This window comes from Musca autumnalis, unplaced genomic scaffold (genome assembly GCF_047663935.1).
Source record: "Musca autumnalis isolate F117 unplaced genomic scaffold, ASM4766393v1 scaffold_5, whole genome shotgun sequence".
Classification (NCBI taxonomy): domain Eukaryota; kingdom Metazoa; phylum Arthropoda; class Insecta; order Diptera; family Muscidae; genus Musca; species Musca autumnalis.
In genome coordinates this window covers 85,668,138-85,740,226 of record NW_027412088.1, presented here as the reverse complement: position 1 = coordinate 85,740,226, position 72,089 = coordinate 85,668,138, and the positions used below count along the sequence as shown (strand labels likewise).

The following is a 72,089-nucleotide window of genomic DNA, read 5'->3' as shown; positions in this document are numbered from 1 at the left end:
CATTCCAAATTTCATTGACATCGGGCTTATACAGCGTTTTTGTTGCATCAAAAACTTGAAATCGGACGAAAATATGTATGGGAGCTATATCCAAATCTGAACCAATTTCAATATAGTTTAGCAAATATATTTCTAGGCTAAATTTCGTCACACACTGTATCTGTAACCGTTCATCAGATATCTGAATACAAAATCTAAATTTCTTGGAGGTACCTCCGATCCTGAGGCTATATATCCGGATCGGCAAGGAATTTTTAAATTTAATATAGCCTATTTTACTTTCAGGCGATGTTGCAATATACCCTTAAATTTTCAGGAAGATCTGTTCAGTGGTTTTCGAGTCTATAAATTACAAACAAACAAACGTATAGATAATTGAAAAAAAAAATAATTTACAGTGTTTTATTTATAAATGCACTTAAAACTAGAAAATATTTTTTCATGATGGAATCTATCAAATAAAACGCTTGCATTTGAATTAAAAATTGTGACAGTATTAAACGGCAAGCGTTTTATTTGAGAGATTCCATCATTAAAATTTATATTCTAGTTTTAAGTGCATTTATAAATAAAACACTGTAACTTAATTTTTTAATTAATTTTTAACTTTTTAGTAAATACATTTGTTGACCACTTAGAAGTCCATAACCAAATTACAGTCAATTTAGGCCGAAAGTGTAGATACAAACTTTAAATTGCCTGGAATCGAGTGGTGCCGTTATATGGGGGCTATACCAAAATCAGACCCATGTCCAAAATTTTTGGTGGGGGAGTTTCTGTACAATTGGGAACTCCAAATGCCAGGTTACAGCCAATTAGGACAAAAATGAAGACAAACTCCTCAAAAAACACCTGAAATCGGCTATATGGGGGCAATAGGAAAAAATGGACCCATATTGGTTTAGGTTTCATATTCATATATTGTCATATAAATCTGAAAAATGTGCAACGTTTTAGTTCGATTGGTCAACTTCAACTGTGTTAAAAATGAGTTACTAGATTTGAACTAAATCGGGTGGTACCGCTATATGAGGGCTATAGGAAAAATTGACCCAGATTTGAACTGAACAGACACCAAAGCACGTTAAATAAAACACTGTGAAACACTGTAAAATATCGAAAATGTCCATAATTATACCCTCAGAATCTATGCTAACGAGGGTATATACACTTTCATACGGGCAAAATGTGCCTCAACGAAATAATGGTTTAAGACCCCAAGTATGTTTGGACGAAACCCGTTTCAGACAATTTGGAGTCGATTTAGGAATGTCCGTCCGTCTGTCTGGCTGGCTGGTGCGCACGATAACTCTTGAACGGATGAACCGATTTGATCCAAAATTTGTCATTCGTCATATTTTGTTAGTTTAACTTCTAAAATGGCCAATATCCGTCCTCTACTTAGGATACCTCCCACACAAAAGTTCAACATTTGTGTCCAAGTACAGTTTAGGGTCTGTTCGGAGATCCTTTGCAAATTTATACCGATGATGTTTTTCCTGGCAGATTGGTTCAACAGTTGTACGATAACCCACTGAAATGACTGAAATCACTGCCGTAATGCACTATGTCGGTCCATTCCCTCCTCCTTAAAACTTTTGAACTTTAATACTAATCCACATTTTTGTCGGCAAGTTGAAATGTCCAAAAAGTGCCACAAAATTCCGAAAAGACCCTAAATACATTCGATCTGTCCGTAGATGAAAGTTCCAATTCACATAGGCTGAGGATGTATCTCAGTCGGCAAAGCCGACTGTTACTTTTTTACTTGTTTTTTGCAATTTCCTAGATTACATAATACTTTTTTCTCTGACCAAAAGAACGATTTCATCTTGTTGGGTATTGTCTGACTTCCACATTCACATAATTTCTCCGAAAACATTAACTATAACATTTCTTAAAATTTCTCACTTTAAATTAACTTTCCTCTGTTATCGTTTTCTAATTCATACTAAAACTGCAGGACACAATAAATAAACAATAATACCAAAGCCGAGTTGTCTATTGCTGTCACACTGTGAAATCGTTAATTATATTTATTGTCTTTGTCATCATCATCACCATTATCAACAGGAACGTCAACGCTATCTGCGTCACCATCATCTACATATTTGCCTGGTAACCGTAAAGTAGTCTTTAATTAAATATTCATAAGTGGTTTATTGTTTGAGTGCGTCTTTACACAAATACTTGGCATGTGTATGTTTTCCAATTACACCGACCCATACCGCATTGCCAGTATCTGGGCGTTACAACAATCCATCCTTTTCAATATGCACACATAGTAGGCTGTTGGATTTCAGTCAGTGTCCATTTAAAACGCATTTTACTCATTATCCTCAGTCTGTAAAGACAATAGGCCTATGTTCAGCTATAAGACTGATGGAGGAATCAGGGGGTGGGGATTGTTCAACAACCCACACACCTGAGTGACATGTTCGAACAATTTACTCTAAAAATGTAGACATCTGATATTCTTTTGTGGTTTTGGCACTAGGCATGCATGGCTACTGCATGCATACATTGCAAATACTCTCTCACCCACTTTGGCATACATGTGTAGATTTATACACATGAACACTTCGAGTAAACGACGACATGCACTATTTGTGCAAAATTTATATTAAAATGCAGCTGTCGTATTGCAATTCAATCCTCACTAGAATATCCCCTCGAACAAATGTCGTCTAATGCAATTTAGATATGGGTTATTCAATATATTATTCAAAACAAGTAAAAAAGTATCAGTCGACTTTGCCGACAGAGATATACCCTCAGCCCATGTGAATTGAAACCTTTTTTGGGCATTTGAACTTGAACAAAAGGAATGGACAGACATAGTCCATTATCGAAGTGGATCTTATTTTGGGAGTCATATCTTTTCGAAAGATATCGCGCCCCCTAGTCATTACAGTGGATCATCATATAACATTTGGACCACGGAAAACATAATATCGCTGTACACATGACCATATCGAACAGCATCGAAATGCAAAAGCAACGGATTTTCGAACAGACCCTACACTGCACTTGGATACAAATGTTGATCTTTTGCGGGGGAGGTATTCTAAGGAGAGGATCGATATGGGCCATTTTAGAAGTTAAACTAAATTTGGACAAAATGTTAGAAGATCCAAAATTTGGACCAAGTTGGTTGACCCGTTCAAGAGAGAAAGTTCATACCATTTTAGTGACATTTTTTAAATATTGGGACATTTTTATACCCTACACCACTATGTGGAAAGGGTATTATAAGTTTGTTTTGGGAAAAATTCATGTAACACCGCGAAATATTCGTCGGAGACCCCTAATGTGGTATACCAATCTTCATATCTCGGCGAGATAAAGCGATTTTAAGATGTGTGTCCGTCCGTCCGTGTGTCCGTCTGTCCATTATAAATTGTAATCAAACTCCAGGCCGCAGTTATGGACCGATCGTCACGAAATTTGGTATGGAGGTCGGTTTCACATCAGAATAGATCGCTATTTTGATTGGTGATGATCGTGAAATATTTAGCGGGTGAAATGGACCAAAAACATAATTTTTATCAGATTTTGTAGCTGCTCTGTAGGTCGCAATAATAGTCCGATCGCCTCGAAATTTTAAACAAGGTAAGAGTATATGACAAAGAAGAAGCTTGCGATTTGAGATGGCGATCAGATAATATTTAGAGGGTTAAATGGAGCACAACTTTTGTGTGAAAATTGTGAAAATTTTTAATAAACAGCTTATATCTTTGTTTCTGAAAGACACCTTCCCCTCTCGTGAGTTATATTTAGAAGACGATCTCTTGACCTTTTAATTGATGTCAATTCTGTTGATGTACGTGATCAAATAACAGAGTTATAGCCTAATATATCCAGTTTTTTGTTTGTAGTGATATTATTTAACGGTTGACATAGACCATTACTTTTGTATGAAAAATATACACATTTTATTTTTGGTCCATATTTTTATTCCAGGGGGGCATATACCGGCAAAGGAGCCTACATATGGAAAAATAACTACTGATCTTCCCCCTGATGCAAATTGCAATAATGTGTCTGCTAGATAACGCACCTTCTGCCTGATATATAATGTGTTTTGTGTAGAGAACCACAATTTCCTCCCATGCTACAAATTGTCTCTATCATGACAGAGAAATTTTCAGTTCAGTTGTCAAATTGGATTTTTATACAAATATTGCAACATGAGGTCGCTTCGCCACCTATGTTATACCTCAGGATTTAGGGTAAAGGGGATACAAACAAAATATGACCAAAGATGTGTCTCATCGATATATAGGTTTTAGACCCCAAGTATATTTGTACGAAATTCGTTTCAGACAATTTATAGTCTATTTAGCGCTGTCCGTTCATCTGTCCCTCTTAATGTCTAGCTGGCTGGTGAGCACGATAACTCTCGAACGGATCTACCGATTAGAACCAAATTTTATACTTCGTAAGCTTTGTTTAAGTTCGAATGTATGCTATGTTGGTCCACACCTCCCGCAAAAAAGTTCAAAATTGTTTTCAAAAATTTGTGTGAACGATAACTGGCGAAGTGAGCAATCGATTTGCTCCAAACTTTCCATATATTATTATTCCTTCCAGATATAGATCGGATAAGACTATATTGATCCTTAGGGTACCTCCTACACAAAATTCGGAAAAGGGAAATTTAAGAGTCTCTATGTATCGTTATGAATTTTTTCAGCAGATTGTACTTGCGCCGCAAATCCGCAAGTTAACTCTCAAGGGTATTTTCTGATTGGTCGAAACTTTACACATCGTATTATTACATCCAGTCATGTGTCAGGTCGGAATATGGACTATATCTGTCCGTCCTTCGAGTACCTCCCACACAAAATTTGGGAAAAGTGCAGTTTGAAGACCCGTATCGGATCTATTTGATTATTATTTTCTTTTTGAAGAAGGTTTTTTTACGTTCCGTATTCTGGTCCCTTTCCCGGCGTAAGTCATACTTCCTGAGATAATAGTTCAGAAGTTCCAAAAATCCCTGCCGGCTCCAACTAAAATTACAAATCTGAAAAAACAATTCTAAAATATTTCCAAAACTTAGAATTTAGCTTACTAAAATTGATTTGGTATATCCCCATATTACGATACCTACAGATTTCACGTATTTTGAAGCAAATTTGTGTTACAAAATAAATATATTTTTAGAGGCTAAAGGTATATCACCGTTAGCGCCGCTGACTTATACTCCCTTTGTTGCTGTTTAATTGAATATGAATAATTTTGGGATTTATAAATTTGTTTGCATGCAAAATTTTTGAATTTCGATTCATTATTATTTATTTCTACCGGTATAAAATATATTTTAGATATCACAATATATGCCCACAATGAATTGTTTTCGAAGCATATGTGAAATACAAGTGCACAATTTTGGACGATAGATCTTCAATAAACTCCCAATTTTCCCAATAATCAAATATACCAAATTGCGTGGTATATATGTATTTATTTCAGGTGTATTCCAAAGAGTAACCTGATACTCAAATACAACTTGAAGATGTAGCAGGAGGGGCTAATCAATGTGAATTTTCCAATTTTCGAATATTATTTAGAAATGTATAATTTATATATTATGTATATATTCCACAAACATCCCAGTAAAGACAAGGGAGGCTTCTTTTATATCAATGGATTCATATTAAGTTATTGATAGTGTCCTAAGTTGCCACTTGTAGAGACGTTTTTCATGGCTGAAATACTCAGCAAATATCGCCAACATTACTAAGGGGTATTTTGCCACCATTGACAATTTGATGGGAATCGAACCCGGACATTCAGCGTGCAAGGCGGTTGCACATAGCTAATTCCGACAGGTTGTGGTGTAAGGGTATTACATGGTCGGCCCCGTCCGACTATAGCCTTTGCTTACTTGTTTTTTTTTTAAGAAAGTTTGTGCTTATTTTTGCCATAACATCGAAACTATAATAACACAAATTTGGTCCACAACAAATTTTTATGTAATTTTATGACCGTTAAAAGTTGACTAATATTCAATAATTTATCCATCTTATGTACATTCCGCGAATTCTGAGTAACATTTTACATGTGTTATGCAATCTACTCGCTGAGAGAAGTTTATATTAACAATTGTGCTTATTGAAATAGTTAGCGTTTTTATAATATTCTCTTTCTTAAAACCCAAAATAAAACCGTCATAACTTTTGTCCGCAACAACCAATAATTGGTTCGCGAACAGATTCGTACTGGGGAATTTTTTCTTAACCTATGCACCAAAAAACTTTGATGTAGCGCGAAAAAAATTTAACCTTTTTTTTAAATGTAATATGAAATAATTGACAATATTTGTGATATACCCTTTCTAGACTAAAGGCTGAGGGTATAAAAAAGAATGTCGTTAGGGTAGCCCAAAATTGGACGTTGTGCCAGAAAAAAGTATTCCGTGCGTGAACGGATAATGCAAAATTGCGAAATTATATACCGTGGGATAGGGGCGTCCTTTGGGTATTTCTTTCACCAACTAACATTTGATATTGCATGAACACCTTGCCGCAAAAATTGATTTTTCTCGCTAGCTCCAGCTCTTGTCGATTGCTGCAAAGGACGGTTATAAGATCTGCACAGACAGCCCGAAACAAAACAGCAATCGATTATGGGTGTCTTCTAAAATGATCTAAATCCAACGAAAGTTGTTCAAGTAAGAAGTACTTCGAAGCAAACTGTAGCCTGTTTCTTCAGCAAAGCTGATCATGTGCCGACTATACGTGAGCAACATAGGACAGTTTATTCTGAGTGGAACACTACAATAGGTCTGTACGATAACTTCGCAAGTAAAAAGTACTTGCAAGTACTTGCAAGTACTTGATTTGACAAACAAGAAGTTTGGTGGATAAGATTTAATTTAACAATCGGAGATTGTTTACCAAAATTGTTTGATTATCCATTGCTACAAAAATAATTCTCTTTCCATATCATAAATTAACGGCTGGTCGTCCACATAGTGCTCCTCCTACTCCATGGATGCGGCGCTTTTTGCTGGGATTTGATACCTTAGAAATAAAACAATCATCACAAACTATAAAATAAGTTATTTTACAAAATAAGTTGTTTTCCATAATTTATTTAGTTATCGCTTCTTTTTTATTTTGTAATTTTTTTAATAACCAAATGCATGTTTATATTTTTGCCAAGAATAGCAAAGGCCGCCACAAAACATTCGAATTTAAATCAGCTGATCAAACTTGCAAATTCTTACAAGGAAAATTTTGCTTTCAAAAACTTGTAAGTTCTCAGTAACAAAAGTCTCCAAAACTCTCCAAAATTCTCTCACAATTCTCTCCAAATTCGCTCTCTTTTATTTTATAAGTTTGTTATCGAACAGCATTTCGTAAAAGGTTTTACAAATTTGTACAAGCGTTTGGGTTATCGTACAGACCTAATGTGTTTGCCTAAAGTCTCCGGAGAAATTCGAAAAAAAAAACGAACAAGAAACGACGTATCATTATGCACCATGACAATGCGAGCACTCACACATCGATTCAAACCAGCGACGTTTTGGCCGGACGTGGAATTGATGGATCATCCAACGTATAGTCCTGGCCAGAAATTTATCGAGCATCATAAAATAAAAAATTGGCCTGGAAATTCAAAACCTATTTCTTTTTGGCACTTGGTCGGAAGGTTGGGAAACAATTATTGATTCGTTTTATTGTCATCTAAATAAATTAGCATAACAAATATTTTTATATCCCCAGCAGTTATGCTAACGCAATAATGGTTTTAGACCCCAAGTATTTTTGGACGAAATCCGTTTCAGACAATTTGGAGTTGACTTTGCTATGTTTTGCCGTCTTTCTGTCTGTCTGTCTGGCTGGCTGGCGGGAGCGCACGATAACTCTCGAATGGATAAACCGATTCGGTCCAAATTTTGGCTTTCATTATATTTTGTCCACATTTAGTTTAAGTTCGAAAATGGGCTATATCAGTCCACTTCTTCCGGTACCTCCCCCACAAAAGTTCGAAAATGTTCGAAAAATTCGTGCGCACGATAACTGTTGAAGGAAGTAACCGATGTGATCCATATTTTGCACATCGTGTAATTTCTACTAGACTTAGATGAGGTTCCAATATGGACTAAATTGGTCCACTTCTTCGGGTACCTCCCAAACAAAATTTCTGATAAGTTCCGTTTAGGACCTGCTCTTGAATCTATTTGACGTCGACGGTACAATTTTCATCAGGGGCAAGTCCATACTTCCTGACAAAATAGCCTGAAAGACGCAAAAAGCCCCTATGACACCGTATGTAGTGGTTGGAGCGCAAGATAACTCTCTAACGGATCTGCCGATTCGGTCGAAATTTTGGCTTTCGTTATATTTTGTCCAAACTTAGTTAGAAGATAGGCTATATCGGTCCACTCCGTCCGGTAACTCCCCCATAAAAGTTCGAAAATGTTCAGAAAATTTGTGCGCACCATAATTCTTGAAGGGAGTGGCCGATTTGGACCATACTTTGCACATCCAAATATATCTACCTGATATAGATCAGGTTCGAATATGGACGTTATTTGTCCACTCCTTCGGGTACCTATCACTCAAAATTTCGGATAAGTTCACTTTAAGACCTGCTTCCGAATAGCTTTGATTTTTGTTGCAGCAACTTGCATTCGCTGCCTCAATTACGACGGTAAAAGTTTTTTTAGGGGCAAGTCCATACTTCTTGAGAAAACAGCCCGAAAGGTGTAAAAACCCCTACGACACCACATGTAGTGGCTGGAGGGTACGATAACTCTCGAACTGATCAACGGATTTGTCAAAAATTGGTCCTTCGTCATACTTTGTCCAAACTTAAGCTTAACAAGTAAGCAAAGGCTATAGTCGGACGGGGCCGACCATGTGATACCTTACACCACAACCTGTCGGAATTAGCTATGTGCAACCGCCTTGCACGCTGAATGTCCGGGTTCGATTCCCATCAAATTGTCAATGGTGGCAAAATACCAATTAGTAATGTTGGCGATATTTGCTGAGTATTTCAGCCATGAAAAACGCGTCTACAAGTGGCAACTTAGGACACTACCAATAACTTAATATGAATCCATTGATATAAAAGAAGCCTCCCTTGTCTTTACTGGGATGTTTGTGGAATATATACATAATATATAAATTATACATTTCTAAATAATATTCGAAAATTGGAAAATTCACATTGATTAGCCCCTCCTGCTACATCTTCAAGTTGTATTTGAGTATCAGGTTACTCTTTGGAATACACCTGAAATAAATACATATATACCACGCAATTTGGTATATTTGATTATTGGGAAAATTGGGAGTTTATTGAAGATCTATCGTCCAAAATTGTGCACTTGTATTTCACATATGCTTCGAAAATAATTCATTGTGGGCATATATTGTGATATCTAAAATATATTTTATACCGGTAGAAATAAATAATAATGAATCGAAATTCAAAAATTTTGCATGCAAACAAATTTATAAATCCCAAAATTATTCATATTCAATTAAACAGCAACAAAGGGAGTATAAGTCAGCGGCGCTAACGGTGATATACCTTTAGCCTTTAAAAATATATTTATTTTGTAACACAAATTTGCTTCAAAATACGTGGAATCTGTAGGTATCGTAATATGGGGATATACCAAATCAATTTTAGTAAGCTAAATTCTAAGTTTTGGAAATATTTTAGAATTATTTTTTCAGATTTGTAATTTTAGTTGGAGCCGGCAGGGATTTTTGGAACTTCTGAACTATTATCTCAGGAAGTATGACTTACCCCGGGAAAGGGACCAGAATACGGAACGTAAAAAAACCTTCTTCAAAAAGAAAATAATAATCAAATAGATCCGATACGGGTCTTCAAACTGCACTTTTCCCAAATTTTGTGTGGGATGTACTCGAAGGACGGACAGATATAGTCCATATTCCGACCTGACACATGACTGGATGAAATAATACGATGTGTAAAGTTTCGACCAATCAGAAAATACCCTTGAGAGTTAACTTGCGGATTTGCGGCGCAAGTACAATCTGCTGAAAAAATTCATAACGATACATAGGGACTCTTAAATTTCCCTTTTCCGAATTTTGTGTAGGAGGTACCCTAAGGATCGATATAGTCTTATCCGATCTATATCTGGAAGGAATAATAATATATGGAAAGTTTGGAGCAAATCGATTGCTCACTTCGCCAGTTATCGTTCACACAAATTTTTGAAAACAATTTTGAACTTTTTTGCGGGAGGTGTGGACCAACATAGTCTACATTCGAACTTAAACAAAGCTTACGAAGTATAGAATTTGGTTCTAATCGGTAGATCCGTTCGAGAGTTATCGTGCTCACCAGCCAGCTAGACATTAAGAGGGACAGATGAACGGACAGCGCTAAATAGACTACAAATTGTCTGAAACGAATTTCGTACAAATATACTTGGGGTCTAAAACCTATATATCGATGAGTCACATCTTTGGTCATATTTTGTTTGTATCCTGAGGTATAACATAGGGTAAAATCCTGAGGTATAACATAGGTGGCGAAGCGACCCCATGTTGCAATATTTGTATAAAAATCCAATTTGACAACTGAACTGAAAATTTCTCTGTCATGATAGAGACAATTTGTAGCATGGGAGGAAATTGTGGTTCTCTACACAAAACACATTATATATCAGGCAGAAGGTGCGTTATCTAGCAGACACATTATTGCAATTTGCATCAGGGGGAAGATCAGTAGTTATTTTTCCATATGTAGGCTTCTTTGCCGGTATATGCCCCCCTCGAATAAAAATATGGACCAAAAATAAAATGTGTATATTTTTCATACAAAAGTAATGGTCTATGTCAACCGTTAAATACTATCACTACAAACAAAAAACTGGATATATTAGGCTATAACTCTGTTATTTGATCACGTACATCAACAGAATTGACATCAATTAAAAGGTCAAGAGATCGTCTTCTAAATATAACTCACGAGAGGGGAAGGTGTCTTTCAGAAACAAAGATATAAGCTGTTTATTAAAAATTTTCACAATTTTCACACAAAAGTTGTGCTCCATTTAACCCTCTAAATATTATCTGATCGCCATCTCAAATCGCAAGCTTCTTCTTTGTCTTACCTTGTTTAAAATTTCGAGGCGATCGGACTATTATTGCGACCTACAGAGCAGCTACAAAATCTGATAAAAATTATAATTTAAAAATAATAATTGCGGCCTGGAGTTTCATTACAATTTATAATGGACAGACGGACACACGGACGGACGGACGGACGGACACACATCTCAAAATCGCTTTATCTCGCCGAGATATGGATATACCACATTGGGGGTCTCCGACGAATATTTCGCGGTGTTACATGAATTTTTCCCAAAACAAATTTATAATACCCTTTCCACATAGTGGTGTAGGGTATAAAAATTGGGTTGCTGAATTTAAACGTGGTCGTACAAGTATTGAAGATGAACCACGTAGTGGACGTCCAAAAACAGCAACAACAACAGAAATTGTAGCCAAAGTGCATGATATGGTATTAAATGATCGACGAATAAAAGTGCGTGAAATTGCTAATATCATGGGCATCTCAAATGATCGAGTCCATTTAATTTTGCATGAAGAACTACAGATGAAAAAGCTTTCTGCAAGATGGGTGCCGCATTTGTTAACATTCGATCAAAAACGCATAAGAATGAACATTTCTCAAGCTTGTTTGGATCGTTTTAAGCGAAATAAAATGGATTTTAAGCGTCGTTTCATAACTGTTGATGAGACATGGATCCACCACTATACTCCAGAGACAAAAGAACAATGCAAACGATGGACTGAAGCTGGAGGAAGTGCCCCAAAGAAGGCAAAAACAATTCAATCTGCTGGTAAGGTTATGGCAACGGTTTTTTGGGACTTCAAAGGTATTTTATTGATTGACTCTCTGCAAAAGGGTAAAACAATAAATTCAGAGTACTATTGCAACCTTTTGGATCAATTAAATGTACAAATTCGAGAAAAATGTCCTGGCTTACAACACAAAAAAAATAATTTTTCATCAAGACAACGCACCAGCGCACAAGAGTGTTTTAACAATGGCTAAAATCAACGAATTAAAGTACGAGTTGCTTGACCACCCACCTTATTCTCCTGATTTAGCTCCCAGTGACTTTTACTTGTTCCCAAATCTAAAAAAATTCCTTGCTGGCAAGCGTTTTACCTCAAATGAAGATGAAATTACAGTTGTAAACCACTATTTTGAAGACATTGAGGAAAACTATTTTAATCAAGGTATAGAATTGCTAGAAAAGCGTTGGACTAAGTGTATTGAAGTTTCAGGAGATTATATTGAAAAATAAAAATATTTTTGAAAAACTAACTATTCTCTTTCATTGATAGTCTAAGAAGTTTCCGAACCGCCCTCGTACCTAGGATAACTTCTTCTAATTTTGGGCACCGTTAATATTAACTCGCAACAACTTGACCAAAAATCATGCAAATTGAAAATGATGTATATGATGATGTATATTGAAAATGATGTATAGCGTTACGTAAAGTTTTTTTTAGGGTTTTGTTGCGGATTTTATATGAAATATTGACATAAAGTATATGGTAAAAACGAAATTTCCATTGCAATTTCATTTGAAAAAATTAAATTTTTTTTCTAGCACTTCTAAAATTTTTGGTATAGCAGTTAAGGAAAAAAATCTGGTTTCAAATCTGTTCGCGTTCACAACATTGGCCGATGCGCGCAAAAGTTTTTATCCTCATATAAAGAAAAAATATTTAAAAATGATTTATTTGTTCTTTTGAGAAACTTTATAAATAAATCGTTAACAGCATTCTATATCTATTCGTAGATGTTTAAATATTTATTAAATTTATTATTATTATTTCCACGAAAAATCAACAAATATTGAAGTAAATCCAAATTATCCTGTCACATAGCCCGTACAAATCTTCAAAAAATAAATTAAAAAATATCTGCGGAATCTAGGCCATGTTTAAACCATATTTTTATCCCATGCTACATATTGTCTCTCCAAAAGTTTATGTAACACCACGAAATATTCGTCCTAGACCCCTTATTTGGTATGCCAAAATTCATATCTCGACGAGATAAAGCCATTTAGCGATGTGTGTCCGTCCATTAAAAATTGTAAACAAGCTTAAAGCCGCAATTATGGACCGATTGTAACGAATTTTTTAAGGAGGTTGGGTTCGGGCCAGAATAGAAATGATTAGTTTTTGGTGATGATCGTGAAATGTTCAGGGGATGAAATGGACCAAAAACAAAATTTTAACCAATTTTGTAGCGGCTCTGTAGGTCAAAATAATAACCCGCAAAATAAAAAAAGTTTAAGTTTATGATAAAGAAGAAGCGTACAAACCAACGTGAAGATCAGATAATACTGGATAATGGACTGAAACTTTTGTGTGAAATTGGTAAAAATTTCAATAACGTAGCGGTTAAACAACGGAAGTAGTAGTACTACATAAGTGGGTTTCATTACATTTTAGTTTGTGTGAACTAAATATTCCTTCCCTGCTACAAAAATGACTGTCATGCTAGATAACTTTTGGTTTAGGTCATAAGTATTATACATTACATCTCTGGATATTTGATAATTAAATTTTCACAATCATTGAAAAGAAGTTCCGTGGAGAGCGATTGTATAGGGTATCTCATGGTCGGCTCCGTCCGACTATAGACTTTTCTTACTTGTTTAATTATGAATTAATTTAAAATTTATTCATTAAAAGCATTTTATTAAACAATAGCTGAACCCGGTGCGCTTCGCTACCCCGTCTAGGATAATATATAAAGGAATAATTATAACTATACTAACTTTAAATGCTACCATATTTAATACTTTAATGAACAAATAAAGAAGATTAGAAAGCGTTCTCTACCCGTTTCTCATAATTTTCAAATATATAATGTTTTTTTGTTTTGTTCAATATTTATTTTGAAAATTGTGAGAAATTCAGCTATAGTATTTTTGTGGGGGGTTCAGACTTAAACCACTATAATTTAGCCATTTGTTAGTCTTCGTTGCAGGTATTTTGCAGAATTTTGTCGGTATAGGTCCATGCCTTCATATAGCCCACATAGAACGGTACCCCCGGATTTTCGGTATTTTGAAGGTTGTGGCTTCAATACTCCTCCAAAATGGCTGAAATTTGGTACTTAGTCTTCGTTGGTGGTGTAAAACTTTCCCTCAGAATTTTGTCGGTATATGTCCACGCCTTCTTATTGCCCTTATAGAACGGTACATCCCAATTTTCGGTATTTTGAAAGTTGTGGCCATAAACCAAAATCAGCGACCGTAATGGCTGCAATTTGGTATTTAGTGTACGTCGGAGGTAAAAAACATTCCGATTGAAATTCGTCAGTATAAGTCCACGTTTCGATATAGCCCCCATAGAACGGTACCTTCCGATTTTCATAATTCTGAGGGAAATGACTGAATTTTGTTATTTAGTCTTCCATGGGGTTATAAAATATTCCAGAAGAGAATTATCAGTATAGATCCACGTCTTTCTATATCCCCTATAGAAGCGTATCTCTTGATTTTCGGTATTTTGAAGGTTTTGCCACATTATCTTACCGAAATATCGGAAGTTTGGTATTTGGTCTTATTTTAGTATAAAAACTTTCCATCAGAAATTTGTCGGTATAGATCGAAGTTTTGATATAGCCCCATAGAACGGTACCTCCCGAATTTAGGTATTATGGAATTGCTGAAATTTGGTATGTAGTCTTCTTCATAAACGAAAGGAAACTAATTGTTCCATTTTACTTACAAGTTCGGCCTGGCCGAACCTTACGCCATTCTCACTTGTTTAGAAAAGCCTTGAAATATTTAACAAATAAAATTTGCAACTACTTTTCAAGGCTTAACTCTGCTAGAACAGTAAATTGGCAGATGGACAATTTCAATGGATTTTGGACGTTTTGCTTTTCTCCTATTACAAAGTTGTATGTTGTATGGTTCCTTACGAATCGTTTGACCTGATGCCGCTCTTTCGAAACGTGGGAATATATTATATTCAGCTGTCACATATTCATGAAATGGTTGGACAGAAAATCATTCGAACCCCCTTTCCACGTACTAAACCAAATCATCACCCTAAAACTCTGAACAAAGTTATTTTGTTTTATGCTTTTAAGCCAACTGCAATCAAATCATATTCAGAACTTCGCATTATTTTACAGTAGGAATTATTTTTGTTCACAACGAATTAATTTTGCATAGAATTTCTTTTTTATCGATAAGAAATCAAATTATCACTGCAAACAATAAAATAAATAACTCAATGTAGAAGAAAACGGATGAGTGTTCGGATAATTGAGGTATAAAATATCCGTGTGTTCGGATTCTAGAGTCTACAGTGTAAATATTTTTAGTATCCAGATTATCGTGTTGTCCGGATTATCGAGGATATACTGTATAATCAAAGGAAAACTTAATTGTTAAAATTTATCAATAGATGAACTTAAAGTCCGTATATAGCCATTGGGATAATACTCCAGACTTGAGCAATCATATGAGATTGAATCTTTAACAATAATAAAACAAACAAATAATTTTTATTTTAAAGCTAGTTTGAAGTTTTATATGTTATATCCCATATATTCATGAGACTGGCCGAACTGTGGCAATGTCCTGTCTAGGATTTTATTGTTAGCTTTACTTCGACTCTTTAAGTTTTAGTTACACACGAGTATGCCTAAAAGTAGGCAACAATTGTTAGATGTCACACAAACTTTGCTAACAGCACTACTATCGGTGAGTCTGATACCGCATACTACGGCGATTCGTTTGTTCGTTCGTTAGTTTGCATATTTACACAAACATATTAAAATTTAGATTTCCTTCCGTTTCGTGTTTGGTGTGTTTTTGTTGTTGCTGTTGTTGTTAATGCGGTTGCTTGCAGTCCTAGATGTTGCTGTTGTCAGTTGTAATAAACACAACAGAAACAGCAACAACATCAAGTACAACTACAATAAAAATCTCAGTTTATTTCTGCATTTTTTCAATTTAGACATTTATTTATGACAACTGCAATTTTTCTATTGTTTAGTCGACGTATCATGTCCTGTTCTTTTTTGTTGTTAGTTTACAATGTTTTGTAGTTGCTATTGTTTTTGCTGTTGTTGTTGTTCTTTTTTAATTTATACCAGCAACAAACAATAACCATAAACAACAACAACGAGAAGTTGAAAAAAATGCAAAAAGAATCCAGAAAATAATAGTCAGCTGTCAGGATTTCTGGACTAACATTTTATTTGTTGGAATGAAATTTTCTGTTTTATTGTTGTTGCTAGTGTTGCTGTTATAACTGCCGTAATATTTTGGCTTAGTTTGTTCCCGTTCTATTAGACACGTTAGCAATTGCAATTTAAGGACATTTTTTATTGTTTCATCATCATCGTCACCGTCGTTGTAATAAACGTCCGAATTTGCTGAAGGTTTTTGCATGCCGAATTGCAATTGATGATTGTTTTTTCTGCAGTTTTTGTTTGTTGCTGTTGTTATGTTTTTCATTACGACTTCGGACTAACACTTGCCATTGTCGTTTTAGGTTAGCTTGTCCATAAGTTATTTTGTATGCTAGGTATGATTGCTTTAATCGGTTCTGTTACAGCGTTACTCCCACTTCAATTGAGCTTTCAATCGAAGGTTTGAACTTCCTTTCCATATTAAATAATGGGAAGACCAAATTTATGTATAGGGTATTGGTTTAGCATAAATGATATGCCTAGAGTGACCTTTAAATGGCCAAAAGTTGGTTTCTTATATAGACTTTGAACATCCCAAGTTAGCATCACCAATACTATACTTCTTTTTCTTACCTCCACCATAGTATGGAGGAAATATTAAGTTTTTTTTTCAGTTTGTAACGCATTGAAATGATCATTTGCGACCATATAAAGTACAGTATTTCTCGAATATATGCACCCCGGATATAAGCATTCCCCGCTTAATAGCACTGAAACTTGTGCAAATGTTATTTTTGGTACAAAATATATTGACATTATTTCGATATATACATCCGCTTATATGAATTCCCCACTTATAAGCACATCAAATTTGGTCACAACTCTTTCATTTTGGCTTAAAAAAAATTCGTTAATATGCACCGCCTAAAAATAATTTGGAAGAATCAAATATATTCAGCTGGAGCTGTTATTTCAGGCAAAAGGCTTTTAGAGAAAGCTGAACAATTTGCAAAAAAATAAGCAAGATAAGCTATGGCGGTGGCAAACAACTATTGACGAATTTAGAAAATCCATAAATCTTCTGGTAGTTCTTTATTTAATTAATCGTGATTGGTTGAAAGATAAAAACTGATTTTATTGTTTATTTTCAAGCTTTTGTTTATATAAATGTTTGATTGCTGTACAAAATTTTGTGAAATAACAACTAAAGAGAATATTGAAGGGAACCCTGTAATGGTATCAGATTTTATGTGATGAAAATTTTTAAGATTTCGTGCAAACTGATAACAAGAATAATCCTCTGAAAACAAATATGAAGAAACCGATCAGCATGAAAACTCGTGCAAAAGTCCACATTATAGTACATCGAATTAATATCAATGCAAGGTAAGTTAATAATTGCTTTGTTATATATGGATCAGAAAAAAAAACCATAGGCTGTATTTACCATAGGGTTTGTAAAATGAACCCTCAGTCTAATATAACGATATGTTAAGAATAACAATTAAAAAAGCGTTAAGTTCGGCCGGGCCGAACTTTTCATACCCTCCACCATAAAATATTCTAAACTAAAATGGAATAATTAGTTTTCATTCCTGTCCCCAACTTTAAGTGGGTACGTTAAAATGTCAGGTAATGTACATAAAATGTTTCATTCGGTAGGCCCTTTTTTATGGTGCCTATATCTAACTATGTATGTTGACAAATTGGTGGACTAGAAATTGGGAGGTACCGTTATGTTATGGGGTTATAAAAAAACATGGACCTATGTCGACAGTTTTTGATGGGAGCCTTTAATGTCGGTTAAAAATTTTAGCTAGAATCCTCAAAATACCGAATATCGGTACATAACGTGGGAACTTCAACTGTCATTAACAGCTAGTTCGGAGGTATGTGGGCTATACGAAAATATGAACTTAAATGAACAATTTTTGTTGCCTTTTAAATTTCAAATTACAGAAAGTTCGTCCAAAAAATAAAGTTAAGGTAAGGAAAATCGGGAGGTTTGTTTTGGGGCTATACCAAAACATGGACAATGTTAAACATTTTAAGTAAAATCCTCAAAGTACCGAAAATCGGGAAGTATCGTTATATTGGGGCTATGTTAAAAATTGTTGATGCAGATGTGTGGTGACCACTACAACCTTCAAATGTCAAATTACAGTTAGTTCGGTTAAAAATTTTAGCTAAAATTACCAATTACTGAAAATTGGGAGGTACCGTTATATGGGATCTATATCCGAACATGGACCTATGTTGACAATTTTTTATGGAGAGGTGTTGTGACCACTAAGAACTTCAAATGTCAAATTACTGCTAGTTCGGTTAAATATTGTAGTTAAAATCATCAAAGTACTGAAAATCGGGAGGTACTTTTATATGGGAGCTTTATCAATACATCGACCTTTCTTGACAATTTTTGGTGGAGAGGTGTGGTGATCACTAAGAATTTCAAATGTCAAATGTTTAAATTACAGATAATTCGGTTAAAACTTGTAGGTAAAATGCTCAAAATACCGAAAATCCGTTATATGGGGATACCGAAATCCGTTATACGGAGGTACCGTTATATGGGGCTATACCAAAACATGGACCTACGTTCATAATTATTTCGAATATAAGTTTTTTGGTCACTAAGAACCCTAAATATCAAATTATAGCTAATTCGGTCTAGAAATGTGACTTAAAACGTCAAAATACCTGAAATCGGGCGGTAACGTTATATGGGGGCTATTCCAAAACATGGACCTATGTCAACTAGTTACATAAGTTTATTGACATTAAAGAATCCCTAAATGTCAATTTATCGGACCAAATAATCTAATCTAAATGGTCTGTAAATGTAACTAAAAACGTCAAAATGCCATAAATCGGGGGTACCGTTATATGGGGGCTATACCAAAACGTGGACCTATGTCCACAACTTTGTTATATAAGTTTATTTACACTTAAGAACCCTAAATGTCAAATTATAGCTTAATCGACCTGAAAATGTAGCTAAAAACGTCAAAATACCGTAAATCGGTGGGCACCGTTATATTAGGGCTATTCCAAAACTTTGATCTATGTCCACTAGTTTTGTTATATAAGTTGATTGGCACTTAAGAACCCTAAATGTAAAATTATAGCTAAATCGGTCAGAAAATGTAGCTAAAAACGTCAAAATACCGTAAATCGGGGGTACCGTTATATGGGGGCTATACCAAAACGTGGACCTATGTCCACAACTTTTGTTATATAAGTTTATTGACACTTAAGAACCCTAAATGTCAAATTACAGCTAAATCGGTCTGAAAATGTAGCTAAAAAAGTCAAAATACCGTAAATCGGGGGTACCGTTATATGGGGGCTATACCAAAACGTGGACCTATGTCCACAACTTTTGTTATATAAGTTTATTGACACTTAAGAACCCTAAATGTCAAATTATAGCTAAATCGGTCTGAAAATTTAGCTAAAAACGTCAAAATACCGTAAATCGGGGGTACCGTTATATGGGGGCTATACCAAAACGTGGACCGATATAGCCCATCATCGAACTTGACCTGCATACTATGGTGGAGGGTATAAAAAGAATGATCGCTCATTTACACAAAGAGTGGCATAAATAAAAAAAAACATTTTCTGAGTTAGCAATTTCTATTTTTACGACTTCTACTTTATCTTGTGTCAAGTTTTCATGTTGAAATCTCTAAAACTCTTTTCTAGGAGTTTGGCATAAATCAACAAAAAAGTTTTTTCAATTTATGATCTTGTACAGAAATGTTGCACTGATATCTGATTAGCTCTTTACGTAGACTATCTCATAGTCTAGGTAATTATTTTATTTTTTGTGTAACATTTTTTTAAGACGGGAATTCAAATTTCAACCATCAACTTAAAACGTGTTTTTCTCGAAATTGATTTTTTGGAGGTGTGACACTCTTTGAGAAAATGAGCGATATATACTATGTAATATGTAACTAATTTTAAAATTAGTGGAGTGGGAAAATTTTTGTATAAAAGTGTATATTGATATTATTTGCTGCTTGAGTTGTGAAAAGTGAGAACTTCAAATGTATAAGGGAGCCAACTGCACATATTTGCACACGAACATGTTATTTATCTTTTTCAGTGACCACCTCATTAAGGGGCTACCCCCATTTTTATACAAGTGTATTGGGGTGACCACTAAAGCTCGAAAATGAATGGGCCGATTATCATATATTTTTGTGGGCTTATTAGGTACCTAATAATATTGCCTTTAAACGAGGGAATATTAAAAATATCCGTTTGTAAAAAAGTGTGAATTGTCAAAGTCAAAATTCCGATTTTTAGTAAAAAAAATCCGTTTTTGACCATTAATCGATAAAAAACGTTTCTAAGAAAAATTCTCTTATTTAAAGTAACAAGTAAGAAAGTATCAGTCGGCTTTGCCGACGGAGATACATATACCCTCAGCCAATTTTAATTGAAACTTTCATCTACGGACAGATCTTCACAATTGTTGAACTTTTGTGGGGGAGGTACCATAAGGAGAAGATCGATATCGGCCATTTTAGAAGTTAGGAGATCCAACGTTTGGACCAATTTGGTTGCCCCGTTTAAGGGATATCATGCATAACATTTTAGTGACATTTATTAAATATCTGAGACAAATACAGGAAGTTGTTGCCAATCTTCGAATTGAAACTAAGTTTGGACAACTTTTGGGCTGTTTTCTCAAGAAGTATGGACTTACCCCGGAAAAAGCATTTACCGTCGTAATTGAGGCAGCGAATGCATGTTGCTTCAACAAAAATCAAAGTGATTCGAGAGCAGGTCTTAAAGTGAACTTATCCGAATTTTTGAGTGGGAGGTACCCGAAGGAGTGGACAAATATAGTCCATATTCACACCTGATATACATATGGTAGATGTATTAGGATGTGTAAAGTATGGACCAAATCGGTCACTCGCTTCAAGAGTTATCGTGCGCACAATTTTTACCTGAAGGAGTGGACAGATATGGCTTATCTTCGAACTTATACTAAGTTTGGACAAAATATTACGAAGACCGAATCGGCAGATCCGTTCAAGAGTTATCACGAGCACCAGCCATCCAGGCAGACGGAGGGACGGACATTGCTAAATCGACTCCAAATTTTCTGAAACGGATTTCGTCCAAACGTACTTGGGGGTCTAAAACCATTATTTCGATGAGGCACATTTTGCCCGTACCCACCAAAAATTTTGATCCATTAGTCATTACGTAACCCATTACAAAGTAATGTAAACAAGCTTCTTTTCGCATTACAAGTAATCTGAAAAGTAATGGGATACTTCTTAAAAAATTACAGGGCAAACCTACTTACTTTGCTCTTCACTAAGTAATGAGGACGGCGGCACAGTGAGTGTGTGTCCGATTATAAATCCTAGGGTTGTGTGTTCAACGCTCACTGTCGGCACGCGAATTTTTTTTAATTAAAAAATAACAGTTCGTGGTGTACATGTGCACTGCACATTTAAGTTCTTAAGCAACCCTTAATGTTCGTGTGCGTGGCATAGTATGTAGTGTCCTTGGCTAGAAATCAGAGGGTTCGTGTGTTCAACTCCCACAGCGAGCGAAATAAAATAAAGTAAAATAAAAGTAAGAAGTGTGATGAAATTAAAAAAATCTCTACACCAACTGTTCTACACAAAGTGCAAAATTCCTCGCTAACATGGCGCACACGATAACTCTCGAGCGGATCAACCGATTTGGTTCAAAATCCGTATAGACATGTCTATGAGGTTAGAATATGGACTAAATCTTTGCACTCTTTAAGGTACCTCCCCCACAAAACTTCAAACATTTTCGCAAAAGTCCAGATTAAAGACAGGTCTCGGATTATTTTGAAAATATTCGTAGTATGTTGTCCTTGCGGTCCCTATAACGACGGTATAATTGTTTTCGGGGGCAAGTCCATAGATTTTGATATAATGGACCACAAGCTTTAAAAATTCTGTCCGCTCCAACTAAAACGACTGATGAGCACGGTGATATACGAATTATGTATTCGATTTGGCCGAAACTTCACACATCGTAAAATTTTTTCCAAACATGCATCATCAAGACTATATTGGACAGCAATTGGCGCAATAGCCCTTGGAAGGTATTTACAGCGCATAAAGCATTTAGTTGGAACGCACACAATCGTTAAGATAAACAAGTATATTTTAGTTCGGTTTGAGAATTCGATTCAAAATTCTGAAAACCCTCTAAATTCATAATTTTTTGAAAAAGAATCCAGTTGTGTAGCCGGTATTCGATCTGTTCATAGGTGGAACTCACCGTCGGCAAAACCGACTGATATTTTTTTATATGTTGGCAGATAGGCCAAGTTTTGATTTGGATTTTAAGGGGTTATGTAAATACGAAACTTGATCTATGGGAAATTGTTAATTTTGGGTTCTTAATATACTCACCAAAGGCTTTCATTCTCAAAGAGGAATTTTCCAACCTTCAGACTTTGAGCACACTGGAATTAAACATAAATTTTATTTAATAAACAATTCTTTGGTATTTACCGCAAATAATCATTATAAATAGAAGTACTCGTAATTATTTTAATTTTTGTCCTAATATCTTTATAATTACTTAAAATGTGGCATATAACATAATTAGAAATACACAATTGTATATTCATTTAATTTCTTTAATGAACAAAGATCCGCACTAATTACTTTCGACTGTTACATTTCCTTCATCATCATTATTTCTACCTTTTGTAACAGCCATTACATGATAGAGTCCTTTAAGCTCTTCGCCATTACTTACAATCCGTTTTTCTTCTTTCCTTGCAAAAATATATTTTTTGTAACCATGGCTACCAAAACCCTGCCGAAGAATACAAAGAAATGGCGGAATATATTTTAATAACACATTTCTTTTCTGCCTTATTACGGTAAGGTTTCGTTTCATTGTACAACTCAATTAATTTCTGATGGTCAAATTAAAATCGACATCCTTAAGCACTGCTGGATAGTTCAGAAAATCCAACAGCCACGAATTGTGAATGGGGAAATTATTATCGCTGAATGCATGTACATATGTCATAGAATTCTCAGTAATTTATGGCAAATCAAATGCATTTGGTTGAATGGAGCTGATCTGAATGAATGTATACATACATACATACATATGTATGTAGGTACATTGACAAATTGGAGATTTATTTCTACCATGACAGATATTGAATCTGAACAGAAAACATACAGCCTTCGCAAAAGTAAAGGTAAAATAATTGAAATGTATAAAAATTATTTGAACTAGCTATAATTCTGGGGAAAATAAATGCATAACAACAAGGGCAGGGAGAGGAAAAATAGGATACTCTTACAAATGGGCAGTGCAGTACTGCACAAAATTTGTTGGCAGAAAGCCGTGCGAGGTCAAGTAGGCTAAATTCTGGGAGATCGGTTTGAGAATTCGATTCATGCAGTGTTTCGAAAGGTAAGCCCCTCTTGCTGAAAAACATTTCCTCACGACTGATCGGATTCCGACCCCTAGTATGGTGACAGCATCCATTCCACCAGCTGTGATGACTGGACCGACTTCAGTTAAAAAAGAAATTGTGGTAGTTTCAGGCTGCTCGAGTCCAATGCGGGTAGTCGGGCAACCTGACTTCATCGCCCCGAAGACAACGCTATGGCGGGAATCTATCAAGGTCCCTCCTGTCGCGAGGTCTGCAAAGTAGAAGGACCAGAAGCAGATAAACCAGGTACACAAGGTTGCAACCGTTTTATCTGCGACTAAAGTTGCGTGGAGAAAGAAAACTAAAAAAAAATATTCAGGAGTCTCGAAATTGCAGCAAACTGGTCCATAAACAACTGCAAAATTGTAGCCCTTACGGGAAAGTCGAAGCTAGAAGGAAAAGGGACTGATGGTGCATCAAACTCAAAGCAAGCTAGTGGGGAATCTAAAACCTCTTCGCAGCATGCCTGCGTGAAAAGGGTAGGATCTTCTGAGGATGGTGCCACCCGGCTTCATACGCGAAGGTGGTCGCTCGCCAGACAGCAGAATGGACTGAGCCTGCGAAGGGTTGCAAAGGTAGCCTAGATCAAAGCCCCCACTACTATCTGGTGAAATGATGAGTGAGCCATAAAAATCCGCTCGGATGGTCGCCTCAGATGAATTGCTGGTGGCAATCATTGATAAGTCTGATCCTGGCAGCATTAGTGAGGACCATTAGTACATAGCTAGTAGAAAATCGCCTGAGGAAGGTTATAAATGCTGATGATGTGGACGATAGAAAGACCGGCTTTTTCAGGGCATCTGTTTACAAGGGCTCAAGGTCATCAATTACCATTACAAGGAATAGAGAGATTTCCTCATCTGAAGCACGTTGGGACAGCTGAAAGATGATCGCGATTTCTACTCCCATCCATAGTTGAAGCTACGACAATGGTGCCACGTCCTGAGTCGGATGTGGCAGACGTGTTGAAGCTGATCCGGAAACAAAACAGGGACCCCCAGACCAACAGTGCGAGTGCAAACTATATAAATACATGCAAGGAAGATCTGTAACTCGGACTTGGGTGGGTGCCGCATTCATTTGTAGTAAGGATTATAGCAGAATTCCCACCACAATTGGATCTACGCTTCGATACGAACCAAGTTTCAATCGGCCAGAGATTATCAACTGAGCCAAAACCATATAAACTGCAGGTTTTTTTTCCAGATGAGCAAATTATATCGGCAGCTTTGCTAGGCATTTTACTAATATGTACCAGTGTGGAGCCAAAACCTTCCACTTAGTGTGATTCTCTAACTCCTTTTTTAGTTAAGAAAGTTCCACTTCCAAATGTTCATAATGCCCATTCCAGACAACGACATGATGAACATACTCTTTATAATTCCATTCGTTTACCTCCAAAAGGGCACTCTCCGCAGCAGTGACCTAGGTACCTCATTTCAGATCATGGTATTCAATAAGAACTCCTCCACAATGACTTCTGGCAAACAAAGATATGAGGTCAAATTTTATGACAATTACAATTGACACGGCAACGCGCCCAAAATCGCGATGAAATACCCCTGGTATGACAATTGAGCAGATGGATGCCAATTTTGACTTGATTGTTTTGGATTTGGTCTACAATAATGGGCTTACTTATCTGGTTTCAAAATGATTATAAATCCCCCTATTATTGCCTTCGATAACGTCCAGAATTTCGATACAAAAAAGTGTGCTACAGTGTGTTATTATCGTTTGCATTCAATTTATTAAACGCCCACATTCGGAGAACAGGGCCCAGTGAGCTGTTATCCTGCAACCTATCTCCTTCAAATCCAGTTGAGACAGTTATCTCCAAAGCCCTTGGTCTGAGTGCTCATGTTGAAGAAGTGCAACAGAATTCTAAAATTATCAGTTAAACAGTTGGTGATTCCGGAAAAATGAAAATTTCGTAGCACATATAAAGGCATCGTTCGTTCCGTTCCAAACTATGCGGCTCCAGTCTGGAATTTCCTTCTCAGCTACACGCAATGGAGAAACTTACAAATGCCCCCAAAATAAGCTTCGAGTTGCTAAGCGTTGTGTCCAAATGTCCGGTGTTAATGTCAGTCATTTAATATAATGCGTTGCTGAAGAAACAGTTCCTGCTGTTGTTCTATATGCGTGTCATCCCAGCCATCACATATTGATGGAAGATCCACTACCCCGACACAGTCGTAAGGACTTCAGGTACTGTCGTAAAGACATCCAAGATGTCATTACATTGGATGTCAACCGAGTACATGAACAAAATAGTGTGTTGTCAAAATCTGAAAAATCTGTTGGTCCAACAATATATTTTCTGTCAAAACTTGACGGAGATGCCGAAGTTTCTCCCGCTGTCCATATCCATGCACACAAATAATTAATGTACGGTAAAAACCAAAAATATTTTGCAATCGATGAATCCGAGTTTCACCCTTTCAGAATTCGCGAACTGTTTAGTGCGAACTGTTTTTTGCAGGGATCCCATAATGTCGACCATTAAAATTAATTTACCGGGACGCTGTGTTGGCATCAATGTAGAAAAATGTGTAAAAATTGGTTGAAGCCAACAAGTTTTTTTACAGTGTTTTATTTTTATATTTCCTTCTGATTTCTGGCTTAACCTTACATTTTATAGACATATATATCCACTGAATCAATCTAAAATTGATGCTGACATCTTGAAACTGGACTTAACGGTTTTTTGAATTTCTTTAATAAACCGGAAGCGCAACAGGAAAATATTCAAAGCTAAAAATAGGGTTATAGAACTCGGGATTTTACGTCGTTTAATGTATATCTTATGAGGGTGCTCCGTACAGCATCCTAGTAATTGGAGTCTAAAGGCCAAAAATTGATGCGTGAATTTTCTTAAAAAAAACCTTTTTTTGCGTGCAAAATTTACAAGTGTCATTCAATTTCCTTTGAACCCCGCGTGATTTTAGCTTTTTTACGAGACGGATCTAATAGCCCTTCCACGTTCGAATCCACCCACTAAAACCGTGGATAAACATACCTTGCAAAAATATATTTTGACAAGTCCCTATACCAAGCCACGATTTTCTTTGAACATTTATATATAAATGGAAGTCTTTATGCGCGATTATAATATTAGAGAAGCATCTCATAAATTGCAGACATACGCGAGTACTATGGGTCTTTTACCAAAAAATAAAATGTGGAGGCCTATCCGCGGTTCCTGAAGAATCTATTTGAAATAGGTGAATATTGACTTATTTTTGATGGGTGCTACAGAAAACGGTTGCGCATCAAAATCGTATGCACATTGCGACTTTTATCCACTTTACGGTTTTTTTGCATTGTGTTATGCAACTGACGGCACACTTTGGCCGCTGAGTGAAACATCGCTGTATCCAAAATCGGATGCGCATAACCCGATTTTAACTAATTCGCGAATAAAAGGCTTTGATGTGTATGTAGGACTTCGCTAGATATACATTTTTCAATGTAATCTCCTTAGGTCATATAGCTCGATTAATTAAATTAATTAAAAATCTTACATATAATGGCCTTCGCCATAAAAAGGCAAAACTTAAAAATAAAAATTCAGCTGAGCCCGGCTGGGATTCGAACATGGGTCGTCGTTCTGAACCACAATCCACTTAAAAACAGGCTTTTTAATTTTCATTGTGCTTGAATGATTGTAATTTGAATATTACTCTTAATTTTCTATCCTTATAAGTTATCACAGTGAACAGTTAAGCTTTCGCGGTGGTAAACCATATTTCTTGATGAAGTTTTAGCAGAGTTCATTAATTATTGTACGGGATTTTAGCGAAACGGATTGGAAAACTCCGAAATATTTGTTCCAATTTTTCTAATCGAACAAAAAATATATTTTGAATAATCATGGTTTAATTAGAAAGGTTGGCTAAAGCTTTGTGTCAGTTTAAATTTTTTCTTTACAGTGTTCCTAAAAATTCAAAACAATTGTATTAATTAAACAATTGTATTAACCCCCCATACCAAGTGCGGATATTATTCGAATGTCCGGCACAACTTTCGAAAACGATATCACTTTCGAAGGATTGCCAAATGTTTTTCGGGTGTACACAAGCACGTTGTTCTTTTGTTCGTCAAAAGTTTAAAAACGATATCATTTTCGAACATTTTGCGAATGTTTTTCCTTCACAATAAAAATTGTTACGAGAAACATTTTTACTTCGGAAATTTTTTACGTTTTAAAAAATAATTTTATGTAGTTCGTGAAAAGTTCCCATTTGCTTTTTTCAAATATTTTCGATATAAATTCTACTTATAATATTAACAAGAAGTGATGATAAACACAACATATAGCTTCGTTACAACTACAAGACAACAATGTTTATAAACTGTTTCATGCATTGAATCGCAAACATTACAAAGAAGAAAATGTACATAACAGAAAAATCAAGAGACGTCAGATAAAGTTAAACATGTCATAAAATCGAAACTCCGCCAAAAATGCTTTTTCGGCACTATCGTAAAAACTATCATCTTTTATTCGCTAATAATATTATTAACGATATTCGAATTCGAAGGTTTTCCTGCCACAAACTGAGCGAGGAATGAATCGTTTTCAATTCGTTCTCGTGTGTCGTTTTCGAACAAAATATCCACAAAACTATCGAAAAACATTCGAAAACGAATCGTTTGCGATAGTAATGGTATGGGGGGAATATACACAATCTGTGTATGTGTGTGTACTGTATGAAAACTATGCCAAACAATTTTAAAAACAATCGATTTCAATGATTTTTTAAAATTGTTTTAAACATTTGTATGGGACATGATTCAATTATTAGAAGGTTGGGCAGGTTCATGAAACTCTGATGCCGGTTTGCTTATAACTTTGAATGACTAATAACAAATGCAGCAGGTTTTGTTTATTTGAAATACTGTCAAAAATTGAAATATTTTATATACGTATGTATGTCCACGTTTTGGTATAGCCCCATAAAACGCGAATTTTCGCTTTTAGGAATTTTGAATGTTTTAGTCCAATTTGCCCTTGTAATTTGAGATTTTGTATTTGCAGAGGTTAAACACACATTTCTACCAAAAATATATAAAGTCCACGTTATGGTATAGCCCAGATTTTAGTTCAGAAAAATTGACGGTGGAGGATATAAAAGGTTCGGCCCAGCCAAGTGAGCACTAAGCTCATTGTGGTGCCACCTTTGGAGCTACCTTTAGCATCCGTTTAGGATAGTGATTTAATACGTTAAAAATAGGAAGACCACTGGAAAAATTGTAATCATATGGTTTGAGTGTCCTACCTTTTATTTTTGTTGTTGTTGTTTTAATTTGCAATTTGTATACCTAATTTCTATAGATTCGGTTTCATATCTTTCTCTGCATTGTCTAGTTTCTGTAGATATTTTTAATTTATTTTGTAGATGTTTGTACGGACTCTGGGGCAGGATAATTTGTATTTACATCAAGATTTTTTCATTATTTGTAGGTTTTTCGCGACAAAAAAATATGTTTAGTAAATATTTAAACATCTACAAATATATAGACTAGCAAATGCCGGCTACTTCGTATGCGGAAAGGGAAAAAATATATATAAACAATATTATCAATTCTTATATATAGATTTTCACCGAACCAATTATTCGATGGGTGAACCACTTAGAAAAATGTGTACAGATTTTAATTTCATGTACTATAATGTGGACTTCTGCATGAGCTTGGAAGTTATAAAATCTAATATAATTTTATCTTTAAATAACTAGTAATTTGTATGTTTTACTATATAAGTGGCTGATGAAGTAGATTCTGTAGTTGGATTTCGAATTTCCTTCGTATACGCCAGCATGATGCGGATCATGTGTACGCGATCCCCCGAAAGGGGAGGTCGCCCCCTCGGTCGGCAGGGGGGGGGGGGGGAAGTGAGTCGTGGGAACGTTCGAAAAAAAATTTAATATGGAAATGGTGAACACTGGCGATTCTGTTGTAATAAACCCCATTTTTAATACCAATATTTAATCGATTGAATTCCTTTTAGTACTGTAAAATCTAGTTAGAGTTCCCCAAAAAAAGGAAAAATAAAAATAATCATCAACGACCAGCCAAAACGGCTAAAGCTAGGAGCTTGAAATTTTACCAGTGGGTCACTGTTGATGCAAATGTGCGAGATAAGGCCGGGTTTTAGAAAATTCGTCCTGGAACCACAGAAAATAACAACAACAAAAATCCTTATTTTTCATTATTATTACGTACTTATTCACTTAGTTGGCCCTCAAGACATTTGTTATCTTCCATTGCAATAGATGTCGCAGTTGGTGATAATGGTATAAACATCAATTAAAAGATTTTCATTCGTTAAAATCCAGTTAGAAAAAATGATTACAAACGATGCATTTGTAAAAATTTTGATTTTCAATTTAAAATTAAAACAAAAATTCTTTCAATAAATAATGTTGGGTTTGTTGAACGAATGAGTTGCTGTTGAAGACAACATTAGGGGAATAAATTCAGAAATCGGCCAGAAATAACAACAACTAAAAACTGTATGGACCTGACTTTTTGGTAATAACTAAATGTTTGCAAATCAATGAAAGTGCAATAAAATTGTGCATATTACCACGATTTATTTGCAATTAAGAATTTTATCGTATATGGAGATGTACAGTCATAACTATTCAATTTCAAAATCTGTAATTTGAAGAAATCGCTAAATAATTAATGATATCAATAATAGGCCCAGAGACAAAGATTGGTTCTGTAATTGAAAACGATTTTGGAGTATGTGTGTTGTGGCAGAAAAGTATTACATAACAAGTATTCATCACGAAGGGTTAGGAAAAAGTTCTCTCCCCGCAAAATATAAAGGAAAGAATCAGATTTTCTACTAAGAAGATTTCAAGCCCGTTAAAGTACTTTGATGACGTTATATTTTCTGATGAGATGAAAATTATGTTGCACTATTACGACGGAACCCAAAAAATATGGCGCAACCCTCTCACAGCCCTGGAAAATGAAAATGCAATACATACTGTAAAGTTCGGAGAACTGTAAGTTATGGTATGGGCATAGACAAATGAAGTGTATAGACATAGGATTACTCATATTGAGTGCTGTCAACAGACTCAAACCAAAATACTCAACATTTTTCGAAGTCGATTTTTTAAAAAATTGCAAGATTTTCTTTTACATCTGAGGATGTCGATTCCGTCAAAAACTAACCCCATACAGTTTTTGTCAGAAGAAGATGTTTTAAAAATTGTGTTTTTAATTGAGTTGTTCTGTTAGCAATTAAGAATTATTATGGCGTTCTTGGTATATAGAAATGTAGAGTCTATAACTTTTCGTCACTAAATAATTTAGGAAATCAATAATAGACCACAAACCAGAATCAAATTTTGGTTTTGTAATTGAAAACGATTTTGGAATATGTGCGTTACGTGAAAAAGTCAGAAAAGCATTATCACGTAGGGATAGGAAAAACCAATGCAATGCCCCGTAAAATATAGGGAAACGAATTTTCTACAGAAAAGATTTCAAGCCCTTTAAAGTACTTTGATGACGTTATATTTTCTAATGAGACGAACATTATGTTGTATTTTTACGAGGGGACCCAAAAAGTATGGCGCGAACTTCTCTATAACGAACTTCCCAATAACGAATTTTTCTCTATAACGAAGAAATATTGAAAACACAGTATTTTCAGTCCATGCTCACCTATTTTAACCTCTATATAACGAACTTCCCTATAACGAATACTTCTCTATAAAGAAGTTTTTTTAAGCACAAGTTATATTTCCCACACAAAATAACCTCCCTATAACGAATTAAAAAACAATATCTTTCAACAGCGCTCTTATTGAAGTCCACTTTATTTTTACATTGCGCACACAATGTGTCAAAACAAAACAGTGGTTTATGAGGAAAAATATCAGTTAAAATATTTTTTTTGGTGAACGAACTACGATAAAATTGTAGAGATCATTTGGTTTTGTTTAGATTCGAAGACTGATGAATCGTGCAATATGTTTTGAATTGCCTTTTCTATCCAGTTTAAGAAATAGTTGCGAAACAAACTTCCCGATCATATTTGTTTTCCCACTGCTCATTGGGATGACTTTTTTGATGAAGCAAAGTAGCTTAAGGGGTATTATCAATTTGTGCATTTGTATGTAACATGCAAAAGGAAACGAAATAGGTCAATGGTTCCTTTCGATGATCTACATAGCATCACATTCTGAGTCCATTTATACGTGGCCGTCCATCCGTTAATGACTTTTGTCGCATTTATTATCCTATCCGGGTTAAAATTTATGATGGTCGCAATTTTGACCAAAGGACTATAGCCATTGCTTTTGACGAGAATAGGTTGAGATTTGGATATAGCTCCCATATATTCTCCCGATTCCGTATATTCTATCCACCAAACAACTATTTTAAAACAAATGTGTAATGAAATTTGTTCAGTAGTGCGATTCACAAACTAATTTTGTGAGTTACCGACAAGTGTCGGTAAAATTAAAATGCTTACAATTTCGGTAATTACCGAAAGAATATGTGGTAATACCTTAAACTGTCGTACTTTACTGGTTAAAGAATTTGTAAATAGGAATTTATTTATTTATTATCCTCCTTTATATTCGTGTGAATTCTCCGCTAACGAATTAGTGGGCACTTGCTAGTAATAATAATAATAATAATAATAATAATAATAATAATAATAATAATAATAATAATAATAATAATAATAATAATAATAATAATAATAATAATAATAATAATAATAATAATAATAATAATAATAATAATAATAATAATAATAATAATAATAATAATAATAATAATAATAATAATAATAATAATAATAATAATAATAATAATAATAATAATAATAATAATAATAATAATAATAATAATAATAATAATAATAATAATAATAATAATAATAATAATAATAATAATAATAATAATAATAATAATAATAATAATAATAATAATAATAATAATAATAATAATAATAATAATAATAATAATAATAATAATAATAATAATAATAATAATAATAATAATAATAATAATAATAATAATAATAATAATAATAATAATAATAATAATAATAATAATAATAATAATAATAATAATAATAATAATAATAATAATAATAATAATAATAATTATAATAATAATAATAATAATAATAATAATAATAATAATAATAATAATAATAATAATAATAATAATAATAATAATCTGCCGTATCGCATCCCTACTCAGCTACCACATTTTTTATTTCGAATTTCCAAAACTCATATCATAGACATACATCAACAGCGACTCATATTAAAAATTTCAGACTTGACTTCTGAAAAAACTAAACAAGAACAATAACGCATATTCACAACGCAAGGTCCTACCTTCAGCGATTTCGCCAAGAACCGGAATAGGTCCGTATAATGTTCGGCATTCAAAATGACCATAAAAATCCACGTTTTCGTATATCCCCCTATATAACGGTACGCCTCGACTTAGTGTATTTTAAAAATAGAACAAATCTATATTGTCCAATTTTCTTTAAATTTGGACCTTGAATACGCAGAGGATTTAAAAGTTTAATTTAAAAAATGTCCACTTCATCCCACGTTTATTAGAAGAGATGTTTTGAAGATTTAGAGTATTCTATAGATTTTATGCACATTTTCCAACCGAATTTCTGAATTTGTGGCATGACAGGTTAGAAAAACGTTTTTACAAAAAAATTTTACTTAATGTGTACGGGTATATCAACCGTATATAACGGTAAATTTTTGATGCATTTAAATTTAGGCCTTTTTATTATCAGGGTAAAAACCTTCTAGCTAACAAAATTGTCGGATTGGACAATGTTTTCAAATTAACATACTAAAGTGATCAGAACAAAAAACATTTTTTGAAAAGATACTTCACGTTTGACTACTTAATTTCAGTACATTATTTAGAAACGCCTTCGCGTTTACATAAAATCAATGGAACAATATTCAGTACAATTTTTCAAACTTAGAACTTTATCTCAACTTTTAGAGTGATCTTCATAACAAATATTTTTCCATTTCGTATTTTTTTTTTACAAATAGCGTATTTCCAAATTATATAATCCCAGTTTTGTTCCTTTAGTACTTGTTTGTTCCCCTATAGTATAGTAGGTATTTCTCACCTTAATCGTTTACACAATACCAAAATGGTTTTGGTACCAACAGGTTACCAAACTTTTCGTACACATAGTTAAACGTTTCAAAAATTTTTAAAACCTCCTCCCTCCCGAATTTCAAAATTACAGTTCTATTCCTTTACAAAATCACAAACAGTACAAAATTCTGTACCATATAGCAAATACCAAAAGGTACCAAATTTTGTATCATATAGCACTTTTCGTGGTGACGTAGGGGATGGAAGATACCAAGGAACGGTCCTGACCGGTTTTAACATGGCAAAGCCCAGGATTTATCTTGGTCCCTCTTTCATCCCAAGTGGACACTGACCTCCCCGTGGTGTCACCTGGGGAACTGCCTTTAACACCCGTTAAAGGTAGTGAGCTAACATGTGCCGCGCGTTCACCCATAAGAACGTTAAAAACTTGGGTTTGGGCGTCGGGTTAGTAACCCTCCCCTAGAAAAAACAGCCTACTATGAAAAAACGAAAGAAAAGAAAAACAAACCCCTCTAAAGTTGACGAACCCCGCAAACGTTTTAAGGACCATGATCTGCGAATCTGCACCTGGAATGTTCGCACTCTTTATAGAGAAGGTGCCGTCTTCGCATTGGCAGACGTACTTGAAAAGTACAAGACCGATATTACTGCCATACAGGAAATACGATGGATTGGGAAAGGCGTCACAACAACACCTAAAGGTGACGCACTGTATTATAGCTGCCATGACGTAAAGCATGAGTTTGGTTGTGGATTCGTAGTTAGTCGGAGACTAAAACATGTTGTATCCAGCTTCACTCCAGTGAATGAAAGACTTGCTGCAATTCGAATAAAAGCTAAATTCTTCAACATCAGCTTTATTTGCGCTCATGCTCCCACTGAAGAAAAGGATGAACAGACCAAAGATATATTTTACGAGCGCTTAGAAGAAACATATGACCGTTGCCCTGCCCATGACATTAAAATCATTCTAGGCGATTTTAATGCCAAAATTGGAAAGGAGAATATCTTTGGCCCAACAGTCGGGAAATTCAGTCTCCACAGTGAAACATCTGACAATGGTATGAGACTGATAGACTTTGCAGCTGCAAAAAACATGGTAGTTAGCAGTACCAGATTTAATCATCTCGATATTCATAAGGGCACCTGGCTGTCTCCAGATCAGAAAACAAGAAACCAAATTGATCATGTTGTGATAGATGGAAGACATTCATCGAGCGTGTTGGATGTACGATCGTTCCGAGGCGCAAACATTGATTCGGACCACTACCTTGTTGCAGCAAAGGTACGCACCCGCTTAAACGTAGCAAACAAAGTACGAACAGACACAACACGAAAGTTAGACATCGGTAAGCTGCAATCACAACAGATAGCCACAGCATATTCCACTCAACTAGCCCAATTGCTTAATCAAAGCCCTCCTCATCCCGATAACATATCAGCGCAATGGCAAAGCATTGCCCACTCCATGCAAACAGCCGCAAAATCCATACTTGGATACCAGAGACCTCCACCAAGGAATCCATGGTATGATGAGGAGTGTCGTGCTGCCACCGAAGAGAAAAATGCGGCATATAAGGCTACTTTACAATCCGTAGCAACGCGTAGCGCACGAGAGAGATACAGGGAGAAAAGGAGAGAGGAGAAACGTCTTTTCCGCAGGAAAAAGAGAGAGATGGAAAAGCGGGAGTGTGAAAAAATCGAGATGTACAGGAGCCAGAATGAAGTCCGAAAATTCTACCAAAGAGTCAAGCATCAAACTGATGGCTTTGGTACAGGCACATCCTCCTGTAGAGACCAGCAAGGTAATTTGGTAACTGATACAGATAGTGTACTCAGGATATGGAAAGAACATTTTTCAAATCTGTTGGTATCCAATAGCAGCGAAGACGACGAAGATACCACAGTCCCAATCCCAGAAGATGGTATTGAATGTATACCGCCCAGCCAAGATGAGGTAAAGACAGCAATAAATCGGCTGAAGAATAATAAGGCAGCAGGGGCCGATGGCTTACCAGCCGAGCTGTTCAAAACCGGAGGCGACACGCTGATAAGGTGTATTCATCAGCTAGTTAGCACCATCTGGCAGGAAGAACGAGTACCCGACGATTGGAACCTGAGTATCCTGTGCCCCGTCCACAAGAAGGGAGATAAGACTGTATGCTCTAACTATAGGGGCATAAGTCTACTCCCTATTGCCTACAAGATCGTGTCAGGGATATTGTGCGAACGACTAAAGCCAATGGTCAACGAGATTATTGGACCATACCAATGCGGCTTTAGACCTGGCAAGTCCACCATTGACCAGATATTTACCCTGCGGCAAATCCTGGAGAAGACCCAAGAGATGCAGATCGACACCTACCACCTTTTTGTCGATTATAAAGCAGCCTTCGACAGTCCGCTGCGCTCAAAGGTATTCCAAGCCATGTCTGAATTTGGTATTCCCGCAAAGCTCATCCGGCTTTGTAAAATGACTTTAACTGACACGAGGTCCTCAGTTAAAATAGGAAAGAACCTCTCCGAAGAGTTTGGTACCAAAAGAGGTTTCAGACAAGAAGACAGCCTTTCGTGTGACCTCTTCAACATCCTGCTAGAAAAGGTTATACGAGAGGCAAACGTCAAAAGAAGTGGCACAATCTACACCAATAGTCACATGTTACTTGCTCATGCTGATGATATAGACATCATGGGTCGATCAGTAAAAGAAGTAACTGATACCTTTATAAAGGTCGAAGGAGAATCTGGTAAAGTGGGTCTGGCGGTAAACGGTGAGAAGACCAAGTTGATGGTGTCGACGCGCAATGCGTCCATTGAGCTCGGACCGACTGTGGAAGTTGGTTCCTATAATATTGAGGTAGTAAAAGACTTCGTCTACCTCGGCACCTCCGTCAACACAACAAACGACATCAGTTGTGAAATAAAAAGAAGAATTGTATTGGCCAACAGATGCTACTTTGGATTAAGTAAGCAGTTTAAAAACAAAGCCACATCTCGTCAAACAAAAATAACGCTTTACAAAACACTGATACTACCCGTGCTGATGTATGGTACTAGCGCAAGCAGACATGACAGTGCTTGGTGTGTTTGAGAGAAAAATTCTTCGAAAGATCTACGGACCAATCTGCGTTGACGGTGAATATCGACGTCGCATGAACCACGAGCTGTATCTGCTATACAACGACATCAATATTGTTAAACGTATCGAGATGCAGCGATTGCGTTGGCTAGGCCATATCATAAGAATGAGCGATGATGAACCCGCTAAAAAGGCGTATGAATACATGCCACATGGCGGTGCACGCAGAATTGGCAGGCCAAGGAATAGATGGCGCAAACAAGTGGATGATGAGATGACAAGGCGCGGTATTCCAGAGTGCAAAGCAACAAATAGAGAGGAATGGAGATCTCTTCTTAGTTCGGCCTATAGAACAAATGTTCTGTAATGGGCCAGCTAAGTAGTAAGTAAGCACTTTTCGTGCACGAATTTCCAAAAACTACTTTCATATCTCAGCTCTATCCGTTCACCTAAATCCAAATTATAACCAATGTAGTTCCATTTGGCACTTTCCATAAGTACGAATTTCCAATGCTACCTCAATCATACACTTAAACAGTAATCTGTTCACGCAAATACAAATTGTATCGAAATTAATACAATTTAGTACTGCTTCGTGCACATTAGTATGAACTTCCGAAGTTATCTCAATTCTACATTCCAACAATAATATTAATTCCAATTTTCAGAATTCCAGCTCTACGCGTTCGCGTAATACAAAGGGTACCATATTTAGTACCTTTTGGTACTTTTCGTACGCTTCCAGTTCGAATTTCGAATAATCCAGCCTTATCTCACCCCTATGCACCAACAGCAACCCACACTAAAAATTTGAAGTCTCTACCTCCAGCCGTTTAGTCTGGGCGTTGATGAATCAGTCAGTCAATCAGTCACTCACCTCACTACTCTTTTATATATGTATATATAGATAAATAAAGATAATATTCTTCAGGATAGAACCCTTGATTCCTGATGTACTGTTAAAACAACAATTTTGATGGAAAGAAGAACGAACCCAGTGAACAGACATTGGACTGAGTCCAACATAAATCTTGCTAAAATGTATGTGCCGAAGCAAATGCAATGGTAAACCTAGTGAATATACTCGTATCTATCTGATGCATCTTAATACATATTTATGAACTCAGCTTTTGTTGTACATACTAGGGTTATGACTTTTTTACAACCTCATATCCCTGCATCATAGCGTGATGAGTTTTTACATAAGATTACATAAAATTTTAATTATAAAGTGATTCGATAAAAAAGCTTCCGCACAAAAAGCTTTTAAAGTTTTTATTTTTCAGAACTTTTGACCATTTTTTGAAGTCACTATAAGCAGAAATTTAACTCAAAACAAGGTATAGGGGTACACGGCATAACTGAAATGACATAACCGTTGGTTTCTCACTATTTTAACGTCGTATTATTACATATATATCATTTTATATTATATATAACATTATTTCATATATCATGAAAATTAAAAGTGGTTTGTGCGGGACCTTTTTCAATATTTATGTGAAATAAAAGTTATTAAAAGGCAAAATGTCATTCATTCGTGCAACAGTATTTTGTAAAAAATTTTTTTCAAAATGGTTTTTGCGGAACGTTTTTTTATAATAAAATGGAATGGATCCAGCAAAAATACTCATTACAAATTGGCCTACTTTCTCATTATTTTAACACGGGCATGTCATAGGGAGTAAGCACTTATTTTTTGGCCACTAAAAAGTAGATAAATAAGTAGTTACTCCCTGGTTACTTCAAGTCGTAACTACTTATTTAAGTACTTATTTATTTACTTTTAAGTGCCAAAAAATAAGTACTTACTCCCTATGACATGCCCATGTTAAAATAATGAGAAAGTAGGCCAATTTGTAATGAGTATTTTTGCTGGGATGTTAGTTTAGGCATTAGCAGGCAAAATTTCATTTATTCTCAATACAGGAAATCATTTTTGAGAAAAAATTTCAAAAAGTCATATCCCTAGTACACACATTTGATACAGCTTTGTTGTAATAACAACACCACCCAGCAAACCAAATGTCGGATGTCCGACACGTCTGAACAATTTCGGAAGCAACGTCGTTCAGATTTCGTTCCGATTTCTAAACGATTTTTCGGTGCGGAAATAGTTCAGATTTTGTACCGATTTCGTTCCGATTTCGGAACGAATGTCGGAAAGAAATTTCCTTTCCGAATTTCCCAAGCATTTTCTTCAGATTTCGTTACGAAATCGGTACGATGTCACCCCGACATTTCGTTCCGAAATTATGTCAACCACTTCATACAACTTTCGTTAAGATATCGTTACGATTTCGGATCAGACATCGGAAGTATCGTCCGAATTTTGTTCCGATTTCGTTAAGATGTCGGAACGATTGGTTTGCTGGGCACATACATTGTAATGGTAATCGTAACCATGTAAGTGTTTATGTTATATGTACATATGTATGTGTGCACACTTACATCCATTTGCACAGCTGCGAATAAAGCCCGGTGGTGTTGGTTCACTGGTATTTCGTGCGATTATTATTTTTATTCCTTTTCAGGTGTAAAAGATGTAAAATCTCTGGTAATTGGTTGCACCGGAAATTGTTATGATTACAATAATAATTCGTTTAATTTGCTTTACCGCCATTTTTACTTTATCAAATGCATTCCAACACATCTATACAGAATAACACTAGCAAAAGCTACTCCTACAGAGGCTCACTTCAAACATCCTTCGTCGTCATCACCAACATTCCATTGCAACAGAAAACATTTTTTATGAACTCTTTTTTTGTTGTGCTCTCTTTAACAAACATCGTTATGGCAACAACAACAATGCCAACAAAACCAACAATCATAACGTTAACAGTCGGATGCATCGTAAAAATGCCTTCAAGTGCAATGTGGATTGTAAATCGAAAAGGTGAAACTTTTGTATTTTGTGGAAAGCCAACAGAGATCCATCCTCATATGGTTCTTGGATGTTGCACAATACCGTTAAGCATGACGATAAGAGTAAAGAGATGGAGATGGAAAAGCCAATGCACAAAAATATATGGTTTCTTAACGCGTTCGCCTTCGTTGTGGCAACAGCAAAGGATGTGGATACATTCGAAATATGTACTCCATAATGGAGTGAGGGAGGAATAAAAGTTTTTTTTTCGTTTGTAAAAAAGCCAGATTCTTATGAATTTATAACTCTCTGGGGTAATTGTTTACCTTTCTTCCATTCCCAATTCGACAAAGGAATCATTATGAGTTGAGGTGTAGTATTAATAATATATAGGTGTACATGTAAGACACACATACACATGGAATCGTTGTTATTGACACAGTGTTGCAAGACACTTTATTACTTTAAAATTCATTGGAAGTTAGTTTAGTTTAAATGCCAAGCTAATTTTAACTACTATTGATGAATAATATGGCTAAGCGGTGCAAATATGAAAAACCATAAAAAATTTTGTAAGGATGCTCTCATAATAACACTTTCAGTCAATTCGAAATACAAAAAAAAGGAATAACAATTCATCTTCGAAAGCCATCTCCGATGAACTTTTCTATAGGAAAAGCCATCTCCGATGCACTTTTCTATAGGAAAAGTCATATCCGATGCACTTTTCTATAGGAAAAGTCATCTCCGATGCACTTTTCTATAGGAAAAGTCATCATCGATGAACTTTTCTATAGGAAAAGTCATCTCCGATGAACCTTTCTATATTAAGAGTCATTTCCGATGAACTTTCTATAGAATGAACTTTGCTGTAGGATAAAAATGGAGAATTCATCTCCGATGAAGTCAAGTCCGATGAACTTTTCTATTTGGAAAAGTCATCTCCGATGAACTTTTCTATTTGGAAAAGTCATCTCCGATGAACTTTTCTATTTGGAAAAGTCATCTCCGATGAACTTTTCTATAGGAAAAGTCATCTCCGATGAACTTTTCTATAGGAAAAGTAATCTCCGATGAACTTTTCTATAGGAAAAGTCATCTCCGATGAACTTTTCTATAGGAAAAGTAATCTCCGATGAACTTTTCTATAGGAAAAGTCATCTCCGATGAACTTTTCTATAGGAAAAGTAATCTCCGATGAACTTTTCTATAGGAAAAGTAATCTCCGATGAACTTTTCTATAGGAAAAGTAATCTCCGATGAACTTTTCTATAGGAAAAGTAATCTCCGATGAACTTTTCTATAGGAAAAGTCATCTCCGATGAACTTTTCTATAGGAAAAGTCATCTCCGATGAACTTTTCTATAGGAAAAGTCATCTCCGATGAACTTTTCTATAGGAAAAGTCATCTCCGATGAACTTTTCTATAGGAAAAGTCATCTCCGATGAACTTTTCTATAGGAAAAGTCATCTCCGATGAACTTTTCTATAGGAAAAGTCATCTCCGATGAACTTTTCTATAGGAAAAGTCATCTCCGATGAACTTTTCTATAGGAAAAGTCATCTCCGATGAACTTTTCTATAGGAAAAGTCATCTCCGATGAACTTTTCTATAGGAAAAGTCATCTCCGATGAACTTTTCTATAGGAAAAGTCATCTCCGATGAACTTTTCTATAGGAAAAGTCATCTCCGATGAACTTTTCTATAGGAAAAGTCATCTCCGATGAACTTTTCTATAGGAAAAGTCATCTCCGATGAACTTTTCTATAGGAAAAGTCATCTCCGATGAACTTTTCTATAGGAAAAGTCATCTCCGATGAACTTTTCTATAGGAAAAGTCATCTCCGATGAACTTTTCTATAGGAAAAGTCATCTCCGATGAACTTTTCTATAGGAAAAGTCATCTCCGATGAACTTTTCTATAGGAAAAGTCATCTCCGATGAACTTTTCTATAGGAAAAGTCATCTCCGATGAACTTTTCTATAGGAAAAGTCATCTCCGATGAACTTTTCTATAGGAAAAGTCATCTCCGATGAACTTTTCTATAGGAAAAGTCATCTCCGATGAACTTTTCTATAGGAAAAGTCATCTCCGATGAACTTTTCTATAGGAAAAGTCATCTCCGATGAACTTTTCTATAGGAAAAGTCATCTCCGATGAACTTTTCTATAGGAAAAGTCATCTCCGATGAACTTTTCTATAGGAAAAGTCATCTCCGATGAACTTTTCTATAGGAAAAGTCATCTCCGATGAACTTTTCTATAGGAAAAGTCATCTCCGATGAACTTTTCTATAGGAAAAGTCATCTCCGATGAACTTTTCTATAGGAAAAGTCATCTCCGATGAACTTTTCTATAGGAAAAGTCATCTCCGATGAACTTTTCTATAGGAAAAGTCATCTCCGATGAACTTTTCTATAGGAAAAGTCATCTCCGATGAACTTTTCTATAGGAAAAGTCATCTCCGATGAACTTTTCTATAGGAAAAGTCATCTCCGATGAACTTTTCTATAGGAAAAGTCATCTCCGATGAACTTTTCTATAGGAAAAGTCATCTCCGATGAACTTTTCTATAGGAAAAGTCATCTCCGATGAACTTTTCTATAGGAAAAGTCATCTCCGATGAACTTTTCTATAGGAAAAGTCATCTCCGATGAACTTTTCTATAGGAAAAGTCATCTCCGATGAACTTTTCTATAGGAAAAGTCATCTCCGATGAACTTTTCTATAGGAAAAGTCATCTCCGATGAACTTTTCTATAGGAAAAGTCATCTCCGATGAACTTTTCTATAGGAAAAGTCATCTCCGATGAACTTTTCTATAGGAAAAGTCATCTCCGATGAACTTTTCTATAGGAAAAGTCATCTCCGATGAACTTTTCTATAGGAAAAGTCATCTCCGATGAACTTTTCTATAGGAAAAGTCATCTCCGATGACAAGTCATTTTCGATTAACTTTTTTATAGGAAAGGTCATCTCCAACGACATACTTTTCTGTGGGAAAAATCATCTAACATTTAACATTTAACACACTTAACATTTCTATACGAAAAGTAATCTACGATGAACTTTTCTATAGGAAAAGTCGTCTACATTGAATTTTTTATATGAAAACACACCTACAATTGGGTAATTGATACTTTTAGAGCTGTGGTTACGTATGCTGTAAATTCATGTACTCAAGAACTAGAGCTTCCATCTCGACTACCAGCTTCACAATTGTTTTAGCAAGCGCGTTTTAAATGGTAGTCTAGGATGTATAATAGGTCTCAAGAGAGAATTTATGTGCGATTGAAAAAGCGATTCGTCGTCTGAGACATTTAATGCGACATTACTCTTCCATTGTGTTGCACTTCAATTCGTTAACCACACAAGTTTCGCATACCTTACCACAGACCGACCTATTGTGGTATTAGAGGTCAAAAAGTTTTCCTTATATGTGCCTCAAGTGCAAATTTAGGACATTGTTCCTATTTCATATCTTAGCGTAAATTCTGGCATGCGCGGTCGTTTTAAACATGTTTTCGAATTGAATTCTGGGTATCTTGACCAGCACATCAGGTGACATCCTTTATACGCAGTCTAGGTGGTACAGCCCTTTTTCAATGTAATCAAGTATAGAACCAGATAACGATCTCTACGGCGTTTGCAGTTTCGCTGATATTTGACCGCCTTGGGAGCTCCCAGTCTTTAGAACGCAATAAATTATGTAGGTCAAGCTCCACTTACATTGTTCTGTGGTTATTACCCTGTTTGGCCACGCCTTAGACTGATTCTACGATACCGGATTACTCGAAATAAAACAACAACTACCTATCAGACGGTATGTTCGTATTTTTTCGGCCAGGCTATTGTTCTGATAAAACTATCCATTCAATCGAAACTTCCTAATATCTACCTTTACGGCATCTATTTATTAAACTTTCGCAAGTTATTTATCCGTTACACTGTACCAATAAATGAAATCCTTCATTGTTTCAAAGGATTAAAAATTGAATATTTTCTTAATTTCGAAGGCTATATTGAATTCATGTAATGCCATAATTTAACATGTATGTATGTTTGTGCTTGCAAATGGATATGGGGTTGAGACAGCAAATTAAATATTCTAAGAAGCTTACGGCAATTATTTGCTTCATCTGCACTCAATTCGTCCTTCAGGACGTTCTGTCTTTATCTGCAAAACTCAGATGTAAACCACAACCTTTTGTTTTCTCGGGGGATGCAACAAAACAACGAGAATACTTTAAATTGATTTAATATGAATAAAAAACAAAATCAGAAAATGAATACAAAATAAATCCTGATCACATTTGCAATTGCCATTTTATAATCCTAAAAATATATAAAATTTTTCGGAAAACAAAAACCAATGCAAAAAATATATACATATTTATTGTATTTTCATGGGGAATAGACAGACTAACACACAGGACACAATACATTTTGAACACATATTGCATATGTTGCCGCTGTTGCCCTCCTTTGTCCACCACAACAACACTCTTTTGTAATAAAGCATCCAAATTGCAAACCAACACTAGAATAATTTTGAACACAGCCAGGGGTTGACGGGTTGGTTGGGTTAGTGCGTTGGTTTCATCTACACCTGCTCATCAAAATTTATGTGTTAATAAACGTCAGCAATGTGTCATGACAATACATGCATATAACATGCAACAAATAACGCCTACAACAAACTCTACCAACATCCTTAACAACAGCAACAACAATGGTGATGGGAGACCAACACCATAGAAGCGGTAACAAAATACATATCAGTAGAGGTAAGACATCATTTTCCCAGTTTCATTTTATTCGGAATTACATTTTGTTGATGGTTGGGTTAACATTTCTTTTATCTGCATCGAAGAAAGGACAGTGGGACCTGCCTTTAGCACCCGTACAAGGCCGATATACTAACTGCCATACGCGAGATACCATGGATGGATTGTGCTGCTACTGAAGAGAAAAATGGGTCGTAAAGGACTACTCTACAATCAGTAGCAACACGTAGCGCACGAGAGTGGTATCGGGAGAAAAGGAAAGAGAAGATATTTTTCCGCTGGAAAAGGAGAGAAATGAAAAAAGGGGGTGTGAAAACATCAAGATGTACAGGAGCCAGAATGAAATCCGAAAGTACTACCAAAGAGTGCAACATCAAACTGATGGCTTTGGTACTGGTACATCCTCCTGTAGAGGCCAGCAAGATAATTTGGTAACTGATACAGCTCAGAATAAGGAGAGAAAATTTTTCCAAAATGGTGGTATCCTATACACACAAAAAAACCAACCCGAAAATTTTGATTAAGAGTTTCATCGCCATATTTTTGCCCAATGTCGATAAAATATTACAAACATATTGGGAAAATATTTATCAAACATGAAAATGTTACTAAAAAGCGGCCGGTAAACGATTTCAAACAAATAATTCATTGAAATTTGTTTAAGTCTTTTAACCAATATTTGTTGTTATATTGGTTTTCAACGTTTGTCACATGCTCTCGCTCTCATGGGCGAGAGAAAATAACTTTTTATGGCATAGAGAGATTTTCCGCTACAACAATGTGCTGTGCTTGTGTGTGTCGTTGCTATGTTTATGTCAAAGTATGGGTATGACATTTTTGCGGCATGGTGGGATCGTGTGTGTGGCTTTTAGTTTATCTACTTGTTGCTCCGGTGAATTACTAAAACTTTGGTTTGTTGTTTCTGTGAACCCAACAAAAGACGAGGGAAAGAAACAAATGTTTTCGATTTATTTTTAATCAACAGGTTGGTAGCTTGTTTAAGATGTTCGCTGTGATCAGACCGAAAAGTGTGAAAATTAATCAGTGTTAATAAATAAATAATGGTGCTTATACATTTTATGATTGGAACCAAATTTTGTAATTGAATCCAAAAATCGGAAAAAGGAGAATGGGAATACTTTATTGGACGAAGAAGCAATCGGACGGTAATACTATTTTATATATTTGAAATATGCTGTACCTATTTATTACATCTTATTCCAGATGCCGGTTTTTCGCTGATGATTTTTAATTTAACATGAGAATTTGTTTTATTTCGTAACCAACGAGAAGCGTTCGCCGAGATTCCTGTATTTTATATTTAAAAGTGTTTTATTTGTTTTTCTTCTATTTAAATTATTACTTTTGTTATAAATTGTTCCATTCAATTTTTCTTTCATTTGCTATTTCTTGTACGAAAGTGTGTAAGTACATAGCATCTGTTGTTGCTTTTGTGTTTGGCATTTCTATACATTTCAATAAAAGTAGCAACCAACACCATTTATAAATGTGTGTACGACTATACCCAATAGAAAGTGTCTTTAAGACAACATTGATGAATCGTGCACGACAATTTCAATTCGTTCACGACTCTTTGCAGACAGCCCTTTGGAATCGTTGACGACTTTTTCACACAAGTGTGCCAGTATTCATGCACGACAACATGGGTGGATTCTGCAAAAAAAGATTATAAATGACTCTTGTAAATAACCAATAATATATTCGAAAAATCTTACCGTATACCACGTGTTTCATATTGGGATTTTCAAAGTTCGGCATAATACACGTATTAAAAGAGTAACTACAATTATTTTAAATGTAATTTAATCTACTTATTCTTACTTGCCGTTTTTAGTTAATGCACTTTGTATGAATAATAATTGTATGCATCGTGACGCGGTTTCCGAATGAATTGAATTTTTTCATAAATATTTGTACAATTATTTCAAAGCTCGCTTTTTTGAGCATTTTTTGGATTTGTTGCCAAGACACAATGCAAGACATGGTCATGCAAGTTGTCGTACATGACAATTTCATATATTTCGTCATTGAATCGTCGACGAAATTGTCATCAACGATTCGATTTTCTATTGGGTATATATTTATCTTTTTGTGGCTATAGGGTTTGTATTTAACAAAAAAAAAAAAATACTTGTTGTGTATTTATTTCAGCTAAAGTCCATATTTTGTTGCTTCAAAATTTGAAGAAACAAAATGTTTAACAGTGGGTAATGAAATTGATTACTACGAGCGGAGGCAGAGAAGACTATAGTTTCGGAAGCAGCCAAACTTCCTCATCAGTTCTCTTAACCGCTGACTCTGTGTCGATAAACAGGTCAATAAGAGTGACCAGAAAATTAAACAGAACGAGCACAATTGAGTCAGAATAATCAAAATCATATACCCACTACTGTTTTTATGCTGTCTTTGCATCGCAAAGAAGACAAGCATAAGTAGTGTTGTTTGCAGTAAGCACAGATCACAACAAAATGTTGTTTTTGCTTTATGCGTAGTTAACAAGTAAGGCCGTGCTGATTGCCTGTTATTGTTGTTGGCTTTGTATTGTTAATTTTTAATTTTCTGGTCACTCTTATTGACCTGTTTATCGACACAGAGTCAGCGGTTAAGAGAACTGATGAGGAAGTTTGGCTGCTTCCGAAACTATAGTCTTCTCTGCCTCCGCTCGTAGTAATCAATTTCATTACCCACTGATAAACATTTTGTTTCTTCAAATTTTGAAGCAACAAAATATGGACTTTAGCTGAAATAAATACACAACAAGTATTATTTTGCAGTCCAACAATACAAAGCCAACCGTGGTGCAATGGTTAGCACGTCCGCCTTGCACTCAGAAGGTTTGCGGTTCGAATCCCAGGCCAAGCAACATCAAATTTTCAACGGTGGCAAAACTCCCCCTCAGTAATGCTGGCGACATTTCCTGAGTATTTAAGCCTTGAAAAACTTCTCTACAAGTGGTGTCGTAAGACACGCCGTTCGGACTCGGCAATAAAAAGTAGGTCCCATATCATTGAGCTAATATGAATCGGCGTGCACTCATTGATATGAGAGAAGTCTCCCTTGTCCCATCTGGGATGTTTGTGGAACAATTATTATAAAAAAAAAACAACAAAATAATTGTAAATATGAACATATTTTTATCGATATTTACTTTGATATTTATCAAACCTTATTGTATATGTGACAATATTTTTATCAAAACAAAAAACAAGTAAGAAAAGTCTATAGTCGGACGGAGCCGACCATGGGATACCCTATACCACTATCCCTGGACAATCGCTCTCCACGGAACTTCTTTTCAATGATTGTGAAAATTTAATTATCAAATATCAGAGATGTAATGTATAATACTTATGACCAAAACCAAAAAGTTATCTAGCATGACAAAGACATTTTTGTAGCAGGAAAGGAAAATTTAGTTCACACAAACTAAAATGTAATGAAACCCACTTATGTAGTACTACTACTTCCGTTGTTTTACCAATTTCACACAAAAGTTTCAGTCCATTTAACCCGCTAAGTATTATCTGATCTTCAGGTTGGTTTGTACGCTTCTTCTTCATCATAAACTCAAACTTTGTTTAAAATTTTGCGGGTTATTATTTTCACCTACAGAGCCGCTACAAAATTGGTTAAAATTTTGTTTTTGGTCCATTTCATCCCCTGAATATTTTACGATCATCACCAAAAACTAATCATTTCTATTCTGGCCTGAACCCAACCTACTTAAAAAATTCGTTACAATCATTAAATCGCTTTATCTCGTCGAGATATGAATTTTGGCATACCAAATAAGGGGTCTAGGACGAATATTTCGTGGTGTTACATAAACTTTTGGAGAGCATGGGATAAAAATGTGGTTCTCAACACAGAACCCATTATATATTAGGCAGTAGGCCCGTTATCTAGCAAACACTTTATTGCAATTTACATCAGAGGAAAGGTCAGTAGTTTTTCTTCCATATGTAGGCTACTTTGCGAAATATATATGTCCTCAAGGAATTAAAATATCGAACAAAAATAAAATTTTTACATTTTTCATACAAAAGTAATGGTCCATTTCACCCGCTAAAGAATATCAGATCATAATTCAAAATTGTAGACATCTTTTTCGACCTATATTGATTGTATAATTGATGTATAATTGCGACTTCTAGCGAGTTTATTATTACACTACAAACAAATAACGGGATATATTAGGCTGTAACTCTGTTATCTGATCATGCACACCAACATAATTGGCATCAATTGAAAGGTCAAGCGTTCCACTTTCAAGTATATCTCACTTGTCCGGAATGTCACTTCCAGGAATTAAGATATAAGCTGTATATTAAAAATGTTCACAATTTTCACACAAAAGATTTGGTCCATTTAACCCTCTAAATATTATCCGATCGCCATTTCAAATTACAAGCTTCTCCTTTGTTTTATATTATTTAAAATTACGCGTTGCTCTGACTATTATTGAGACCTACAAAGCCGCTAGAAAATTGGATAAATATTATGTTTTTGGTCCATTTCACCCCCTAAATATTTCACGATCATCACCATTAAGAATAGGGATCTATCGATTGGTCCATAATTGCGGCCTGGAGCGTGTTTACAATTTATAATGGACAGACGGACGGACACACATCTCAAAATCGCTTTATCTCGTCGAGATATGAAGATTGGTACACCACATTGGGGGTCTCTGACGAATATTTCTCGGTGTTACATCATGGTAGAACAAATACAAGGTAAAGTTAATACTACAACAAATACAACTCGAACAACAACCACAAAGGAATTTGTTTTTGTTTGTAACGTTACTGCCAGTTGTATTTGTAAACAAAACAAGGAAATGTCTATAAATTATTTGAATTTAAAAAACTAATAATTTTTCACATTTGGTTGAATATTTTGGAAAACATGAATGAAAATTCGTTACATTTTCATTTTTTATGGTTCCACATCATTCCACTAAATGCATAAATTCTCGCAGAAAGTAGAATTCTTGCAGAAAAGTTTGGGGTCGCTGGAAATTCATAGAAAAAGGAGAAGCTGTTTCAATGTTTTGTTTTAGAAATCAAAGAAGCACATGTTTATTAGGGCTTTATTTTTTTTAAATTTTAACAAAATACCTCACATATTAACAAACGTTGTATCGCCTCTACAAGCGGTGATTTACTGCGCGACTTATCGTTCGAACTTGGAGGAGGTTACATATCATTGATATGAAGAAGTCTTTCTGGGAAATGGTTTTTTCCGAATGATATATTTTTTCTCAAAAAATATATGTCCCTAATGTACTTCGAAATAGAAATGAATGTATAAAATGTCAAATGAAATTTGACACTAACACTACAACCCAGTTCAGTCAGCTGGGTATTGCTGCTACCTTTTCTTGTTCTACCATGGTGTTACATGAATTTTTACCAAAACAAACTTATAATACCCCTTTCCACATTGTGGTATAGGGTATAAAAATAAATAAATAATCGGTAATCCAGTTTGTTAATATGACAAATATTTTACCGATTGAAAAAGAAAATAAAATTCAACAAAAATCTTAGTTAATATGAGAATTGCTTTATCAAAATAATTTCTAATGAAAACTAAAAAAATTTTATCGACGATTGGCAATATGAAAGTTACTTTGTCGGCAAAAAATCAATTAAAAATTAATCAGATTTTTGAATTTTTTATCAAATGGTTACAATTCTTTTCAGTGTACTAGGGAAGACGACGAAGACACCACAGATCCAATCCCAGAAGATGGTGTCGAATATATAGCGTCCGGACAAGATGAGCCAAAGACAGCAATAATAAGAATAATAATGCAGCAGAAGGCGATGGCATACCAGCCGAGCTGTTGAAATCCGGAGGAGACACGCTGCTAAGATGTATGCATCAGCTAGTTAGCACCATCTGGCAGGAAGAACGCGTACCCGACTATTGAAACCCGACCATCTTGTGTTCCGTCCACAAGAAGGGAGATAAGACTGAATGATCTAACTACTGGGGCATAAGTCTGCTCCCTATTGCTAATAAGATAGTGCCAGGGATATTTTGCGAACGACTAAATGGTAACAATATAATTGGGCCATGCTTGCCAGACCTGCCAAATCCACCATTGACCTGATATTTACCCTGTGGCAAATCCTGGAGAAAACCCAAAAGATGCACATCTACACAGATTATAAAACAGTCTTCGACAGCCCCATACGTTCGAAGGTTTCCAAGACATGTCTGAATTTGGTATATCCGCAAAGCTTATTCGGCTTTGTAAAATGACAATAACTGATACTCGGTCCTCATTTAAAATAGAAAGAACCTCTCCGAAGAGTTTTATTTCAAAAGAGTTTTCAGACATGGAGACAGCCTTTCGTGCGATCTTTTCAACATCCTGCTGGAAAAGGTTATACGAGATGCAGACGTCAAAAGAAATGGCACAATTTACACCAATAGTCACATATTAATTGCTTTTGCTGACGATATTGGCATCATGTGTCGATGAGTAAATGAAGTAACTGATACCTTTAAGAAGATTAAAGAAGTGGGTCTTACAGTAAACGGCAAGAAGATCAAGTTGATGGTGTCGACGCGCATAGAGCTCGGGCCAACAGTAGAAATTGGTTCCTATAATTTTAAGGTACTAAAAGACTTCGTCTACATTGGCACCGCCATAAACACAACAGACAACATCATTTGTGCAATAAGAAGAAGAATTGTATTGGTCAAAATCTGCTACATTGGCTTAAGTAAGCAGTTTAAAAACAAAGCCACATCTCGTCAAACAAAAGTAACACTTTACAAAACGCTGATACTACCCGCGCAATGTATGGTTCCGAAGCATGGTTACTTGCACACGCATATAGGATAGAGCTTAGTGTGTTCGAGAGAAAACTTCTTCAAAAGATCTACGGACAAATATGCGTAGACGGTGAATATCGACGTTGTATGAACCACAAGATGTATCTGCTATACAACGACATCAGTATAGTCAAAAGTATCGATTCGATTACGTTCGCTAGGCCATGTCATGTCAGAATGAACGATGATAAACCCGCTAAAAAGGCATATGAATACGGGCCACATGGCGGTACACGCAGAGCTGGCAGGCCATGGCTTCCATGGATCAAACAAGTGGAAGACGAGATCGAAAAACATGGTATTGCAAAACGCAAAGCAACAAACAGAGAGGAATGAAAATATTTTCTTAGTTCGGCTTATAGGGCAAATGTTCTGTAAATGGCCAACTAAGTAAGTATGTTGATTTCAACAGACAGAGGGACCTGGTTATATCGACCTAGAATTTTATTTTGATTAAGAATGACAAATTTAATTATACCCTCCATAATATGGGTGGAGGGTTTAAAGAAAGGAAAATACTTTTGACCTAACTATCGTATAATTAAGATAGCACTGTGCGACAACCAAGAAAAAAAATGACAAGGAAAACTGAGTAGATTATCAAAGTATAGCTAAAAATATGGGACACGTGTATCGGCTTTTTTAAAGTTTACATGGTTTACATCAAAATGGTCCCTTTGGTCCATTTTTCGAAAATCGTTCAACAACTCTTTAAAATGTAATCATATCAAATTTAAATATTCCACAAAATTATTCGTTATAAAATTTTACTATAGGTCTCAGAAGACACCAAATCTGTAAATCTCTAGATTAAAAAAAACACGTTTAAGGGTTAAACTAGGACTTTATCTGAGTTCATTCAAAACTGTCCCACAAAACATAAATTTAGATAGGTGACATCAAAGACAAAAATTTTCTTCGTGATATTTCACTATGGATCAAAAAGGAAATATCTATCTAAATATCTATTTACATTGTATATCATGATAATGTCAGTATTAATTTTGCTAAAAAAACATGAACATTTTACTCAATTTTTTTGATTATTTTTTTCCTTCTTTTTGCAAGTTGATACATGAAAGTAATATGAAACTTGGTTCTAGGTAAAAAGTGTTAAAGGAAGAAAAATTCCACACAAAATTTCACTATGTGTTTCCAAATAAAACCATATATTTAGGTAAAATATTTCCTTAAGAAAATTAGATTACAAATTTGTATATTTTAGGATAAAATTATTATTTGCTTTAATTTTGGACCGTTAATTTTACATAATTCCAAGCTGGATCAAAATCTAACAAAAGCCTTAACTTTTGGGGATTCTGTTAAAAAAGAAATGTTCCTAATAAAATTTACTATGAGTCTCTGAATAAAAGAATTTTGTAACCATAACATATAACATTTTTATCAGCCCCTATAGTAAATTTATATATAACCGGATTTAACAAACCCACTGGATTTCAAGTGTCAACTCCATTGTTTATATTTCAAACAAATCCTCATAAGAAGGTTAACCCTCCAAAAAGCTATAATATAAACGTGGCCTTATTTTTTACATAGGGTTTGTCTTTGCGATTGGACACTACAAATATCTTGTTCATGGTTTTGGTTATGAATTCATACAGAAGATGTTGTGTACTAGCCAACGCAGTCGCTGCATCTCGATACGTTTAACTATATTGATGTCGTTGTATAGCAGATACAGCTCGTGGTTCATGCGACGTCGATATTCATCGTCAACGCAGATTGGTCCGTAGATTTTTCGAAGAATTTTTCTCTTAAACACACCAAGCACTGCCACGTCTGCTTGCGCAAGTACCCATGCTTTGGAGCCATACATCCGCACGGGTAGTATCAGTGTTTTGTAGAGTGTTATTTTTGTTTGACGAGATGTGGCTTTTAAACCAAAGTAGCTTCTATTGGCCAATATAATTCTTCTTTTTTTTCACAACTGATGTCGTTTGTTGTGTTTATGGAGGTGCCGAGGTAGACGAAGTCTTTTACTACCTCAAAATTATAGGAACCAACTTCCACTGTTGGTTCGAGCTCAATGGACGCATTGCGCGTCGACACCATCAATTTGGTCTTCTCACCGTTTACCGCCAGACCCACTTTAGGCGATTCTCCTTCGACCTTCATAAAGGTATCAGTTACTTCTTTTACTGGCTTGGAATATCTTTGAACGCAGCGGGCTGTCGAAGGCTACTTTATAATCGACAAAAAGGTGGTAGGTGTCGATCTGCATCTCTTGGGTTTTCTGGTCAATGATGGATTTGTCAGGTCTAAAGCCGCATTGGCATGGTCCAATTATCTCGGTGACCATAGACTTTAGTCGTTCGCACAATATCCCTGACACGATCTTGTAGGCAATAGGGAGTAGACTTATGTCCCTATAATTAGAGCATATAGTCTTATCTCCTGTCTTGTGTACGGGGCACAGAGTACTCAGGTTCCAATCGTCGGGTACTCATCCTTCCTGACAGATGGTGCTAACTACCTGGTGAATACACCTTATCAGCTCGTCGCCTCCGGTTCTGAACAGTTCGGCTGGTAAGCCATCGGCTCCTGCTGCCTTATTACTCTTCAGCCGATTCATCTCCTCATCTTGGATGGGCGGTATACATTCAATACCATCTTCTGGGAGTCTAAATACCAAATTTCAGCCATTTCGGTGGAATATTGAGGCCACATGGTTCAAAATACCGAAAATCGGGAGGTACCATTCTATGGGGCTATATGAAGCCATGGACCGATACCGACAAAGTTCTGGGGAAAGTTTTATACCACCAACGTAGACTAAGTACCAAATTTCAGCCATTTCGGTGTGATAATGAAGCTAAAACCTTCAAAATACCGAAAATCGGGAGGTACCGTTCTATCGGAGCTATATGAAGGTGTGGACCGATACCGACAAAATTCTGGGGGAAAGTTGTATACCCCCAAAGAAGACTACGTACCAAATTTTAGCCATTTTGGTAGGATAATGAAGCTAAAACCTTCAAAATACCGAAAATCGGGAGGTACCGTTCTATGGGGGCTATATGAAGGTGTGGACCGATACCGACAAAATTCTGGGGGAAAGTTTTATACCCTAACGAAGACTACGTACCGAATTTCAGCCATTTTGGTAGGATAATGAAGCTAAAACATTAAAAATACCGAAAATCTGGAGGTACCGTTCTATGGGGGCTATATGAAAGCATGAACCAATACCGACAAAGTTCTGGGGGAAAGTTTTGTACCACCAACGTAGACTAAGAACCAAATTTCAGCCAGTTTGGTAGGATAATGAAGCTAAAACCTTCAAAATACCGAAAATCGGGAGGTACCGTTCTATGGGGGCTATATGAAGGTGTGAACCGATACCGACAAAATTCTGGGGGAAAGTTGTACACCCCCAAAGAAGACTACGTACCAATTTTCAGCTATTTCGGTGTGATAATGAAGCTAAAACCTTTAAAATGCCGAAAATCGGGAGGTACCGTTCTATGGGAGCTATATGAAGGTGTGGACCGATACCGACAAAATTCTGGGGGAAAGTTGTATACCCCCAAAGAAGACTACGTACCAATTTTCAGCTATTTCGGTGTGATAATGAAGCTAAAACCTTTAAAATACCGAAAATCGGGAGGTACCGTTCTATGGGAGCTATATCAAAACGTGTACCGATATATCCCATTTTCAATACCAACCATCCTGCAAGTAATAAAAACTTCTGTACCAAATTTTGACTCTCTATCTTTAAAATTGCTAGCTGTATCTTGATTTCAACAGACAGACTGACGGACCGACGGGCAGACGGACATGGTTTAATCGACATAGAATTTTATGCTGATCAATAATATATATACTTTATAGGGTCTCCGACGAATATTTCGATGTGTTACAAACGGAATGACAAATTTAATTCCACCATCCACCATATGGAGGGTATAAAGACACTCCGGTGCAAAATTTTCTGTCAATTATTGCGGACGCTAGAGTGATTACAACAGACGGACATGGATGGATCGTCTTAGAATTTTATCCTGATCAAGAATATATATACTTTATAGGGTCGCAAATGATTAGTTCGGTGTGTTACAAACGTAATGACAAACTTAATATACCCTCCATACTATGGTGGAGGGTATAAAAAGTCATCAAAAAATAGGGATATATTTGCATGTTTTTCATCAAAATTGATACTGATATTTTCATTATACATATATAATGTAAATATACATTTCAAAATATATCAGTGCAATGCCAAAGTATTACCATCTCCATACAAACGGACGCCAAATCCCTACTTGTGTACCAGAGCCCTCCACCAATAAGCCCAAGGAGCGACCAGGAGTGCCATGATGCTACCGACGAGAAAATTTTCCGCAACATGTAGCACGCAAAAGAGGTATCCTATGAAGCGATGAGTAGAAGGAAAAACGACTTTATCGAAAGAACAAGTTACACACAAAAGAGGTGTCGGGTGATGTGGAGTAGAAGAAACTTGTGTACCAAAACCCATGGAACGACCAGGAGTGTCATAATGCTACCAAAGGGAAGAATTTCAAGTTGAAATACTCAGAAGAAACCAGCACGTAATAACAAAATGCATCTGTCATCGAAGGGAAAAATATGGTGCTGTTTTGCACTGAGGCGCCAACGTAGAAATATTTAATTTTTCAAGTATAAAACTTTTTTTACCAATATTTGAAATGATAAAAGTAGCATTATTGACAACCTGTATTTTTGTTCCACTGTTTAGCCAAAAACCCCTTAGCCAAAAAACGTCACCATTTACAGGCATAACAATGATCCTTTACAGGCTTAATTTAAATTATGTACGAAAATGGGGAGATGGAATAAATTGCTTTACTGCTACTGCTTGCCGCACAGACACACACACCCCCACCAACAATGACATGGATACTCTTTTATGGACTCGACTCCATCAACACTACGCCACTTCGTAGATATTGGAGTTCATACAAGACAGTTGAGGCAAAAATTGCACAAAATTGTATGGTCCCGGCATTATTTAAATGTTCAATATTCGTTGGTGTTTCTATGTGTCTCATATTAAAATGACAGGTACAGGATTTCGAAAGGATGAAACGAAACGTTTATCAACAACCTTCTCTTCAACAAAAAAATAGAGGATATAGAATTTACATACAACAGGACACGAGTGTGCATTGCATGGATATCAGTTAAAAGTATTTTAAAAGGATATGTAGGTCTACCAAATACCACAACATAAAGATTGGGTATAAAGAAAACCTCTACAAAGTGGAGTGGCAAAAACCTCGTTCATGCATTTTCCTGTAAAATGCAAAAATTTGTTAAACGAGGAAGAAGACAACAAAAAAGTACGAATTGCATGTTAAATGCAAGAGCAGGGAACATTTTGTAAATTTTAATTAAATGCAAAATATTTATGAAAAAATAAAACATATCTAACGAATATCTGGCTGTCTGCTTGCTTGTCTTTCTTGTCATTTACTACAATTGATATATAAACCATAAGATATACATACATACTACGATTTGAAATAAATGCATAAAAGTACATTTATGTATGTACACATGTATTTTGTCTGCAGTGCAAATGTTTATATAAAATATTTTATTGCATTTTAAAAAGGACTCAACTTATTTGCTTCATTTCATTATCCAACACAAATAGAAAAATTGCAAAGAAAACTGGCAATTATTGTTACAATAAAGGCAAATTTAAATTCAATAGAATGCTAAATATTTAGTTTATTTGTGTAAATATGTCAAACGGACCTTTGATAGCATGGCTGGTATATTAACTGAACGTAAAAAGGGTATAATTAATATTACCCCAATATATATGAATAGAAATTTTACAAATAAACAATGTCTAATAAGTAACTAAAAACAAACATGACAAAATAAATGATTTATCCTGGCCCGGTTTCACTTAGGGGCTAATTTTAACAGGATTGTTAAGATGCCAAAAAACTCAAGTTTTTGTTTTGATAGGCATATGTTTCCCAAGATGCCATGTAAGAGGTCACATGGCTAATGTATATGAAATGTCGCCTACGCTAAGGGGTATTTTTGACACCGTTTTCTGGCCAGGGAATCGAAACCTGAAATTCAGTATGCAAGGCGGATGTGCCTATCATTGTACTACGGTGACATTTGATATGAATGATTACAATATTTCCCTCCACTTGCGGAACACATATACAATACAGCAGTGTGTCACTTCGACCAACACGAGGAGTTCCAAAGTATCCAAAGCTAAAAATAATAAACAGATATTAGTAGACAGCGGAATTTTATGCAACCACTATTTTCGATACAATTGATGTCAAATTTTGAGAGGTACCATTCTATGAAGGCTATGTGAAGACGTCGACTTATGCCAACAAGTTTCCGGTGGAAAGTTTTATAACCCCAACGAAGACTAAACAGTTCAACCATTTCAGTGGCATATTGAGGCCACAATCTTAAAAATACCAAAAATCGAGAGGTACCGTTCTATGGGAGCTACATATATGAAGACGTGGACCTATAGCGACAAATTCAGAGAAAAGGGTTTACACCCCAACGAAGACTAAGTACAAAATGTCAGCCAGCTCAGTTGGATATTGAGTCAAAATTATTCAAAATACCGAAAATCGGGAGGTACCATTCTATGGGGACTACATAAAGACGAGGACGAGGAGACGAGGAAAGTTGTATACCCGTAACGAAGAATAATACCAAATTTCAGCCATTTCGGTAGGATATTGAGGCCTAAACCTTCAAAATACCGAAAATCGGGAAGTAACGTTCTATGGGGGGCTATATAAAGACGTGGACCTATACCGACAAATTTCAGGTGGAAAGTTTTATACCCCAAAGAAGATTAAACAACAAATTGATACATTTCGGGGCGATATTGAGGTCACAGCCTTCAAAATACCGAAAATCGGGAGGTACCGTTCTATGGGGGCTATATCAAAACGTGGGTCCATTTATAATACCAAACATCCTAGGAGTAATGAAACTTCTATACAAAATTACAAAACTCAATATTAAAATCTATTTTATTTATTCTTCGTTGGGGGGAAAAACTTTCCACAAGAAAATTGTCAGTACAGGACCTTGCCATCATATAGACCCTATAGAATGGTACCTCCCGATTTTAGGCAATTTAAAGGTTGTGTCCTCAATACCCCACCGAAATGGCTGAAATTTTGTATTTTGTCTTCGTTGGGGGTATAAAACTTTCCACCAGAAATTTGTTGGTATAGATCCACTATTTCATATAGCCCCCATGGAACGGTTTCTCCAGATTTCAGTATTTTGAAGGTTATTTCTTCAATATTTCACTGAAATGAAATTTTGTATTTAATCTTTGTTGGGGGTATAAAACTTTCCACCTGAAATTTGTCAGTACGTCCATGCATTCATATAGCCCCCATAGAACGGTACCTCATAATTTTCGGTATTTTGAAAATATCCCACCGGAATGGCAATGTGGCATTTGGTCCTCGTTATGGGTATAAAACAAATTTTTTGCGTCATTTATCAATGTTGGATGTTACTGGAGTGATTACCACAAACGGACGGACATGCATAGATCGACTCAGAATTTCATCGTGATCAAGAATGTAAATACTTCACAGAGTGGCAAATTTTTATTTTAATGCGTAGCAAACGGAAAAACAAACTCATTATACCCTCCAGCTGGTCTTCAACTGCTATTTTGTAACAAAATTTTGAAATTTTGTGATAGAAGTACCACACAGAATGGACTAATATAGTCCACATACGAAGCTGATCCATTCCAGATAGAAATATTATATTAGAAATGTCTGATAGAAATATTATATGCGGAGTACGGAACGAACCCGTTACTCTCTTCGAAAGCTACAATGTGGGTCGATATTACCCATTTTCGAACATGATCCTAGTTTAGACAAAATGTCGTTTAGACAAAATCGGTTGATCTGTTCGAGAGTTTCAATTATAAATAATCTTCTATCCAGGATTCAGAGTGGTTGTAACCTCAAAAGATTTGTTTGTTTATTTTGCCAAATTTTACATATCGATGCCTTAACTCCACAACCTCGTATTTTGAAAAAATGCGGTTTTGACTTTTTTATATCATGCTATTTTTGTATTTTATTACTGCTACCACTTATTATCTTAATATGTTGTCGCGGTTCTCTAAATATTAATAAAATATATTCTCGTATCTCATTCGCTCCTATTTTCATAACTGCCTTAATCTCTTATCTTAAACCTTAGCAATGAAGTGTGACTGAAAATCAATTCCCAGGCAAAACGGCGGAAGCCAGGATCTTGAAAATTTTAGTGAGGATTACGAAGGGTTACGAAAAATTCTTAAATGTACTAAAATTTGTACAATTTGTGTGACTTACTGGTAATCAACGTCGAGGCGGAAAGGCTAAATACAGGTGAAAGGTATTAAAATGCGCAAAAAATGGTACCTTTAGTATTGGGAGAACGAGTAGAGCTAGAATTCTGAGCGGAAAATGGGGACACGGACGGAGTGCAAGACAGTTGTATTCAAGGGTTTTGGAAATTAGAACAGTAAGTTTACTACAAGTACCTAAAGTGTACTATTTGGTATTATGCGAACAAATAAAGTTAAAATCTACAAAATTGTTATCCTAATGAGATATTCTTTTGAAGTATTTTGTTTGTAAGGAGGTGATTTGCTAAAAGGAGATAATTTGAAAATGTATACAAATATAATCGAAAAGTACTAAGTGGTATTAAAATAAGTACTATTTGGCATTGTGTGGACGGATAAAAGTTGAATACATACAATTAACCCAATAATGTTGGACCTGCTTCTTATTACCGACCTGCGTATCTTACGACACCACTTTTTAGTAAAGTTTTTCATAGCCGAAATACTGAGGAAATGTAAGCCGACATTGGTGACATTTATTATCTACGTCACTGATTGTGTATGTGGTTGAGGCACCACGAACAAAATAACCATATTCTGACAATGCAGCGTTATAGAAGACCAAACAAGTAGGAAAAGCGATAAGTTCGGTCGGGCCGAACTTTTTATACCCTCCACCACAAATTTCAGCCATTTCGGTGGATTAATGTGGCCACAACCTTCAAAATACCGAAATTCGGAAGGTACCGTTCTCTTGGGGCTATATGATGGCGTCAAACAAATTTCTGGGGGAAAGTTTTATACACCTAAAGAAGACTAAATACCAAATTTCAGTCATCTCGGTGGGATAATGAGGCTAAAACCTCCAAAATATCGAAAATCGGGAGATATCGTGTTATATAGCCCCCATAACACGATATCTCACGTGGACCTATGCAAACATTTTACGGTAGAAATGTTTCTTAGCCTCTGGAAACACAAAATACAATGTTACAACCAATTCTGTGGTCAAATGGGTCTAATACATTCAAAATATATTAAAATGACGCGTACTTTATATGGGGCGTTATATGGGGGCTATACCAAAACGTGGACCTATATAAACCAACTTTGGTAGGAATGTTTTTTGGCCTCTGGAGACACAAAATACAAAGCTACAACCAATTCGGTGGTAAAATGGGACAAATATCTTAAACATTCCTTAAAACGACGACGCGTCACGCGTCATTTTGTATGGGGGCTATACGAAAGCGTGGACCTACATAGCCCGCTTTCAATACCAAAAGTCCTACGTACAAATAATAGATTTTCCCACCATCCACCTACGTCAATCCGTTCGGACGCTAGAGTGATTTCCACAGACGGACAGACAGACAGACGGACGGACATGGCTATATCGATGTAGAATTGCACGCTGATCAAGAATATATATAGTCTGTGGGGTCTACAATGATTATTTCGAGTAGTTACAAACGTAGTGACAAACTTAATATACCCCCATCATATGGTGGAGGGTATAAAAAGAAGAGATATTTGTCTCGGCGTTTGTCGATATCACATGCACTTTTGCTGTTAAATGCGTCTCAGACTTAAACTAGAAAAGATTAGCATATTATTCCAACTAATATGCATAAATGTACTTAATTCCCTAATAATTGACTTTTACACTTTTACCCAACAACCGATGTATGAAAAGATAAACCGTTTTTTGTCTCTCCTGAAAAGTTATATTTTTTAAGATACGAGGTTGAGGAAGTAATGCATCGATATGTGACTGTTAAGGCCTCAACACATAAGAAGCATGGAATTCTTCCTTAAGTCATATCTGGTAAATGACTAAAGTAAAAAATTCATTGTTTCGAGTTATGACACTATTTATGTGTATATGATTATCATCCGTGTTGATTATCATCATTGTTGTTGAATAATAGTAGAGGTTAAACAGTTTCGGAGGTATCACCCTGGGAAAGCGTTGTGCTTTACCCAAATTATTGACGTCCCCACATAAATACATATATATTTTATCATCCAACCTCTCAAACACGTCTGGAGGGCAGTAATCTCTATCTCCTCGAACAGATTGGAATGGTTTCGATAGTTTAAGATATGCCACAACAGTTCAGCCGAACGAACATTTTGAATGATTTCGCATTTCGGATGTTATTTGCAACTTCGCTTATCGCAAATACCGCTGATATTACGAAATGTTAGCACCTGTTGAACAATAGTATCAACTCGAAATTTTGACATTTTCACTTTTTATTAAGATACATAATGAACAACTGTAGAATGGTCGCAGTGTGTACTTTCTCTTTTAAGATATAATTTTTTTTAAAATATTTGTAATTGCGGAACATTCAAGAAGAAGATCGATACCTTGGAATGTGCCATTGGACATTTTGGATTTGGAAATCCATTATTTGATCAATCGATGAGAAAGTTAGAATCAAAGATTTTATATAATCAAAAGAAGATGAATAACTAATAGTACGTTTATATAACCGGATTTAACAAACCCACTGGGTTTTAAATGTCAATTCCATTACATATAGTCAAACCAATCCTCATGAAGAAGGTTAACCCTGCAAAAGGCTCTAATATAAACATGGCCTTAATTCATGTTTTTGTATTTAATGTGGGATTTAGTTCATTAAAATGCGTAATACTTTCTGTAGTTTAAATAATTTGGTGACATCTGTAGCAGTTCTTGTCGTTATAGAAAATAACGCGATGTTAGCGATGTATTATTAATAAAGGAATGCGAGACTTTTGGTGGAAAAGTAGGTGGTACATTTCTCGTTGTTAACAGTGCTGTTCCATTATTTGTCTTTCTTTCTTTTTGTGTTTGGAATGCTCGAAGTCTGGTCTCCCCAGTGAACGATATCGCCATATATCGGTATGTTGTTTATCTACATTGCACAATAGAAACGCATAGAAGTTGGTACTTGGTCTTCGCTAGAGGTACAAACCCTTCTTTCAGAACATTTTCGACAAAAGTCGATGTTTCGATATAGGGTAAATTTTAGTTATTTTTAATTGTTTTAGCCACAATAAATTATCCTTGCAGAAAATTGTTCGTGAAGGTCAAATTTTTATGCCAAATGCTTGTCCATTTTAACACGGCGCACAGTGTTGCCACAGTGGACAAAAATCGATAAATTTAATGGGTACTTTTATATATGTTAACGTTTCCTTGTTACAGTAAACACATCAGATACGACAATAACGAAGTTATAGCTCTTTAAATATGAAAAATATTTCCCAGGTAATCTAAAGCGGTAAGCATATCAAAGTTAGAAGACCACTATATAATTTGATGGGTTGAATATAAATATAAAATTTTAGTACAATATTTATTTAAATTTGATAAAAAAAAAATATAATATTTCGTGGAGTATGGTAACAAGGGGAGGGAGGATGTGTCACTTTTTTGTTCAAAATTTTCTCCAAGTTTTGATATATAAATGTTTATATTTTTGTTTTGGGATGTTTCCTCAGGCCCCTGTTCAGCTTTACCGTTGACCTAGGATGATGAATTTTTGCAAAAGTACTTATGAGGGCACAGGAATGAAAAATATCAACTTTGGTCCATATCGGTTCTGGTTTGAATATAGCTTCCATATATAATTTCGCCCGATTTCACTTAATTACGAATAATTACGAATAATATATATGAGAGCTATAACCAAATCGAAACCGATTTTTGTCAAAATCGGTGAAACTGAAAAAGGGCCTAGGAAAACATACCATGTTAAATTTGAAGGCTATTTTTTTGAATTGACAGATTTATAGCAAAATCGGTGAAATATATACATACGGAGGCTATATCCAAATATGTCCCGATTTTCGCCAAATCAAATAAAAATTGGTAAAACTGAACTGGGGCCTGAGGAAAGATCCCATGTTAAATTTGAAGGCTATTCATCAAAAATTGAGCGATTTATAGCAAAATCGGGGAAAGATATTCATATATGGGTGCTATATCCAAATCTGAACCGATTTTTGAGAAAATCGGTGAAACTACTCAGGTGTCTAAGAAAATATCAAATACTCGTATATAAAATTTTAAGGCTACTCGAATAAAATTGACCGAGTTATAGCAAAATCGGGGAAAGAGATACATATATATGTCAACCGATTTTTGTGAAAATCAGTGTAGCTATTCAGGGCCTATGAAAATAACACATATTAAACTTGAAGGCTATTCGATCAAAATTGAAACAGTTGTAGCAAAAGAGGGAAAAGTTATATATGGGGGCTATATCCAAATCTATAAGAATATGTTACAAATCATGAAATGGAAACCGAAAATTTTTCCAAATAATCCGCAAAATTCGTTATCATTTGTTTTAAATATTATAAATCAAATTAATTGCAGCAAATAAAACAATTTTTGGGAACTTTCAAATATGTATTTATGTATGTGTGAATTGTCAAAACAGAAACATAAAATGTCACATAAGGTTTGTTCACGTAGGGGTGCTTACAAAAAGACATATTAAATCAACAATGAAACCTCCAAAGAAATTCTAAAGCCCATAAGTCCACCATTAATAGTTTCCGCCTCAAAAACAGGCCAAATTGCCAAACTCAGCCACGTGGTGTTTTAACCCCTAAGCAACTTTGGGAATAAAATGATTCTTTATTACTTACATTACTTATTATTAGACATCGGATTTTTGCACGTTTTTTATTTCTCATCCGATTGGACTCAAATTTTGGATCTAGGCGTTTTAAGGGTCAATTTTTTAATATTTGGGGTCATATCAAAAACATGCAAAAACTATGCAAAAAATATACAAAATATATGCAAAAAATATGCAAAAAATATGCCAAAAAATATGCAAAATATGCAAAAAATATGCAAAATATGCAAAAAAAATATGCAAAATATGCAAAATATGCAAAAAATATGCAGAATATGCAAAAAATATGCAAAATATGCAAACAGATTTTGGCCGAAAATCGTCATAAAAGTCGTAAAATTGTCATTTAAAGTTGGAAAAACCATCAAAAAATACATAACAGTGTTCTAAACTAAGACTGTTGACCGTTTAATGTCGATTTTTCAGCAGATTATTACGTTATTGAGACCATTTACGACAGTGTGATGTAGGGTATAAAAATATGGTATCGTAATACCATTTTTTATTATTAAACTATGTAAAAATGGCATATTTGATAAAATATCAAACGTTCTATGTAAAATTCAATATTTTCTTTGTCATAATTTGTAGCATTGCGCTGGTAATTGTTCAAAAGGAACAAATCTATGTCGGATTTTTAAGGCGGCACCCGCATAAAGTTTTTAATTTGGTCAGATTTTAAGACTGTCACAGTTTGAGCACAATTGGAATATGTTAACACGTGCCACTGGGGCCTCGAAGTTATGAAAATCTAGATTTTTTTGCTATTTGGCGACTTCGACGACCCATATATGTGGAACGGTTAAAGCTATTTGCCCGTATTATGCATTCAATTAAAGGCCATTCTGTTCTTGCAGAACAACAAACTAGGTAAGTGTTACTGAATTCGATATAATAAAGCCAATGTCCCGAAAAAACGTGACTATGTACGCCTTTGCGAGAAAATGGAGTCTATTAAAAAAACATCTTCCTTTTTATCAATTTTTGGAATGAAAGCAAATGTCTTTTACATGTTGTTATAATTTAAATTTATTCAAGAGTCAGACATCATGTGGTTTTGGAGCTATATGGGTACAGCTGACTACTTGAAGAACGCTCTGCCATGTAGTTTGCAACTTTCAAGTTGTTTACCATCCTTTGCGCCTCCTGAAAATTCGAACTTAAATTTTAATCTCTTGAACAACAAGAATTATGCCAGACCTTTTTCTAGGAATTTTGGCAGTTGCTCTTTTGGAAGTTTGGATCGAATATTTCTGAAGAAATTGGAAACTTTGCTTTGTTAAGATTTTTGTCGCCTTTTGGCTCTTTACTGCGTTTTGCACCGTTGGATCAAACAATGCCAGGTCAGCAAGTTCAGGACTAGGATACCACAGATTATTAATCATGTTGTTATTTCCTTTTTCTGAAGTTTGTGCGTCAATGTTTTCATATTTCAATACATTTTCAATGGGGTCTAGGTCTTGTTTTGATGCTAAACGTATCGTAGAATCTGAAGAACCATCTGCCCGAAAACAATGAAGCGTGGCTTCAAGAAAATCGTAACTATAAAATTGTCATTGGTGCTGGACGCCTGTAAGGTGTATAGGAACGTTACTAGTATCATTTTGGCTACAGTAGAAGCTATCGGAGAGGATCCCTACAAATATAAGATCTCTAGAAGCTTTATCCGTGAACAGCGGAGAATAAACCGTGAAAAATACACGCAACAGCTTCAAGGAACGAGGCTATTTGCGTGCACTGGCATGGAAATCTATTACCAGATGTATAAAAAAATAGAAAAAAAACGGGTTGCTGTTCTGGTATCACATGGAGCTAAAGAACAACTCCTAGGCGTTCCTGAAACTGACAGTAGATCATGGGAGAAACAAGAACTAGCAGTGTACAGATGCCTAGAATAATAGGGTCTCAACAGCTCAAGCAGATATTAGGTCGAGAGCTTCTGTACCACTGTACAAACTTGTTAGAAAAATTGTTGAAAGGGATTTTTGACTGCAAGTTTGGAAGCACATCCGGACATCAACCAAACATATTCAAGCGATTTCTATAAGAATAGTCTGCGATTGACAAATCCAAGTTCGAAGTAGGCGAGAGTGTTTTAAAACTACTGCCCAGCTCACTTTCCAAGAACAAGAGGCCGTAGAAGCACCTTGCGTTTAAATCGTTCGAGACTGGTTTAACGTCCCCAGAATGTTTTTTCTATTTTATTTATTTGGTATCCCACACGACAACAACTGAGTGTTATAAGTGAGAGTTTGGGTTATTGATTTTACAAAACGTATAATGAACAAGATAATGTTTATATATATATAATATAGGATATATTTGGTAAACACTATCAATAGGTTGAAAAGAAATAGAGACAATAGATTGAGTTTAATAGAAAAAATATTGAAAACGATAATCAGAAATATTTTTTAGCTCCAAAACAAGACCTAAACCGGATTGAAGATTTACTTAATACGAAAGGCATTCACAAACAAATATCAGATATAGAAAATAATAAAATGATAAATCATGCATTGTTTGATCTAATAGTGCAAAACACCGTAAAGACCAAAAGACGACAAAAATCTTAACAAAGCAAAAATAGAAATTTCTCTAGAAATATTCGATTACAAAAATCAACAGCCAAAATTCCTAGAAAAAGGTTTACCAGGCATAATAACAAGTGAGACTTAATTATTGTTCAAGAGATTAAACTTTAACTCCGAATTTCTTGAAAAAGATCCTGGAACTTGACCACAGAACATCAATTACCAGGAGGGGTAAAGGATGGTAAACAATTTGAAAATTGTGAGCGACATAGCAAGGAGTCAAGTTCATCAACAAGTTGTCTGTACCCAGATGGCTCCAAAACCACATTATGTCAGTCCCTTATGTAAATTTAAATATGTATTAACAAAATGTAAGCATTTGCCATTGAAGCCATACAATGAATGTACAAATGTCCATCTTTGTAAAAACAAAATTACATTTGAAAAATGATATGTTTGATGGATAGCGAAGCGATTCTACGGCCGATATGTCTGATGAGTCTCTACAAAAGGCGAAACATGTCACATAATGGTGGTTGTGTGGGTTCGAATCTTCGGCTTTCCTTTTTCACTTGAAAACATCATCGGCTCGACTCCAACGAGAAATTAATTAAAATTAATATTAAAATAGATCTTCGCCTTAAAAGGCAACATTTTCAAATAAAGTAAAATATATTCGTGTTCTTTCCCAAAAATTTATAATATAGGAAGAAAAAAGTTTTTTTTTTTTTTAAATAGACTCCATTTTTGGCTTTATTATCTCGAATTTAGTTACACTTACGTACTTTGTTGTTCAGCAAGAAATGTTAAGAACAGAATGGCCTTTAATTGAATGCATAATACGGGCAAATAGCTTTAACCGTTCCACATATATGGGTCGTCAAAGTCGCCAAATAGCAAAAAAATTTAGATTTTCAGAACATCGATGCCCCACGTGTTAACATATTCGAATTGTGCTCAAAATTTAGCAATCTTAAAATCTAAAAACATTAAAAGGTTTAGGCTGCTCCCCGGCTAAAAAAATCCGAGGTCGATTTGGTTCTTTGGGTTAAAACCAGCCCAATTCTACAAATTAGGACAAAGAAAATATTGAATTTTACATAAAACGTTTGATATTTTATTAAATTTTATATTTTTGCATAGTTTAATAATAAAAAATGGTATTACGATACCATATTTTTATACCCTACTCTACACTGTCGTAAATGGTCTCAATAACATAATAATCTGCCGAAAAAATCGACGTCAAACGGTCAACAGTCTTAGTTTAGAACACTATTATGTACTTTTTTATGGTTTTTCCAACTTTAAATGACAATTTCACGACTTTTATGACGATTTTCGGTCAAAATCTGTTTGCATATTTTGCGTATTTTTTGCATATTCTGCATATTTTTGCATATTTTGCATATTTTTTGCATATTTTTTGCATATTTTGCATATTTTTTGCATATTTTGTGCATATGCAAAATATGCAAATATGCAAAATAAATACGAAATATGACCCTGCCATTGAATTTAGATTTCTTTGAAACGAATTTTGGTCCAATCAGAATTTTCGTAGCTTTAACATTAAAAAATATGCAATATGCAAAATCCGATGTCTACTTATTATACAGGCCTCTTTTGATCTAAAGCAAAGGAGAAAAAAATACTGCACTAACCAAATAACCAACAATCAATTTCAAAACAAAAACCAAAATGTTGCTTATTTCAAATTAAAGAAGTTTGAAATGTACTTGTCATTTCAGTTAATAAATATTGCAGCAATGCAACAAAGCTGTCTTGCCAAAATAACATAACTTCTGAAGCAGACAGACAACCACAACAAAAATCGGGGGAGCGGAGAAGACAAAAACTTTCAAAACAATATTACAAATGTTGCAAGAAACCATTTGGGGTTGCATGTTTATGAAAGTGTCTATGACAATGCTATTGACAATCATATGTGTATAATGGGGTTATGAGTTGTTGGACCTTTTTGCTCAACAATTACAGTGGTGTGAAAAATAATAAGGACACTTCAATCCATAACCAAGATTACATTGAAAACTGACCAAAAAAGTGAAAATTACATTAGTTTATAAAATGTATTGTTTTCTTAAAATGTTAAGAAAAGTATTATAAAAATATTTTGATTGCTTGAAACCATATTTTATTTATATTTTATATATTATGCGAATTGTTGTAGTTTGGTGTGTGAAAAATAATAAGGACACTTCATGACATACTTTAATAAGGATCAAACTTGAAAGAAATTAATGCATGTTTTACTAAATAATGGTAGATAAAGTGTTTCAGTGTCATTAATACTTTGTAGACGATCCTTTGTTTTCTAAAACGAAAGCGCATCGTCTGGGCATCGAGTCGACCAAATTTTGGCACTTCTCTACTGGTATCGCGTTCTACGCAACCTGTATAAGTTGCCAAAGGTCGCCATAATTTTATGGACACTTTCCCCTGCTTGATTTTTTAACTTCATTCCACAACATTTTTCAATCGGGCTCAAATCAAGGGATTGTATGGGCCATTCTAACAACTTAACTTAACTATCCTGGAACACCTTTTTTCATTTTGCCGTCATTTTTGGGTCATTAACCTTGCTGAAGACTCATTTGAGAGGCACACCCCATTCAGCATACGGAAGAATTATATTTTTCAAAATTTCAATGTAATCTAGTGATTTCAAAAACACTTTGAATACTGCATAGAGACCCCACAGCATAGTAAGAAAATGAGCCCCACACCATGCTGTTACCTCTGCCATATTTATCCGCCTTCGGAGTATATTTTGGATTATATTATTGATTTTTAGGTCTTCAACCCAGATAATCTTCTCTATCGGAACAAAAAAATATATTTGGTTTCATCAAACCAAAGAATGGTACGTAATTTTTCTTAGACCAAGCGATGTGATTTCTAGCAAACTGTATTATTTGCTGAATATTTTTATACCCTACACCACTACGTAGGAAGTGTATAATTTTTCGATTAAAATGATACTTTTCTGACACTGTGAGCTCTAATGTGGCCACCACAGAGGGTTTTAGGAGTTGTTGATGCGTCAAAATTAAAATTTAAGTAGTTTTTTATTTGTAAAGATGTGGTAAAAGGATCTTTTTTAATCGTCGAATAACGCATTTATTATTACAGGTGCAATTTTTTGATTTCTACTACGACTTTTATCTTTGAAGTTCACTTAGCTGCATCCTCCACCATTGTTTTTAAAGATTCTAAGCTTTTTCTGTAATTTTTCTGTATGAATTTCCTTCTTTATGTAAACATTTAATGATTTCTCGAGTAGCGTGATAACAATGCATATTTTTACCAATATTTGCAAAGAAAAACTAAAAATACCGGTAGATTTAACATTTAATGAATAGAAATTAATTCATTTTAAACTTTTACATTCAGGAAAGAATCACAAAAAAATAATATCAATTTATTTTTACTAAAACGCAAAACTGTCCTTATTATTTTTCACAGCAGAAATCACGAATTTTACGAAAAATATTTGTTTTATATAAAAACTAAACAGAAAGAAACGAAAATCGTAACGGAATTTCTTATTGCAATACATGTACATTTTCAAAAACAAATTTCCATTCCAAATTCTTCCAGTTTACACATTTTAGGAGCGACCAAAAGTTGTGAATGTCACTGTCCTTATTATTTTTCACACCACTGTATTTTCTGTTGCACGATCGAATGATGACTAAAATATCTATTATTCCATTTAAATATTAAATAAGGTCACGCACAAACCATTTTAAATCGATATGATATATGAAAATATGTAATGATATGATGATAAAATTAGTGAGAAACAAACGGTTATGCCATTTGGGTTGTGTCGTATAGCTCCAAAGATAGTTTTCAGTTATATATACAGTGACTTCAAAAAATTGTCCAAAGTGCTAATAAATAAAAATTTTAAAATATGATTGCTTAAGTATGGAGTATTCCCCCATTGGCTTAACTTCATCATTGCTCTCTATTATAGAGAGTAATGTTTACAAAACGCACTGACAGCATGCAACATTTACTGATCGCTACCAATGATTTCATTTCGGCGAATGGAATTATCAATTGGTTTTTCAGTTCTTAAAATGATGATTTTTCTAGTGAAAACCTGAACTTTTTCAGTATCGAGTATTCTCATGTTAATGAGAATGATGCTCACTTTTCGGCTTTACCAAAAAACACCAGAACAAAATATTTGCAAGCTGACAGCACTATTCAACTAAGAAATCATCGATTTTTGTAAGTTGAAAAACATCAATACAGGTACCTATGAGTGTGTTGTTGGAATTTATTTAAAAATTCCCTTATGGTTGAAGTTTCAAATCATTTTTGCTTGGGAATATTTGAATGAATTACTAAAACTCATCAAATTATGAGACAAGGATACGAGGGTGTAAAACAGTCTTAACCCTAATGTACATACATACACACAAATGTGCATTTATACGTCATAATTGGGCAACAACACAACTATCACTATAGCCATCGTTTGGTATGTCAGTAACATCAGTGTTATTCTTACATTTTGGGCTGTCTGGATTAAATTACGAACGCAAACAATCACAGAAATTGAATGATTCTAATATTGCATTTCAGTTGTGTCTTTAGTGAGTGCTTTGGTACGCCCTACAAAGTCAATGTTGAGGTTTTATGTTATTCGAATCGACGGAATTTGAGTGACCAATTAACATTAACGTAGGGTATGAAAGATACCAAGCAACGGCCCTAACCGACTTTAACATGGCAAAGCCCAGGTCGTCATCTCAAGTGGACGTTAAAGGTAGTGAGAAAAAAAGGAACGTTAAAAACTAAAGAAAAGAAGTAAAAACGGCGTTAACTTCGGCTAGGCCGAACTTGTTATACCCTCCACCACGAGTTGTATTGAAGTAAAACTGAACAATTAGTTTCCTTTCGTTTGTAAAGAAGACTAAATACCAAATTTCAGCAAGTGTGGTAAAACAATATGGCCAACCTTCAAAATACAGAAATTCGAGAGGTACCGTTCTATGGGGGATATATCAAAACGTCGATATACACTTATATGAATGAAGGCGTG

General features: G+C 35.2%; 1 long non-coding RNA gene across 1 annotated transcript; it reads left to right on the top strand.

Moving 5' to 3' along the window:
• Positions 1-15,684: 15,684 nt before the first annotated feature.
• On the top strand, positions 15,685-40,272 carry LOC141387160 (uncharacterized). Its single transcript, XR_012408492.1, has 3 exons — positions 15,685-15,775; positions 39,455-39,477; positions 39,582-40,272. It is a non-coding gene; the product is annotated as an uncharacterized lncRNA (long non-coding RNA).
• Positions 40,273-72,089: the final 31,817 nt, after the last annotated feature.